General features: G+C 44.5%; 3 protein-coding genes across 3 annotated transcripts; 1 reads left to right on the forward strand and 2 right to left on the reverse strand.

Moving 5' to 3' along the window:
* Positions 1-774: 774 nt before the first annotated feature.
* Positions 775-3,070, reverse strand: LOC131293922 (dynein axonemal intermediate chain 4). The gene is made up of 3 exons (XM_058321972.1): positions 2,930-3,070; positions 2,644-2,778; positions 775-2,577 (listed from the first exon to the last, which is right to left on the reverse strand). The coding sequence occupies exons 1-3, from the start codon at positions 3,068-3,070 to the stop codon at positions 775-777; spliced, it is 2,079 nt and encodes a 692-aa protein (XP_058177955.1).
* A 153-nt stretch (positions 3,071-3,223) lies between these two features.
* LOC131281844 (ras-related protein Rab-36) lies at positions 3,224-4,319 on the reverse strand. Its single transcript, XM_058311200.1, has 4 exons — positions 3,961-4,319; positions 3,677-3,872; positions 3,378-3,585; positions 3,224-3,294 (listed from the first exon to the last, which is right to left on the reverse strand). Exons 1-4 carry the CDS (start codon positions 4,317-4,319, stop codon positions 3,224-3,226), a joined length of 834 nt encoding a protein of 277 aa, XP_058167183.1.
* A 12,318-nt stretch (positions 4,320-16,637) lies between these two features.
* Positions 16,638-49,614, forward strand: LOC131281653 (uncharacterized). The gene is made up of 4 exons (XM_058310999.1): positions 16,638-16,731; positions 46,625-47,230; positions 47,316-48,708; positions 48,774-49,614. The coding sequence occupies exons 1-4, from the start codon at positions 16,638-16,640 to the stop codon at positions 49,612-49,614; spliced, it is 2,934 nt and encodes a 977-aa protein (XP_058166982.1).
* Positions 49,615-55,988: the final 6,374 nt, after the last annotated feature.

Consider the following 55,988-nt stretch of genomic DNA (forward strand, 5'->3'; position numbering starts at 1 on the left):
GATCGCTCAGCTATCGTTATCGGTCGAAATAAAACCATTCAAACTTTAAACAGTTGTCATCGAAAGCAATAAAAGCACACATTTGATGATGCTCGCTCGATCACAGCCCGGGGAAGACCATCTAAGCACAAAATAATTTTTCTAATTTATTCATAAACAGTTTTCGTTCACCCATCGCTACGGTCCATACTGCGATCGTTTTGCAATGCCGAATGTGGTCTTTAGCATACCTCGTGCTTCGTTCCCTTCAGCGTTCATCGTAAGGATGGGAAGGGAAGGTGCCGACTATAAACGAAAATCCTACCAAATCCTACCAAAATGATGCACCACACAAGCCGGCGAGAGAAGGGAGACAGAAGATAAGAAGCGATAAACGATACACCGTCGAGGGCGCGGTAAGTGGCGGAGTAGAGATTATAAAATAATTTTATGACCAAATTTAAAAATCTTTTAAAACCCATCGTAAAACTCCCGTGATCGTTACGTTTGTGTTGCGGCTCTTGGCGTGTAGACGTAGAGGGAAAAAAGAAACCAAACAGACGCTGGTGACACGCTATGCAAATGCATAGGCTTCGTTGTTGTTGTTATTGTTGTGTTTTTATAGTTTAAAGTCTGATAAAAGCCTTAGGGCCCATGTAAATTCATGTTACCGATCGATTCTGTGAACTATCGTTAGCTAGACGCCGGGACCACACACGACGTTGGGGGCATCTGTTGGTGTTCTATGAGCTAGTACCGTTCTCTAGTATTGAATGACATTGGGATGTGGATCGCTTAGTAGCCCAAGTATCCCATCCGACGGACGCGCGTCAGAAGGTCTGGCTTGGTGACAAGTTTCCCGTAGATTGCCGACTGGAGATCTCTATACTGGAAGTGCGGTGGGAATGGCATGTCCTCAAGGGCGCAGATGTGAGCTTTTCCTTCTGCATCGCCGACCAGCAGAGAGCGGCCACAGTTGGTAAAGCGTGCCACCGTTAGGGGTGTCGTTAGACCGCCTAGGGCTGTCTCTGAAGCTGGCTTGGAGCTGCGTCGCTTTATGTCCCACAACTGTACACCGCTGCGTGTAACACTGGCAATGACGGTGCTGTTGGTCGGTGACCAGTAGGCTGCCTGGATCGGTGCAAATCCGGTGCTCAGCGTTACGATCGGTTCTGGGAGATCCTCGATCCAGATGCGTATACTCCAGTCACCGCTGCACGTGAGGAAAATCTTCGGGCTCCAGGGTGAGAACTCGATGCAGAAGATACCCCGGTTGTGCATCTGCCAGACGCCGAGATGCTGGAACGAGTCGTTGATGCTGCACCAGTGAACGGCGCCCTCGTCCGTGCCGATGTAGTACTTGTCCTTCTTCACCGGATGAATGGTGACGCACAGTGCTTGCGGGTGTAGGTCCGATTGAAGTTTGACCGGTTCACCGGAACCGTCGGCCCCATGAAGCTTCCCTTCGACGGTTCCTTCCACCCGGTCCAGTCGAAGCAGCGGATACGGTGCTAGGAATTCGCCAATAGTGAGCGTGTACTTCATGACCCACCCGTTCTGCGACACGGCTATCACCTCGTCCTTGTTCTCGTTGTCGAACTCGACCCACTTCAAGTCCCAGACGGGCTGGTAGATTGGGAACTTGTCGCGATTCGACACGGCCAATGGGCTTTGGGTGGCGTCAGTAATGTCGCGAATCTGAACTCGCCCATCGTACAGACCAACCGCCAACAGCTGTGGCGTACGGTGAGAAAAGGCCACGCAAGTCACTGGACAGTCGAACCGGTAGCGTCGTTCCGGATTCACCGGGTTCTTAATGTTCCACACGTAAACGTACCCATTGCCCCGATCCTCGCTGCCCGTGTGACCGTAGATACCGTACGCGATAGCTACGATGTCCCCATTCGCTGGACACCAGCTGGCGCCTGCGACAGCCTTCCCGAGCGTTTCCACGGTTCGGTACGTCCAGAGCACATCCAACCGATAGAGATATTGGATGTCGGGCCGGCACGGATCCGGGGGGTACATGTTGCGGAATCGGATCTGCTGCTCACGGTACACATTGCCCGCCAGAAGACGCTGTAGGATCATCGACGACAGGTGGAAGTTCTGGTTCCGGTTCAGCCGCTCGTCGATGTCCTCCATGCCTTCCCGCGAGTAGGTGGTGATTTCCATTTTTGATGCCGATTCGGCCACATTGATCTCCTTGGTGTGTCGCTCGAGATCGTTGTACGTGTCGTACATGTCGTAGTTGGACACGAATGATGCCACGTCCTGCCGGTGAATGCATTCTGTGTTGACCGAGCGTGACTTGCACGGCAGATCGCGCGTCTGAGCCTCGGCATCCGCCGTCCGCTGTGCTTTGGGTCGTGTTTCAAACAGCCGATTCTGTTCCTCCACCAGGGCCGCCTCTTCGGCGTCCTGCGAAACGATATGGCTCGGGTTTTCAAACAGCACAATGTCGTCGGTTTCTGTCAGCCGAATTTTAACGTGGTAAGTCTTCTGGCCTGCCTCCAACGACGGACTACGACGGTCAATAACTCCCTCATAGTTTGGCTGGTGATCGAGATTATCAAATGCATCTGGTTTATCGGCCGTCTGATAAAAGAAAGATAATGATAGTTTAATCCAGATACCCATGAGGTTAAGTAGTGCTTGTCTTACCGGTGCTGTTCCATCTTCCATCGTTACGTCGATTGGTTGCAAACAGTCTCGAAAACCACTCCACAAGAAAGTGTCCTCGCCGTGCAATGGTGGTGCTAGGTTGGGTGGCGTGCGATTGGACCCGGCAATGAGAATCTGTTTGAAACACAACATAGCAACAGTATTACCTGAGCAACCGCCATACAAACCCGGTTACTACCGACAACGGAGTGAAGTGAGTTTTTAACTATTAACACAACACAGTACGTCCGTGAGGGTGATGGTTTCACTATACTCACTTACTTACTTCAACTCTATTTCGCTGCTCCGCTAGGTTCACAATGTCCACCACAAACTTACTATCAATTGCTGCACCGGCATTTATCGAGGGTACATAAAACCGTACCGACTTTGATGATGACTCTTGTTTTCTATCCTTGCTAGCCATTTTTCCTCAAAACCTACAGAAACAAGCACATCAACACACGGGTTTTCCTATTTTCTTTCAATTTGGATCCTGAATGGAAGTCTTTGAATAAAGTTGCCTGTATTGAGTAATAGAAACATACTTTGCTTACTTGGATTGCTAGCAGGAAATAAATTAGTTTATTGTACAGGTGAAACATTTGAGAAACTTTTTCTCCTTCTTCTCTTTTCGCAAGAAATAGAGATCTGCAATGAACGAAGGAAAAGCACATCATAAAATAGTGGTGGAAAAAAGTTCTTGTATGCTCATAAATGATTTTCGAACTTACTTAGCAAACTATTGCCGGGTGGTTGTAGCAGTGAGTCATTCGTTTCCATCGCCCTCTGGACTCCATGGTCGAAGGCGAGGGCAGTCAGGCGGCGGAAGAATTTGGTCACATTTTCGCCGGTGCGTGCCGACACGGGCCAGTACTCAGCGTTAATGTCGTACGCCATTTTGATTGCCTCCAGCTCGATATCACAGAGTGCCTGATCGGACTGGGACGGAGGGATAAATAAAACCATATTGTTAATTAAGAAACAGAGTATGGGTTTGTCTGCATTAAAGTGTTACCGGTTTTTTACTCACCAACAGATCCTTCTTTGTACCGACTAGAAACTTTAATACGGGGCCCTGGTTGAGTCGTAGCGCCTCGTCTAGCCATCGTTTCCCGTTGAGTAGCGATTCCGGACGGGTCATATCGAACGCGATTACGATGACGTTCGCATTACGGTAGTAGGATTGGGCAATACACTTGAACCGCTCATGTCCCGCCGTATCCCAGCTGGTGAGGGAGAATGAACAACCAACCGAAATTCCATTAGTTATAGGTCACAATATACTCATCACTTCCGGAGGAACTGCGTGCTCACATTTGTAACGTATAAGCTTGGTTGAGGATCTGAAACCGTTCCACCTCAAAGTCCAGCCCGATCGTGGCCGTATAGTCACCGTCGAACGCCTCGTGGCAGAAACGATTCACCAGCGACGTCTTGCCGATCGCCACATCCCCGATGAAGATGGCCTTGCACGGGCCGAGAAAGAACGGCACCACGGCCTGAGCCGCCCGCTTCGTTCGCTCGCTAAAGTCCAGCTCCCGGTAGGGCGTTACCTGACAGCTGTACGGACGCGGAAGCTGCTCGATGCGGCGCGTTCCATAGTCGACGTTGTTGTTCAGCACCTCGTAGCTGGCGGTTGCCTTTGGTCGTTTATTTTTCCTATAGATCGGCATCACTTCGGGGGGTAACTGGGAACGAGTGCGGGCACTGGGAACTGCAGTGACGTTTCAGCGAACGAACTGGGGACGATCCGCACTGGATCAGAATTGGACGCCAACTGACAGGGCGCACGATGCGGGCCCAAGTAGGCCAACAGGATATTATTACAGGATTGGGAAGGATATCGCATCCTAGCGTTCCTTCACACAGGCGCGCCGATGCATGGTGCACTAATACAAATACTGCCTAGCAAAGGACACATTGCCAAGGGAACTGCCTCAACAACATCGTCGAATGAAAGCGAATAAAACTATCCAGTCAGAAGGAGACAGAGTACTAGCACATGGTCCTCACCTTCACAGTTTGCGCCTAGGTCGAAACGAACAGTTCCATTTCCGATCACCACTCTGTATTGGCATTGCCAGCGTACCAGCAGAAGGTGAAGAAACGGGTCGCATTAAATGCGCCACGCTCGAGCGATTGTTCGGTCGCAAGGTGTGCACCAATGTTCACCGTTTCTATCTGCACCCTCCACCGGGGTTAAAGAGAAAGCGAAAAACTGTGCGAAGTAGATGAAAGCAAGGCAGGCAGACCCGAAGGACGAAGAAAGGATAACAGGCCACATATGGTCGGGAAACTCGGGACCCGATGATCGTACAAACGGAAATAGATCGTAATAGAGTGAGAAGCGCGCTTGTTCTCTAGAGCCAGGTGTGTTGTATAGATTGGAAGAAAAATGGAAGATACAAACGAGGCTGGAAAACCAACTCGAAGCTTGAATAGGTTGCATAGAAACCGGCGGACGCAAGCAGGCGATGGAAGCGACAGCTTTGGACAAACAACTGATGGCGTAAGAAACGACCCAATAGTTAGTAAGAAACATGACCCTTGAAGAGTTTCAGCTGAGGCTCATTGCACAAGATATTCCTCAAAAGCAGCACATCAATCATTATTATGATTGTGTTCGATTTTCTTTCATTGTTCCATCTTCCAGCTGCTGCTTGAAGGGATCGCAACTAGTGATCTTGGGTGGAATCTTGATCCAAGAATGATACGGACCGGATAAAGAACGAGGTACTGAAATCGAGCGCCTATCCTCTTATTTTTACTATTTCGAACGAATGAATGAGTGCCGCAAAGAATTTGAAAAGAAAAAGAACATTTTACTTGATATCCATGGAAACCACGAAACGAGTAGGATTCTAGCACGACCTACGGAACTGGATTCGCACGACTGCATTTAAGTGAAAACAGGAAGTGGATGTACAACGCGAGCAAAATGGATAAAGATGTTACATTTTCCGCGGTCGATGTTGAGAAATATTTCTTAATCAGCTCCCGACTTGACAACATTATTTAACATCGGTTCGATCCCAAAGGCCTGGCTGATGGGTTGAGAACAGGATATTGGAATTCATTTACGTTCTAGTCGGAGTGATAAAAATCCACCAGGAGGCTAGGGCAGAAATTCTCAATCTATTCTTAATCACATATTTTTGAATTAAAAAACGGTTAAAACAAACATAACCAAATTAATGTATACCAATGTGCGCTTTTCAGCCTACGAATTAAAAGATCTAGTTTATATTAAATTAAATATTTATTATTAATTATTATTAAACATTAAATATGGATTCGTAAGCAAAATTTAACCATTCAACATAACAACAGTTGAAAAAACTAGATTTGTATTCATACATTTTCCTTAACATTTCCGGTTCGAGTATATGTTTCGATAAGATATAAAAATAGATAAATATAGATAATGAAGATGAAGGTAATTGTGATTGTTTTTTATAGCAATAACATTATGCAAGTATCATTTATCGAATATATATTTTTCAATTACCGTACAGAACTCGAACATGGTTGGTATTAATTTTCAAGAAAGTGTAGTTCACTTCTTAGCCTTTTGCAAACAATTGTTTAACAATATATTTGAATAGTGTTATTAAACATGGAACTAAGTTTGAATATTTTATTTTACATTAAAGTACTACGGGACTGTGTTTAAGAACCCCTGGAGTGCGGTTTATCGAATCGTGAGATAGAACAAACACTCAACACACGAACGTCGGTTTCGCGATATCCTGTATTCATTTACAGATGCATTATTTATAGCGTTTTATTTGTGGCCCTAAGAAAAGCTAATGAACGGGTCCTGCCTACCGGTATCTGTTGCATTGTTGCTAATAGCTACATTTCCGATCGCCCCATCAGTCACCGATTGCACCCGACCCCTACGTCACTGTGCGACATTTCCACCGGCGTTGCCTCACACAAACCTACGCGGAAAGTCCGCCAAGCCTCACGCTGTTTGAGAAAACTGGAATTGTTCCACCCTTTAGTAACGTCGGCGGCATTAGGCAAAACGATCGTGCCAAATCGAATAATCCCAAAACGGGTTAGCTCACCTCCCTGCGGGTTCGTTCTCATCGGGTTCTCATCGACGGCAACCTCATCGCCGGATCGGTTTGAGGAGAAGGGCTCCGTGTTGTCGTCGCGTGGTCTTAGTGGGCAGAAAGTCATCATATTTGTTCGATGATTTATTTGTGTTTATTTATAACGTCATCCAAGCGTCCCACGGTGTGCCGGGGACGCCTCGTTCGATGTGTGGCGATAGGATAGGAGCACGTTCGTCTGTTGCAATTTCCTTTTTCGCCCGCGAAACAGCCTCGCGTCGTTCCGGTTTTTCATTTCTGTCCGATCGTAGCTCGCGCTAGCTTCCATTCGTTCGCCCATCCATCCAGTCGTTCAACCATTACGTTTCGTTTCGTTTCCCGTGTGGCATCGGTCATCGATGATCTCGGTGCGTAATAGGATGCGACAGGCTTCGGGAGGCTTTGCCCTGCAGCGCCGTTCGTGCGCTAATGTGCGTCGCGGCTGCACAAAGTGCCACTCATGGCTTCTCTTTCTTTCTCCTTCTATCAAACCCCTCAACGGAAAGGGACCCTTTAGTGTCAGGGTTTACTCCTCGCGAGAATTCCACCACTTTCGATGGGAGTTTAGTTTTTTTTTTAGTCTTTTTTTAGTCTAGTTTAGTCTTTTTTTCCTTGGAGGCCGATCGGTACGGCAAGCCAGCTAAAGGGATTCCGTTTCGGTTTCGGAGTGTGCCATTATCAATTCCATACTTTGCATCCCATTCATGCAAGGTGTGTTTGTGTGTATGTATGTACATTTAGCACATGCAACCCTTCAAAGTTCTCTTTGCCAATGTAGTGCTCGTTTTTCCCAGTCGTCTCATTCCACTGACTGCGGTGGTTTTGACGTGTGGGACGTGCGTATGAAGAGATGAGCAGCAAGCCCGGTTCGTGTGCAACGTGTGGGAAACGTTTGTGGTAGGGATGGGAGAGCGGGCGCGAAACCGGGCGGGTGTGCCAGAGCCTGATGACTGCCAAGTAGCGGGAGAACCATTCGCTATTCCCTGCGGTAATATTAATCAGATCAGTACGGTGCCAGCACCGCGGTGACGACGACGGCGCGTGTCGAAGTTGAAAAACGTGTCAACCCCCAGCCAGCGGCCTACCAGGGGACATCAACAAAGTGACGGAAGTCCCCAGCGCCAGGCCTCAAGTGCATTAATCAACCCTTGCCAGTGTGCAGTTGGTGTAATAAGGTGGGAGTTGCAAATGTGTCGTGTTCAGGTTTTCTTTTTGTTGTGCAGCGTGAAGTGGTTTTTGTTGCAAATCCGTCCCTCATTGGCTTCGGTGGGTGGACAATGTTTTGATTGCAAAAAACTAGGAGAAGAAGAAGAAGCATAAGTGAACAGCATGCTGCGTATAAAAGGGGGGCACCCGAGAACGCAAGAGAAAATGTCAAAGACGCCCGGCTCGTGCTGACAGGTGAAGCAAAGGCAACAAAGAAACCTCGTAATTTTCATTTTCCACCATATTCAGGTATTACCCACCACCGGTGTGCAGTGAAAATGCTACAACGACACTGCGTTCGCAAACGGGTGGGAGTAACGCAGTCGCTACAAACGCGCGTCCGAACGAAAGCGATGTAAAACAAAAGACTTCAACGAGTGGATGGCCAAAAACAAGTGACGAACCTTTATTTTTCTTGAATTTATTATTTTTGAAACAAAAGAAAAAAGTTACAGCGATGGTGAAAGCACGGGCAAAATACTTTGACGGTGATTGGGAAGTTGTTTGGAAATTTGATGGAATCCGGTTCAAGCTGCCAAGAGCGGCTTGCAGCTGCTCGGGCGGCCAATGAAATTCGACCCGCCGTCTGTCCGCGGTTGATCAGGTTGATCAGAGCGGCCAGAGTAAATCACCCCTCGGGCTGGAAGCGAATCGGGCAGCGCTAAGGTGATTTTGCGATGGTTCGCCGACTCTGTCCACCGTTTGAAACTCAATCCCCAAATCATAACCGGCAAGCGCTACCGTCTCGGGACGGATGTTTGATGGTCGTCCGGTTTTGGACGGTATTTTGCACCGAAACCGTGTGCGGCGCCGTTGGTGGCATCTTTCTTTCGTTCTCGCCTTCCCGGGCAGGGTGTGCCCAAGTAAGTGTGATTGTGGTTTACCGTGCACGAAAAAATGAGAGACGAACGATAGGAACGACCAGCTGGCAACAGAAGCTACGCTCGGACCGAGAAACGACAAGGTTAAAAGGAAAAAAACGAAAAAGTAGCTAGCCTAAATTATGCTGGAATCGGGAAACAGAAAATGCAGAATTGATATGCATTCAGCCATTCACCTGCTGACCGATCTAATGTGCGTAGCATTGTTTTAATGTCAATTTAAATATGCAAACCCACTTCTTCGTGTATTCTGTTAGCTCTCTGCACTTGTTCCCTTTTGACGCTTTCGAATGAGGTAGCATGGCAAGCCTGAATGAATGAATGAATAAATAGAAAACTCTGCATATTCAAGCACTTTATTTTTTCCATCTCAAGATGCTAACAATGAAACGCATGCAATCATGTTACCTTTAGTTTAGTGAGTTTCCTTCGGCTTCGCTGCACGCAGAAAATATTAATTGAAATGCGAAAAAATAGATTGATTTAATCTTAACTGCTAGGTATGCTATTCAAATTTACTGCTCATATGTACACTGTTATTTTCAAACAACTGACATGTCAAGACTGAGGAAGGGTCTTTTTAGCCTGCGGAAGGGTAAATGAGGTATAACTTCCATAAGCCGGGCGAATTGCCGCACGCCCTTTGGATGGAAAAATGTTGTAATGTTAATGTGTGGCAACTTTCCGGCTCGGCAAACCACAGGACCACACGTAGCAGAGATCCAACTCATGCAACGGTATTGTTCTTGCATGCATACAACGATGCCGGTCACTTGCGGTTGCGAAGATGGACTGTGATGGCCGTGGTTCCGAGGAGGAAAATGGATTGCATTCGTAGAAATTTCGTGTCATTAAAATTAATCAGTGCCTTATAGATGCCTCGTTTGTTGCTGGACCGGAACAGTGAGACCTAGCGGTTCTTACATGCACTGCGCTGTACTTTAATATTCAAGCGAACGAAGTGTGTTGTTGAAAGGAAATCTCTAGGAAAAATACTCAAAATGACATAGCGCGGACTCCTCCCGGAACGCACGCCCTCCGGGATTCAATCATAATCTTGATGGTCCAATTTCTTCTCCGTTCCGCTCACCTGACGTTCGCTTTGGTCAGGTCGTTCCGGCAAGGGGATGGCTCTTAATGGGGACTGGTGGGTAAGGAATCATAATCTATAACGATCGCTAAGGAAACACGCTGATTGTTTTCTTTTACCGCCATTTTCGACGTTATTAAAAGAAGATTTGGCACAAAATTCTCTGACGCTCGCTAGAGGCACCGCAGGCTTTAGGTGCGTTCGTGATTATGGCGTTCCGGTTGCGTATTTTTAGGGTTCCAGAGAGCAGGTTTGAGATGGGAAGATATACGAAATAAGTAACACGCATAGCGCACCGTGGCGTTACGCCCTAGCGACTTCCACGTATGGGGTTTGATGCGGGAGATAACTTTGCTCACTTTGCTGGAGTAAGTTTTGCTTCGGTGCTCAAGCGTGAATGAAAATTTGTGATAAGAACGGATTCACACTCACCCTCTCCGGGCTTTGCGCAAGTGCAGCTAAAAGGGTGTTGTTTTTGAGTTTAATGTTCCTATGAAAGAATGCCACACGTTAACATACTGCAGATGTTCTACGAACCCTACAAACCCTTCTGTCGTCTCGTTGGCAGCGGAAAGTTCTGAGAAATAGAGGACCAAAATTAGAAGAACCCATCGACGACGGGTTTGACAGCTGTCAACGGGTGTGACATGGTGCTGAAGGTTTATAAAAAAAGGAAAGAAAAAGAAATGTTTTGGACCACATCAAGAGCCCGCTGATAAAATTGGGGATTTTATTACCCGTCAGCAGTTTAGACAAATCTCGATCCAACGATCCAGAAGCCCCTGCCGTAAACCGCACGAGAAAAGCTTTTCACCGGGCGTTCCGATGCGCGCAACCACACGCATTAATGGTTGTTTCGATTTTATTACCGTTTCGATTTAAATAGAAATTGTCTCTGTTGGGTGGTGTTCGGTTGGGCCACCCGACGGAACACCCTGGTCGGGACGCTCTGCTACCTACCGGGAAAGAGTGGCCAAGTGTGCGCGTGCCTGTGCGAGGAATTTCCAGCATTCGCCCACCCGGGGTTCCCTCTTTGTCCGGACCTTGATGCGTGATGCGCCGCCGAAACGTACTGGGGGAATATTTTGATCGAAGATCGGCTCGTATTCTATTAACTAATAGTCGAGTCGCCCTACCTGCCCGGGCCCACCTGCCTCGGCGATGCGTGAGTGGCGGATAGAACCTGCCCGTTTTCTTCCCGATCTCTTCCCTTCTGCTGAGGGAACAGAAATCGAAACTTCTCGCCGGGCATGAAAGCGTATCACACTTGAACCTTTTGTCGAGTGGGCCTCCAGGCGCTGAAGGGGAGGGTTAAAATTAATAAGTTTATTGATTTTTTATCGATCACAAGGGACGACAGACTGAGCGTGCGGTAAAGCGTCGAAGGGAAACAACTCCCCGGGCAAGGATTACGAAGATTTGTCCCGCGGCTATGAGAGCCTGTTTGATGTTTCAGGTGCGGTGATCGGTACCTTTGACGGTCAATTCTGATCAGGGATTGGTTTTTGATTGAAGTAACCGTTTATTGTAAGCGGGATGGACGTGATAACCTTGTTCCACAACATTGTAGATTTTCAAAGCATAGATAAAAGTAGATGGTTTGGATTAACATGGATGGATTCCAGCTTGGCCAGTGAACAGTCAAACCTTTTTTTTCTATGACTCAAATTTACCGTCATCCTGTACAACCATAAGCTCGTTGGCTTTGTGGAGGTTTATATTGCCAATTGTCGAATTTTGTTCTTATGAATATATGGTTTCAACAGTTTTTGAAGAGTTTTAGGACTGACCAGCGATTTGGCGTTTCTGCAGTGTTTTGCCCATCCTTCCATCTATCAGTTTCAAACGGAGCTCACCATAAATAAAAATAAAAATAAGCATAAAAAAATGCTGGGTTTGTTATTTTTTAGCCCATGTAATCTCGTTTTCTGATATCGTTCCGATAGCTATCAAATAGTTATCAGATTTTTGTTGTTTGTTTCGTTCTTTTCCTGTGCGTAAGTTGCTGTTTTTGTGTTTTTTGTATTTCGATTTTTAATAATCGATATATTTAATGTATAGTTTTATTACATAAAACATTAGTTACAATTAAAATTCAGTCACTATGCTAATACTTGATAGTCCATCCTTACGACGGCTGGGGAGCAAAAGGCCGCTTCCCGTCACTCGCGTGTGGCCTTCGCTGTCACACTTTAGTGACACACTCACTGGAAGGTCCCAACATATAAAGGGTGTCCCAGAAAGTATAAGCACAATTTCAAAATTATGTAAAAAATAAAACCTGTTCCAGAAACTGAATTTATGTTTCATAAATTGTGTTTGGGTTCTGTTCTGGACTATTTGCGAAAGATAAAATTTTTAAAAATTTAATCGTATTCTAATGACCGCACTTTTGATCTGTCGCCTCCGATATGGCTCAGCACATACTTGTCGTGAACGGTTTTCGACACTTTTGAACGGTTTTACACTTTTTTTGAAAACTGTTGATGTTTTCCGTAGCTTTAACATGTTTTCTCAAGTGTGCCTTCGTTAGCGCCCAAAATATCTCAATTGGTCTGGTCTTGGTCGACTTTTCGTCGAACTGATGCATGGGGGTTGACCACACAGCAGCTTGTCGTACAGCTTCCGGGCCCGATGTTTAATGCATGCAGCCTAATTTGCACTCCGTTTCGATTTCTTTTGGATTTTGTACGATTTTAAATTCAATCTTGCCTTGTCTCATTGGACGTTACTTTTTGACGTACCCATTTGTTGAGCCACATCGCGAATGGAACTTTCCTATTTTTGCTTGAATGCTTTTGCTCTTTCCCGGTTCAACTGTTGGTCGATAGGACCAGGTTTTTGACCACTTTTAAGCGTATCCTCAAAGCTGGACTCCTCCCGAAACTTTTGGATGGCGGTTCGTACGGCTCCGATACTCACACCTACCGATTTCGCCAATTTCCTTAGCGAAATGTAAGGAGTCGAACACCATTTGTGCAGAACGCTTTTGCGCTTTTTGACGGAAATGCCTCGCATTTTAACAGAAACGGTTAAAAAACATAGTTTCGATGCATTATCCAGTAGGTTTGAATGCAAACAATCAAACACCCGAAGAATCAACTGTTTGGCGTCATCCGTTTTCCAGAAACGTAATTTAGAAATCGTGCTTATACTTTCTGGGACACCCTTTAGCTATCGCAAACGCTGTCGCTGAATCTGAAAACTTCTAGAAAATGACTCTAACACGATTCGTTTGAATATTGTTTTTATTCAATCTAACACTTTAAATTTTACGCGCTTTTTGTTTCACAGTTTAGCGAGATATATCATTAAAAAACTACTATTACCTGTTTTTTCTCATTCTTAATTAATGTGAATCACACTTTTGAGTCTTACATCTGGCATATTTGACTACTGGCTGTCGATTTGCTAATGATCGGAGAGTTTGCCGTACGTTATATACATGTATTATCTTTGAGGACGATTGCACACTGGTCTGGTGGAGTGATCTTTTACAATCGTGGATATCGCTCGGCCTGACATACTGCGGAAATTTTTCATTTTTATTTCGTGCCGTGAAAATTGGTAGTACGGTTCTATGTATCTGTACTATGAATTAATATCTCTGTTCTTAAATTTTAGTTGAAATATATTACATACCAGCACTATGTCCTAGAAATTTATAACATTGACAAAATGTATTATGGTGACAGAATGGTTTAAAATGCTTGATTGATTGATGGTTTTATTTATCCGGTTGAGTTAGATCGCTAGCATCTGGTGATTTTATAGTCTCAACTACATACATTTAATTTACTTCATGTGTATGCAGATACATTATATAACCCGAAACAGTGACTCATCCATTACAAAGGAAATGATGGTGCAATTGCAAACCACAGAACAAAGCAATATTGCGGCAATAAGAATTAAGTATCCGACACTCCAACATCCGCTCGTGTTAAACGTGCAGAACTTGAATGAGGGAACAGAAAAGCCGAGAGAAAAGATAGTAGCCAGTTTAAGCCAGATTCGTCCAACCATTACCGCCGTTTATGAATTAAACATAAGCCACCCATCAACGCCAGTGAGGTCTGGTGCCACAACATGTACGTGTACACAATAGGTTCTTCTACATCTCCCAAATGATTTGGAAATCGCAAACCACTAACCAGGACGCCATGTTATAGAGGGAAGGGCATCGGTAGGGCTGTTTCTGTACCGTTACTAATTTGATGTACGAGAAGGAACGGGAAGGCGAGCTTTGCAAAAGCATGTAGGAGAAAAGTGATGTCACTGAGCAACACCAGAGGAACACTTTGCGCAACTTATCCCCACTCAGAACTCGCATACATAGCGATGGATCGTCTATTGTTAAGGCTCAATTTTCTCGTACGCATACAGTATGCACGTGAGGTTGGTGTACCATACGATTCCACGTGTGCACATAGGCATAACGCACCTTACCACCACCATGTGCAAGTGCGCAAAGAGTTGATGTGAATGGTTTCTCTTCCAAGGGGAGCCCGTAGTGTCCGGCCTGGTGAAGGTGTACTTTCCAAGCCGCTGGTCAGAGAGTTCGTTGGCCGTCTGTAATTTTTTTTCCTTTTTCTTCGTACGATAGGGGGTAAGTGGACAATGGTAGACATCTCTGTCTTTCGTCTTCGACCGTTTCGATGATAGGGCAGGCGAGGAGGAGAGCAAGGAGAAGGCACTGGGCTCGTCTTCTTCCGGTGCGCTACGGTGCGAGACTTCCGTTTCATTCCAGTTGCTCGCCTGAAGTGTCGTGCGCAATACGATCGCCACAATCTTCCCCCACGTCACGGAGTCCAAATCCTCCGCACGTGTCGTTAATTTACCCGCACAGCTCCTTCTTTCGAAGTGTTCGATGGAAGGAACCTCCCGAAAACAGAGAATCTTCCACCAATGGCACCATAAACGGAAGCAGCACTTCTACCGATTCACCGGAGCGTGCCTTCCGTTTCACCTCCAGAAAAGGGTCACGACGAATAATCATTCCGGCGACGACAACAACGACGAAGACATCTTCATGTTCCACCAGTGTGGAGCTCCAGATTGATTAATATTCCATACATCACCAGGATGTTGGACACAGACACACACCAACAAGAGCTCGTTTTTGTTTGTAGTTGCATAAATGTTTTACCTGGATAAATACTGCCCACTTATGCCTTGCCTTTTTCAATACTGTTTGCGTTGTTTACAGTGCTTTTCGATTCGCGTACATGATACACACACAGTATCGGGTTATTTTGGAAGGTTGTATGTTTATTCTTTTAAATCTTCTCTCATGCGAAACCCTTTTGAACACAACGCTCCTAGCTCCCATTGTTTTTAATTGCCCACATACACATCGGACCATCGGCGTACGTCGCCCCACGGCTTGGTAGTAAACATTCGATGTCGCATACTAACCTTCGGCTACTAAACATAGCTTGTGTGTTGGTGTGTGCGATCGAGACATGCACCACAGAGCACACGAAACGGGGAAAACCAACATGAGAGTGGGCAAAGGAAACCCCCACCGGCAGCATGGCTCGAGGGGAAACAATTTTGCGCCATACGAACGCGATCGTGCAATACGCAGAGAGAAAGAAACGTTAGGAGGGAAAGAGAGAGAAAAAAAAAACGCCGTAAAAAAGTACAGGTGGGATAGAAAAATCAATGCTTCACCGTACCCCTGCCGGGAAAGTGCGGTCCATCTCTGGAGCGAGCCCTTGAGGGACGAGAGACCCGGCTGTCCAGCTGAGTTGCGTGAAGATGGTCGTCGGCTGATGAGTGAAGTGATAGTCATTTGCTAATTTAATATTGCCCGGGTGACATCATTAGGGATCGTGTCGTGGATGTACAAATTCGGCGAGCGTAATCGTCGCGAGATCGTATCGAAGAAAAATCTCTGCTGTTCCGGAAGTGGATAAAATGAGCAGGTTAAAATATTTATTATTTCAATTAAATAGTGAAAAACATGAGATGGTGTATTTTTGTTTCGATTGAAGACATTAACAAGCCTGCATGGGCTTATTAATTTCATTAGAATGGATGTGATTTAGAGTGGGCATTTCCCAGTTAAGATTTGCTCCAGGTGCGTATTTCCCAGCGCTAAGTTAACGGTTGCAAACCAAGGTGGAAATTACTCCCAGATGGATGGTATGAGTTTCGATAGAAAGAAATTGGATTAATTAGTGGTTTGCGCTCGGTACGGCAAGTGTTTGGCGTGGCGTTTAAAGTGCGTAGATGAAAAGCCACCCTTCAGTACGCCAGCGAAATTGATGCCGTGAAAGTTTTGCGCGCCAAGCAGTGACTTTGTGTCGATTTTTTATTTTGCTTGACTACTATGCTGCATCGTCGTGAAAATGAGTGCGTGACCGGTTTATGCTGCAGCTGAAGCTTCCTTCCTCTTCATCACTACGCCAGCTGCATGCCGATGCGATAGAAGTGGTACGGGAGAAAGAAATTCCTCTCGAGCCGGGCGACGTACGGCGCGCAGGGCTTGTACTGGGCTCCTGTTTAACACTGCACAACGTAATAGATGTAGGCTAATCATCGGCAGAGTTGCATCGCAAAGCAATGGTTTCAGTTAACTGACGTCGAGTGAGAGCAGAGTAAGGTGGCGCACGGTGAAAGGTGGTAGGAGAAAGTGTGCGACGCATGAGTAGTGCTAGAATACTTTCCTCGTGTATAACGTGAACAGAAAACACCGCGGTGCTAAATATGTTTTCGAGGCTGTGCAAAAACACGATCTTCCCTACGGGTCTCAACCAATCGTCCACAACCTCAGCCACTGGAAACAACGCGGAAAGAAGTGGTAAGTTATTATTAGTTTGACAATGATTACATTTTCAAACATCTTCTTGACTATGCTAGTACAACTATGACGTTGAAGGGTCGCAAAGCAACACTTACAAATAGAGCAATGAATATTCCAATCCAGGCAACTTTGGCTTGTTTTGGGTTGAAAATATTTGGTTTGTAAATGAATCATAGTCGAGATCGAAGCACAAGTGATCAAAAAACAACATTTTCATTTGGAACACAACATATACAATTTTCACCCCTGGATTAATAATCTTAAAAAAGTAAGTGAGTAAATGGCTGTGTAAATTCATAGCATCAAAAGACAGGAACTTTTGAATCATTAAAATCGATACAAACAAACTATAAAAATCGATGAAACTCATATTTATGCCATATATGACTAGAAGAGAATTAAAACAACCTATGATTTAAAGATGATGATTAGCCCCACAGTGGGGCTCCCACTACTTACTCCTACATTGGTTTGACAAGGACGAAGGTATTTTAAGATGTTGTAAATCATCAAATGATAGAGGGTATTGGGGCATCAATAGCACAAAGAGGTACTAAAGCATGACCATAACTAAATTGAACCAAGGAAAGCGCGCTACTGTGGCTCTAGTAGCGTCAGCCAGAAACTAATATTTTTAGTAGTATTAGTAAATAGTAACAATGAAGTTGTGAAAGTTTCAGACCTGTACTATTGTTTTTCGCGAAATGCCGTATAATGGAAATTGAACGATCAAAAATGAAGCCGCACTTCTCCAGACGCCCGAAGTCTTGACAGGAAGAACAGCGACTTGTTAAAATTCTTCTCGCTGGTTTTCAGCTACGATAAGGTGTTCTATGGGAGTTAGGGGCCCTAACAGATTTAAAATATACTGTAAGCTTCAAAAGCAACATTAAGTACCAGGTTTTTTTTTACCTCTTGTCGCCGTCTAGCTTTAAATAATCTTTGGTCACGTGGATGTTTTAACACACAATCAAACGAAGACGGTTTAATGTTTTGGCCACGGTGGATTCAATTTAAATGATACTGTTGGAAACGGTTCCAACGTAGTGCAAAAGCAAATAAAGAAAAGAATTCCTTAGGGACCGCTGTGGTGCGGAACCAAAAAATTAGTCTTTTTATTAAACGCTTATGTTTGCACAATCCGCTCATTGCGCCCAAACGTGCCCTATTTATAGCCTCCTGCCGGCGAAGCCGACGCCAAGGGTCATCGCTCCTCTCGATCAGCCGATCCGTCAGCTGATCGATGAAGTTCCCTTTTGGCTTATCTCTATCATCAGGCTGTCTGTTCTAAGCCGAATTGACAGCTGGCGTTAGAAGCAAAGTGTTTCTAACAGATACAGTTGCCCAAACGTTACTGTACAGTTTGAACCCAAATACTTTTAAGAAGTACTAGCACTGTGAGGGAAAGTGAAAGAAAAATATTGAAATAAAGATCGGGTGCAAGATACAGTTTTGTGGTCGGCCATAAGATAGACAAGGCAATAACATCAAATTCAAATTGAAAGAAGGAAAAAGTTCTATTGAAGGATTGAAATTTACTATATACGTGTAGTAGCTCACAAAATAAATCGTATCTCCTATCTGGATGAGAATTTTGACTTGAAACTTGCCAAAGAAGTCAAAAACATAATTATCGACGATCAAACAAAACAATCCGTTAATTCAGTTGAATTTTTTATGAATACTAGTATTCGTGTTTTTGAAGATCACTAACTTTAAATTTGAGTATGTAAAAAAATCTTCTTTTTGATTGCTATTATCTTTTCTGCGTTTAAAAATTCTCCTATCAAACCAATACCTTAATTCCAAACTATTGGATCATCTAGGCATGAAAAGAAACACTCCAGTAATCACTTCGTGTATGTGTGATTGTAAAATTTTACGATAAATTCCACAGTTTTCGCCCGAGGATCGCTAGGCGGGTATGATTTAAGCAAACTGCCACGCGTTAAATTCGTAAAATGCTCCGTTGTTGCTGTCAGTGCACATTTCTATGCAAGCTAAAAGCTTTTCCTAAAACACTATAATGATCGTAATAGTAGTGATCGGTACTCCCTTTAAAGGTTGCCTTTCGTGCCTCCTTAACTTTGGCGTCCCCTCAAGCGATCTCTTTAGGAGGCATACATAGTTAGCAGGAGGCGCGCAGCGGTTGTTGACGTCATTCTTGTGCGGCTGGCTCGGACCCCGATTATCTTCCCGGTCTCGGCCACGGCCATGGCCATTTATCAGCGGCAAACGTAGACGGCGCAAGTAGAATCTAGCCTTTCCGCGGAACAACAGCCGGTCTTCGGGAGGGAGCGATCATCAAAGTTTTGGAGAGACCTATCATAACATCAGTCATCTGGTGCTCGTGGCCGGGCGGTGGTGCAGTCGTTCACCCGCAACCGGTCCGGGGCCGTTGTTCTTGGCTGCATGTCTCGACCGTAGACGAGCGCGCCCAGAAGAAAGGCCAGGGTGCACGCGCGTCCGCGCTTAACGATGAAATCGTGATTGATTTTCGTCGGAATGAAGTTAAAGAAGCTGCTGATGCGACCTCATCTTTCTGCACCTTCCTCGGCATGCTGGCTGTTTCCGCGGTGACTGCTTCACGCGTCTCATACCCCCTTGAGGCCCCCAGGGTGAGGCTTAACCAGGATCAACAAGTTGCTGCCGGGGAGTCCTGGGAGCCGCTCGGTGAAGGAAATGGCTATGCTCCGGAATGAGACCAGTCCCAATGGGAACGGAAAGGTACTGTTGCGAGCATAAATCTCGTTGCCTACGTTCGAAAGCTGCGTGTATGTGCGAGGGAGAGTGAGATAGAGAGAGACGGATCGGGAGAGTGAGAACATAATGACGATGACGATGTTGTAGCCCTTTTACCCTTCTGGTTTGATGACGACGTTCATGATCAGTCGTGAGCTAGAGGATTCGCAGTGATTGGGTCCGGGAAATGGATGGAAAATGGTGAACCACAGAAAAGTGCACCACCGTATGGGGACTCTTTTGCTCTCTATTAAATTACGTTCATCGGCTTCCCATAAAACGTTTGCCAAGCACCGGACGAGAACGGGCGGAAACGTTTGGTCCGAAAGGAAAGAACGAAACGCTGCAGAACGTTTCGTCCAGGTTTGAAGTGCAGTTTGATGCGGATGGGAATCAAACCGGAGCGGACTCGGTTTACTTGAAATTATAACATAATCGCACACTCGCGATCATAACGCGAACGCAAACGCGCCGGCGCGGAATTTCGTCTCGATCGCCGGGGGAAGCATAAATTTTTATGCGAATGTGCATTCCATGCCGCCTTCCGGTCCTTCGTTGGTTTATGGCGTTAGCGTCGGGATGCATAGTGCGGGATATGTTCGGATGGGATTTACGAGTCTGTGCTTAGGACCCCTTGAACGGAGCCGCCGGAGGATTAAGTTGCTGAGTAAAACAAAAAAAATCATACAGACACATGAACGTGCAATTCGGGATGGGAAATAGGGTATGGAATGGGCAACTAATGCTGGAATGAGTAATATCTCTACACTTGTTGATAGCATTTTGAAGAAGATCATGGTGGAAGCATACAAACGCCCAAATATTTTACATTAAAATAGTTTCACATGAAAAAAAACACCACCGTGGAACAGGTTGTAGAACATCGGTAATGATCGTCATCGTCGGTTGCAGCGTGCCTCTACTAAAATGGAATCTTGTAGATTCCCGTTTTCGACATGCATCCGCACCAGCTCGTTGTGGACGAAAAATTGCTGCTACTGATGGCGACGACCAAAGCCATTTACAGTGCAGCATTTTTTTCCAAACCATGCGCTAACTACCAGGGCAACTAGAGCAAGATTAATTGTACACTGTACCTTCACTCTTCCAAACGAGCATCTAGCATCACCGTCCCTCCGTGGCCCTTTGGAGAAGCTAAATTGAGGGCCAAGGTGGACAAATTTATCTTCCACCCGCCAACCGTACCAGCCGGCCGTTGTATTTGTAGGCGCGTTTATCAAACCGCTGGTTGACCCAGATTTTTACAAACCATACAAAGTAAAGGCGGCAGTGTAGCATATTTCATTACAGGATTTGAAATAATAGTTTCACAAAATCTCGTAGTAAATGTTAAGAAATTAATTTTTCAACAATAATTTTCTAAAGAAACCATTCATTTTTATTTGAATGCGTTATTCTTCTCTGAGATAATCTACCAACAAGAAAATTAACTCCTTCCAACTTCGATGTTCGCCGATGATAGATCCCTCGAAACTATCGCCATTATGAAAACGTTGAGTGAAATATTTTCATTAACGAAACCCTTCTTCTCCCTGCCTCCGTGTACGCCAAAGTTGAAAATTTGACATTCAACTAACAACATCATCATAATCTTGTAATTGCTACTGCAATTATCCGCCACGTTCTTGCTTCTCCTTCTGCTCCACGTCAAGAAGAAAATTGTGCCGTTCCATAATTGCATTCAGCAGGTGAACGGAAAATGTAAGGGGAAAAATGAAATTAAACTACCCAGATCAATCTATTGCGTGTGTGCCGTACCACTACCGATCTCCGCGGGTTTCCTCGGGTAGATCAAGAAAACACGGGTTCGTTTGCGTGCTCAAGTGTTTAGCTCTTACTCTTTACCATCGTAACTCGAGTCCTTAAGTCTTACCGTTCCGCAAATCGTTCTGGTAGATCGAAGATGCGGCGCCGGGAGTCTCAACAGGTTGAGAAGTCAATTCTAGCCCGACTTTAAACCAACCAAGTCCAGGAAGAAATGGACTCCGGGTTAGTTGGTTGAGCAAAGTGAAGATTATTGGCACCTGATAAAGCTTTAAATTAAATGCTCCGTTCGTCTATCTTTGTAATTCGCTGTGGTTGTTTTTTTTCGATGGAAATTGAAAACATAACCATATTTGCCAATAAAACATAAGCATATTCCAATATAGCGGATCAAAGCAAAACGTAGCGGAACGAAAATAACATATTAAATTTATGTTCTAATCTAACATTCAATTTCATCTGCAAAGAAACGATCTTCTCATGTTTCTTTACTATAAAATTTGGTTTCTCCGCTTCTTAAATATGTTTTATGAAAGAAAAACAAAGGGTTTGCATAAAAAATTAAATGAATACACTTTCAACTTAAAATAAAAATCATTTGACTACATATGAAATTGTTCTAAATTTGTTTTATATTTATTCAAACCGTCTCTCTACAAACACAAAAATTCGAAGCTTAGTATAAAAAAGTTGAAAGACTTTCAAATTAACCGAGTATCAACCCATTCCAGAAAGGTTAAATAAATTAACCAAAAATGTGAAAAAAAAACAAAAAGACGAAACACCGTGGGTTACGCCTCAACCATGTGCAGTATGGTATTTTGGCGCAATCACAACGCAGTAGGATTGTGTGTAGCGATTTGCTGCATTCACCCTTTGGCCGACAGTTGCCGAATGGCCAACCATATAATCATAATTCACCACATTCGCTCATCAACGGCGGTTGGGCATATCGGTGCTTGCCGAAAGCTGGATACGAGTGGGTTCCGCTGCCGGGGGAAGGTAGAGCGAGCGAGTAGAGCCAAACCTCCCCGGGAAACACACTCGACGGCGATCGGCGGGCCACGGATGGGCTGCACTTTTTAATTTTCGCAATGCATCATCGGAATTGGCGGCTGGTGGCTAGAATGTAGCCCCGTCGGTCATGGTCAGGGGTTGTGCTTTATCTTTCCGGTCACTTTTCGGCGCGAAGGGTTTGCCAGAACCAATAAAGTAAAGTCAAATGGCTCAACGCTGTAGTCCGCACACAGCGGACACAGGAACGCCGACGCTGGAAAAGTTCGACAATCCGAAGGGGTAATAATAATTACATGATGTTCGAAATGGTAAAGACATGGATCATAAGAGCGGAAGGTGGCATGGTTTGGCGAGTTCTGGAGTATGTGCAGCGTGTATCGTTTTGTTTTTTTTTTTGCCGAAACTTGCATCCGTCTTTCCATATCGTACAAGGCTGTGGCTCGAAAAACTGATGGCTCGCCAGCCAAATCGGTCAAAACCTGCTGGAAGGGAGTAAAAATAAAACTAGAACAAAAATGAACCCAGATGCTGCGGGTGTTTAAGACGGTCGAGTCTTCGGGAAGGGCAGTTTCTTCAGATTTTTTCGGGCTTTTTTTTCCTTTTGCGCGGCGTTTCTTCGGATCGCGCCAATTTCGCGGCAGACGGTGGACAGTTGGTCAAAAACTGCAACGCGAAAACCGATTCGTTTCGTTTCGCTTCAGTGTTTTTTTTTTCATCATAGTGGAAAGTATTAGCGTTGCTAAGGGACGATCCTGGCGCATTACCCGTTCAATATGGAACAGGAGAAAAAGGATAAACACCATGGGGTTTGTTTTTGTATTCTTTACTTCTTTGTTTCTCCGATCCGCACGGAAGAAGGGGGGGTTTCTACTGACCTGTACGAAGCGAAAGCCATAAATAATCTCTTTTCGGGATGTTTTGGTTTTTGGGATACTGCTCGAGGATGTTGTCGAGGCAAGGGTGGGTGCCTGCGTTGGGGTAATTGCAAGTATGGTCGTTTAATTTTATTTCGCTTCATTTTAATTTTCACCTTTACCCCGTCCGCGAAGCGTTCTGGGTTGCTTGAAGATGGATGAGAAAGAAAAATAAAAAAAAAGTACTGTGCTGTAGAACGCGCCATCGGGGGAGGAAAGTCAAATGGATCAGCTCAAGCGGTGATCACCTCACGATCATCGATCAGATTGTCCAACAATTTCGTTGGATCAATCGAGGGCTGCGATGCGAAAAGGTTGCGCAGTTTTTTTGTAGTTTGGCCCCGTTCTTATCTTTTCCCCACCCCCGCAACGGCCTATCTTAACCATTCACGGCGGTGACGAAAGGTCCAAAATGGGTCGAAGTGGAGGGGATCCAATCGGCACAAACTGTTCGACGGCGAGCGGCAGGAGGTTATTAAAGGATCGATCGTTTCGTCGCCCCGTTCGAACGCCGGTTTTTGCCCCAATCCGGACGCCAGCTCGCGGCCAGTTCGAAGGTCAGCCCGTTTTAAATTCCAAACTAATACGTATGCCGATCGCAAATCGGTCTTCGTTGCGGTCGTGAGTGGAAAAAGGGGAAGAACTTTTCTCTTCCGCCATTCCGTTCTGGAGCGCCAAACGAAGGGAGGGGGGTGGTAATGATCCGGTAATTTACGTACCAACCATCCCCGCGCCAGCGTGTCCAACGTTGACAAGCCGGGCCCGGGAATGTGAAGGAGAAGCCAAAAATGTAACCCATTCCTTATCGTCCTTCTCAGATGCTTCAGCCGGGTGACGGGTGTGCGTTTCCGTGACGTGATGTGATACGATGTCGGTTGAACCGAACGCATCGTAAAATGGCTCGTGACGGAACGCGCACCGAACTTTTATGGCACTTTCCATCGCGAAAGAAAAATAATTTTAAAAAATAACCAGCCAAGGAGCGGGATCTGGGTGGGAAATAAAAAGGAAATAAAATGCCCGGATGCCGGTCGGGGAAACGGTGATGGGAACGGGGTGGTCAGTGATTAACAGAGGGAGCTAACTACCACATGCCACCCCCGACTCGATTCGTCCCAAAAGGGATAGCTTTTTTTATTCTTCTGTTTGTTGCGCGGGTAATGAGATTAAAATAAAACCATAATCGCGATTTCGTGGCTGCAGTTTGCCGATCGGCCTTTCTCCGCAGCGAAAGGCGTTGGACGGGAAAACAATGGCCCCATCGTAAAGGTGGGATCGGTAGAACCGATCGGGGTACAGTTGGCGGTAACTTCTGAATTTAATTTAAATTTACTTTTATTATTCATTTACCACTTTATCGCTTCCCGCGCGCTGGCTCGACGGTCCCAAGCTGTACGAGGGTGGCGTGTCCTGCGACCAGATAAGGCATCGGTGCGACGGTAGGCACGTGAAGGATATTAATACATTCGTGCGAAACTGTCCCCGCCATCTTAGCAGGAATGGGTGTGATGGTGGAGCGGGCCGTTAAAAACCCGCGCAACAACAGGAAAGCAAGATCTTTTGGGCGGCATTTACATTTCTCCCTCGTCACACAAACGCTCGTGTGCGATCGCGGTGCTATTTTGAAGCGTAACTCATCGTTTTAGTGGGTGATCAACTGGGCGATATCTGGTTTTCCAATGGCCCGTCTTTATGTCCGTCTTGATGGTCGCGTCTTCGAGTGCTTTTATGTGACACTTAAAATTTGATTCGAAAACCGCCCGGCGAGATTGATACTTGATTTTGGCGAATGGGATAATTTTCTCGTATAAAAGAGGAAAATTCACAATCAGCTTCATGGGTGTGAGATATGTTGTAGTTTTTTTTTGCAATTCATACTGGAATGTTAGGTGGATAGTTATGAGTTTTATTGAAATTTCGTTGTCTGGATGTAATTTTTAAAGGTTTTAAATTTTAGTAAATTTTTGTATCGAAAATCGAGAATTACAATCCTTTCAAATTACTTATTCATAATCGTTACTCGTGAGTTCGAAACCCTTCCCTGAACGAGAGGACTGAGTTTGGATCAATATATTGGTTGGTTTATTTGATTGTTGATTATTGTTTTAAACTGTACTTGAAATTAATGCTGTACACAAATTGTTTTAAAATATGTTATATTATAGTTTTAAAGGCGTTGTCTCTGAGTAGCTAGCTTCGATAAGCTTTCTATATTGGGAGCCTTATTTTATGGTATGGTCGTTATGAAAAAGGTATTCCTTGAATGTAGCTATTTTGGATGCAAAGTAAACCAGTTATTGTCGTCGCTTTTTGGCGACACTCACGACGACAGGAAATGTTATAACGATCAATAATGCAAATACGATAGAAAAAGTCTAACAAAAAGTGTACGAGAAAGTCACTTGGTATTGAACAACTCGTTCAACAATTTTATTCTTCATTTTGGGGAAAAACCCTGACATCGTGAACAAATCCGATAAGAATCGAGATGTACTTTTTTGTATGAAGCACTACAATTTTATAACAGGCCGGATAAAATCAGTTGGCGGACCGGACTTTGCGGACCCCCTACCCTTGGGAGTAGGCATGATCGAACACGATCGTTACGCAAAAAAAAAAAGAGAAGAACAACATCTAAATTATTGGCTTGGTTTTCTATATTCTACGGACCTTTTGTTGATACTGGTAACGTTGATTTCAATTGTTAAATTTGGTAATAATTAGCTTACAACTATGCAAGTATCATTCCGTTCATCGTTGCATAGAAGTGCACATGGTTAAATAACAAGAGTAGTAAATTAAAATTGAAAAAATAGTTATAATGAGACTATTGTTTTAAGAACTGATTGTGGTTTTATATTTTCCTTCACAATTGCTGTTGCAAATGCAGCAATTTGCAATGACTTCTGTGAAGGGATCGTTTTAAACCCGTTGCTGTTTTATTCGGATTTAATACGGTATGAAGAAACGATGCTATTTCAGCCGGTGGATTTTTTGAACTGATACGGGACGGTGCGTTACAAATGTTGCTAGAATGATATTCAAATTTATGTTCTTAAGAAATCAGGACCTCAAAAATCAGTAAAAAGCATTATATGAAATAATCTCGGAGTAATGTCAAGTAGGCGCATTTTAAGATTTATTATGCTTGAGCTATTAGCACTTTAAAAAACCATCAATCAGTCTTCTTATCTCAATTTTTTGTTTTATCAACGTTTGCGATCCGATGTAGAATCTGGTTTTCTTCAAATTGATTTCATTGCGGTGGTCGTGCTCCAGAACACTTTCTACCCGAAAATGGGTGATGTCTTTCACCTCCGGCCGACGCCGGAATGGAGATTCCGTGCGATCAACCCTGCACAACAGCGCATTATAATGTCGGTTGATAATATGTTGCGCTCCTTCGGATGCTACCAGTATTACTGCCTCCAAATCCTGACGATCTAGCGAACCAGGTGATTATATATGTGTCTGTGTGTCGGAAATCGGTGTCGTTTTTTCTCGTTTGTTTTGTTGTTGTTGGTCGATTCGAGCCATTGAAAGGGGTTTGTTGTCTCACCGGCGTCCAAATCCATTGCCACCGTTGGCGCGTATCAGCCGGTCGGGAATCATTATCATCCCCGGGATGCCTCGTCCGCCTCCTCTTCAGCCCGCCGTGTATCACCTCCCGTTGGAAGGTTCTTTTTCGACATTTCCTCCGCCGGAATTCCATTTTTGGCGTCTTGGAAATTATGCAAAGTGAAGCTACCGACGTTGTGTTGCTTTTCTTGTGCTCGGATTCGAGCTCGGGTTCGTCTTCGGACGGGATGCAATGTCTGTCACGAATCGCCACGCCGGAATAAGGCAGCACCGTCGCCGACTGACGCGTTACGACGTTCGGCCGCGACTAGGCCGTCTCTGCCTGGTGGGAGATACATTGTCGGTGGCGGATTTCCTCCATTTGTGTTGCGGTTTCCGCGTCGGGCAGGGGTTGCGGAGCGTCCGGTGCACGACGCTATGCGGGTGAACCTGGGACGTTGAACGGTTCCGCCGTGGGAGGAAGGGAGAGCCCAGGGATCGGGAGGCGTAAGTAATGCAAGAAAGGGCCTGTGGCCTTTCTCGGCCGCGACTTGGGTATCATTGCGCGGCCATTCGTAAAGTGCCACTCGGGATATGTGATGCGGATTCAGATCATCATTACCACCGCGGACCAAGGAAGGGTGGAATAAAAAAAAAGGCCACTAGAAGGTCGTGCGGTCAATTCGTGTTATCTTCCGGGCGGCGGGAATTGCTTGTCTCGGTTGAGTCTAATTTCCCTCCTTTCCCGTGCAGCTTCCGACCTTCTTTCTCGCCTGACTCCATGGGAAGCAAGCGAGGGTTCTTTTTTCATCCGCTGCCGTTGTCTTGGTTTGCAGTTGCAGAAATTGTTGCTGGCGTCTCACCGCTGGTGCAGGTCGGGCTAGTTTGGTTGTTGTTTTGCGGCACCACCATTGTGGCAGATCGTTGACGTTCGTCCGGGTTGATCGGCCTGGTCGGGAACAGGGAAAGGCCGCAACTGTCGGCCGGGGTCCTGCCCGCACAAGAATGGACCGATCGCTGCCGTCGCTTCTTCGGTGTTGCTTTTTTGTGTGTGTGTGTTATGTATTCTGCCGCCTTTGCTGCCGGTCGTGGCCGCTACTTCTGACCGATGATGATGATGATGACCGGCTGCCACAGCCAAAGTCACGCATATCACGATCGAGCTATTAAATTCGATAGAGTGTATAATATTTTCCCGTTTTCGCCGGGGATGTTCCGTTTCGCGCTGACGATGGGCCGGCCAGCCCCAGTCTCGCATGGAGAGGGCCGCGACCAGCGCCTGTCAGCTGTGCCTGTGTGCGCGATGCTCTCCGACCTCCTGGGCAACCCAGGTCTCTAGGCAACGCGCGGAATTCGTGTGCAGTTTGCATGCAGATGCATCGCCGAAGCGATGGGATCTCGCGCCCATTTCGCGTCCTCGTTGGCTTTCTGCACGAATGGATAGATGGATGGATGGATGGGAGATGATCACAGTTGGCAAACATGCATCGAAATCATAAAGATCGCCGGCAAACACTGGAAGGAGGGGGGCATCGAACGGGCAGAGGTTGCAGGGTGTTTTCTCGGTAAGGAATCGTGGAAGAAGAACGGAACAGAAAAACGTGAATACACACATTTGGAGGCTGTACGTGAACACACGCAAAAGGTGGGAAAGGGCTGTTTTACATTCTACTGCTGGAATGCATGATGTTTTTTTGTTCAACAGAACACATCCCAGTCCCTTAAATTGAGCTTCTTGTTGGGTTGGAGATAACAAATGTTTAAGATAACAACACGAATGGTTTGTAAAATGCATTTAATGGCTCTATTTTAAGAAATAAACATTCTTTCAAACAGCTCCCTTTCATAGGGTATTTGATAAATTCGTCAAACGTCTCTGATTATTCACGAACACCGGAATGTCTTAGTTATTAACGACCATCCTGTGAGGTTCCCACACTCTGTTTATTTCCAGTGGTTCCCGAGGGAAAATCGTATCTTACCTGAAGCGTTTTATAGCCTCGAGGTCCTTAAAATGGAAGCGACTGGGAAAAAATCTCCACGCACATATTGGCAATCATCTTTGCGGTGCTTTATTGTTTCAACTTCTGTTTCAATGGCGATATAAACGGTGCACTCCGGCCTGCCTCCAATTCGGGAATCATTAGCACGAGATTCGGGAGTCCTTTTACTCCCAGGGTTTGCCCGAGTAATTTTAATGTCATGTTTGGTCTTTTTATAACATCCATCAATTATGTTTGCTCGTGAGAAAAAAAGAGATTGATAGGTACACAACGCACGAAAAAGATAATAAATAGGATTGGAGAAAAATTCTCGCTCTAATAAAAGTATCCACGCATGAAGCTTGGCAAATGAACTCGTCGAGAACGAGGTGAATGTACGTAAAAGAGGAAACAATTATCGCGTTGAATCGTTATCTACAGTTGTAAAGCGCGGTTGAAAAAAACCCGAAAAGGATCTAAACTTGCTAGATGGCAGTTTTTGGTGGAAAAGTTGTCTTGCCCGTTGCCAAATGATGACGATACCATTATGTAAAAAAAATTATTGAACGGGTTATTTGGTCATAAATTAATAAAGACAGTCGCTACCGAACGCACGGTGGAATCGCACGGTAGCAGAACAAAAGTTGAAAACATGTTACTGGAACAGGGAAAAAATAAATAAAATGCTTTTAGAATCGACAAGTCATCGTACCGGATATCATAATCGTGGAATTTAGACTCTGTTCTTTCTAGTCTTACGGGAGTGACTTGAAATGGATGTGATTTTTTGTTGTTGTCTAGATGCAGCCCGTAGTATCGATAGCATGGTCCTAATGGCTGATTAAATCATAATGATTATTGTGATAATCCGTTTTCTACGCCGATTCTGGAAGCGTTTAACGAAAGCATTAGCCCTTGGCACGAGCTCGAGAGGCTTCCGTTTCTAGCGTTGCTACTAAAAATAAACCCTTCTAACACATCCCGACAAACTGAAGCTGGTTTTACTTTCATGTGCCTAGAATTCGTCCAGCAGGGAACGCGAAACGAATGTAGCAAAACGAAACAAAATCAAATCTCATCAAAGATAAAACCGAAACTTGCCCTGTCATTGCGTTTTCGATTCGATAGAATCAAATACAAGGAACATTGGCAACGGGTTAAAGCTAAAATCGAAAATCAAGAAACGATCGAAGCAAAGGGTCACCGGTCACTTGAGAGCCACCCAAAGTGGACAAGCTGAGTAGATTAGTTGATCGCCGATGGGGTTTACACCAAAGTCTACAAACCCCTAGGTTGAGCGAGAAAGGGAGGCACAAATAATGGCGCGAAATGAAACGCTTCTTTTTCTTTGCCATAGCTGTATGATGCAATCAACAAACGCAATCTTCTGCTCGGTAGGGTTTCTGGCTTTCAAGTATCGCTGAAGGAATTGAAGCATAAAATCGAATGCCCGGTTTGGTTGAGGGATGAAAGTTAAAGTCACACGCATGTTGGTGTCAAAAGCATTCCGACATTCCGTTGCCAGCATGAAAGTGACAGTGGAAATGCTGAAATGCTTTGATTGAGTTAGAGGAGAAAATAAAGGCAACCGGTGAGCGCGAGTAGTGAACTGTAAATTCAACCTTCCGAAGATGTTTGTTTTCATTATATTCGATCGAGGAAGGAAAACTCAGATTGTCATGAAATACCCTCAACATCCAAACATAACGACACGGCGGCTATTTCCCAGATAAGATCGTAAAATTTCTTCAATGGATTCCCTTTTTGAGGGCTGTGAGATTTTCGCTTGCACCAACCTTGGCATGCGCAAACGTACAGTGATGTAACGCGTCGCACGTGACTCTTCTCCTGTTCATTTTCTTTCGGCAACGATTGCCGTGTGCGAGCTAATACCACGATTTTCTCGATCGAGCACGGCCAAACAGGCATCGCCGAGATCTCCTCGAGCCTAACTCCGAAACGGGGAATGCCTGGTGGCATCGATGCTCCGGTAGCCGACGTCTCACGCTACAATTAATTACGTTTAAATTAAGCAACGAATAAATTAATTGACCGCTCACTCCGGCTGACACGGGGCACACGCGCGGTAGGAAGCGAACGGAATGGAAAAGAAAGCGGCCACAGCAGTATTGGGGCGCGTTATGGTAACGGCAGGCGTGATGAAATCCAACCAACAAGGCCCACAAATGGAGCGGCCCCGGGCCGGTATCCCGTTTTCACTACCTTCGCGCCGTTTGCCGGGTGCTCCGGGATGAACCATCGCGATGAAAGGCGGAAAACATGTGTCAAACGACAATGGTCAACGTACCGGTAGCAGCGTAGGCCGAGGCAAAAGCAAAAAGTGCGAGAATGGCAGGCAAGAAAAACACCCTCTCCCTCCCCCGCGCGTCCCGCGGCTGGCTAACATGATTTAGTTTATCGTCACAGGAATCTCGACACTTGCAGCTCACCTGCGGTGCGACGCTTCCACTACGACGGTCCGTTTTATTTCCGTGGTGCATCCAACCGCCATGTGGACGATTTTATGTCCCAGCCGCCTCCTCCTCCAGGAGTGAACGATTTTCTTGACTGAGATTTGTATCGTGCTTGGTGTGTTTCACATTCTCCACTACCATTTTACTGAAAACATCTTGCCGGCCCTAGCGGAACGTACGCCGCAGCGCCGATGTGATTGATATTATATATGGAGTTTATTTGAACACGGCAGAGAAATGTCAGAAATGTTGTTGATCTGCTGCCATTTGCGGCAACCGGGCGATCGATCAAACGATCGCTGCACCGCGACGTTTATCCGAACACCCGTACGCATACATTCGCACCAAACACCATCGCGGCTGCATCTCCACCTTCGGGTGTAACAAGTGTGTCCGAAACAAACGAAAAGAAAAAAAAACCTGGAACACTTTTCTACATCAAAACCAGCGTAAATCGTTCGAAATATTATTCGAAAGACTTGCGCGCCCACCGAAGCGACGAACCTGATCGATGGCGTGGAATTAGAAGCGTTCGGTTGACCAGCGTTCGTGCACGTTCCTCTACTGTCCGCGTAGCGTGTTAGCGAAGAAGATATTGCTCCCCATTTACCGGAGTAGCCCGAGCTGCTCGGGACCCGTAACGGGTTGAAACGGGTGGACAGTGGTTCCCTGATGGCTACGCAAGGGGATTGTTGTTGTTGTTCTCGCCGTTAGTGGGAAGAAGTGGAAGGCACAAGAGTGTGGTAACAATAAATCAACACTCGTCACTTGAAAACGAGATGCCCATTTCATTGGCAATCGGTGGCCCGGGCCATCGGGTTCTGATTTCATCTTGAAATTGTGAAGAAATTAAGACCCACTTCAGGCAACAATGGACACGTGTTATCGGTGCCCCGCATCCTCCTGCAGCCAAACGGTTTGTACTTGGGCACCGATACGTGCTTGCTTTTTCCTTCATTTTTTTTTTCTACCGTTCCGCATCGTTCTTGGCGATTATGGGTTTGTTTCTTTGCTTTTTTTCCCCCTCTGTATGGAAATGGAAGCTAATCTAAATAAATTTACCCCCATCAGCAGCGTGTAATTTTGCGACCCTTCGGTGAACAGGTTAGAAGGACACAGGATTGTTGTTCGTACGCCAGTGGAAAACAGAAATTACTTTGCCGCCATCCATCGTGACGGAGAAAGAGGGGAAGAGCGGGGAGCGTACTTGAGATTTCTCTGCGTTTTTTTTTTGTCAAAAGGAAGGGGTGCGCAAGTTTGTTGTGGTGGCGAGATTATTTTCGTTTGGTAAGCCGTTTTCATTTTCCTTCCTTCATCCGCTGATCGGCGAGGCTGCAGCTGGTGAAGTGGTGAAAACGAAACCTTCCACAAGCGACCCTCGACGAGGACGGAATCTTCGATCGGGCGAACAGGGCCGGGAAGCAAATCCCGGCGAAACGACGAAGACGAAGCCAAACATAAAAAAAAAATTAAAGAAAATCTAATCTCATCAGAATTGGATGAGCAAGCATAAAACGAAGCGAACCTCGCTCCAGCAAGACCGCGGAACGGGTCAAACGGGTGTCCGGAGCCCGGAGTTCGATGGAAGGGTAGAAGAACCTTCCTTTTTTTCCAGTCAGTCATTGTCTCGCCAAGGAGTGGGGCGGTTGGGTGGCTTTTGTTTTACCTCAGTTCCTCTAACCGAACAGACGGTTGATCGTGCGGGTCGAGTGCCGCTGCTTTTCTTCCTCTGCCGTATTATGGTTGGAATTTCTTCCGTCGCGAGTTCCGTACGGCGATGACATGAACTGCGACAGATCATCTGACGAAGATTTGATTTCCAGCACGAGATGAGTGGTTTTGTACGTGCCATTGAGCTATTGTTGTTGGGGGTTTTTACACAACTACAAATGCTTTTTTTGTTTTATTTTTTGTTTGTTTGTACATGATACTCAAGATACCGTTACGGTTTTCCGTTGCTTAAACGAGTAAACAATCGGGTATACTATGTTTATCTTTATCATATTAATTTACTAGATGCGCTCGAAAGTATTACGGTAAGTAATTACCAAAACATTAAATAATGCCAATAAAATGTTGTCAAACATTCAAACACGCATACATTGTAGAGCATAAAACAGTAGAGAACCGTTTGATGCCAGCGTCCTCGTCGACGTTCGGTACGTGCTTTTCCCAAACAGATTGAGCCAGCAGGTCCTTCGTCCGCATACCTGCTAATGCCTGCTGTTATGTTGACAACATTACTCTATGTTCGGAGATTTCGTAGCCTTTCTCTCGTTCTCTTCTCTCGGTGGTCGATTATGGCACTATTTTCTCTTCGTCTTAATCGTGCGAGAAAATAAGAGAACGAAACCGACCGCTCTCGGCTGCTCGGCAACATCTGCAGCATCTTTTCGGCGCGTGAGATAGTACGAAGCGTCATTCGCGAGATGCGAGCACGAGTCCATAAGTTGATGCCGAGCCGAAGGAGCCGATGGTTGATGAAATGGAGTGAAACAACGCGCGGCAGAGAGGCAGGAGCGGGAATAAAAACTCATGTAATCGGATACATCCAAAGGCACCGGTCGAGACCCGCGGTGCCCGGGTGACGGGCAGATCAGTGAAAAGCAGTTCGACGCGAAGTCAGTTCATATCAAAGCGCTGTAGCGGGTGGATTGGCGTGCGAACGACCAGCTGCTGGTGCTGTCCCGGTCGCTGCTACTCGACATAATCTTCGCATTCGGTTGTCGGTGTTCGATCGCGAGTAATAACAGTGAACTGATAAGCCGATGATAATCCTATAGTGTCACCGCGGAAAGACGGTATCGACACAGAGATTCGTATTTAAATCGGGTTCGTCGCCTCGTGGTTGAAGTTTTTCGTTTTCAAACAAATTTTAGTTGATGGGTAAAAAAAAAGTATCGAGAGGAGAAATAAATCGAACCACCCAAAACAGTGCTACTACAAACTACTACATTTTGTTCGTGAAAGCAAGCAACAATCTGAGAATTCCCTCGCGCTTGTAAACTCTATGCCCATGTGCAAACTCGCGTGCTGCTGGACCCGCTTCCTGTGCAAAACAAGCACCGTCCAAACGACGGTTTTCTTAGAAGACCTTGGACGAGCCAAAAAGGCTCGAGGCTAGGAAGCCTTACGTCGCCGGACCAGAGCCTGTGTGTTAGACACGGCGGTTTAGGAAGGAATTTCCGTGCTGCCAAAGGGGGTTCTGCGTCGTCGTCGTCGTCGTCGTCGCCATCGTTTTCGTTCGGGAAGGCAATGATTTTCGGGTGCTAGTCTTCACCGTTGTCGTCGTCGTCGTCATCATCATCATCATCGTCGTCGCCGTCGAGTTTGCCATAGAATATCTGGCTAGTCTGTCGATCTTTCAAGACGTCCGAGCACCGTCGACCCTAGCCAGCATTAACAGGAATAGAACGACCGATCCCGGAACGATTTTACCCTAGGAAAAGGTGGCCCCAACGGAGCATGATGATGGATCTGCGTACTACCAACGGACGACTAGCGTTCGGCGAGCAGCACATTCTTCCAGTTTAAGGGTTCTGTGTTGTTGATTGGAAACCGCTTGGACGAGACAATCGGTTTTACGGGTCCCGCGGAGGGAGAATTTTTTCGGGCTTATCCGGGCACACCTTCACCCCCTGCGAACCCAACCGAATCAATCGGATTGATTCGAAGACTTTTGAAGCGGGAGAGTGAAAGACACACCAACAAAACAAGGAAAAAGCAACAAAAAAACAGTGAAAAGTAAAAGTCTGAGCCGGCATTTACCAAAACATGAGGTAAAACAAAACGTTCGCTCCACGCAGCGAAAATGAAAATGATGAAACGCTGCGAAAAGAAGCGTAAAATCCGTGAAATTGAAAATTAAACCCAAACGCGATCGCACGATAGTTCCGACGAGACGGCGCGAACGGCTGAGCAAACAAGGATGTGGAATTGAAAATGCGCCAGCAAAAAGGTTAAAACAAAATACAATTCTGAAGACTAGCGGTGGCAACGAGGAACAAAAAAAAAAACATAAGAGAATTCTCCCAACGGAACTTCCTTGCCATCGGAATGCATCGAATGCATGTGGAACGTCGATTGGGACGAAAATGATAAAGTGTCGCCACGATAATACGGGGTGATAAGAACACGTTTCGAGGCCGGGCCTTTGGCCGGGGATGAATGAAGTAGGTGAAAAGTGAATCCTGTCTGTCCTGGCGGCAGCAGCCGCGTCTGAGGTTCAGAATGGAATGGAATGTTTTTTGGGTGACCGGACCGAACGGAATGCAGACGTGCTGCGAGCGTTTAGGTTAATTGTTTCGGACAGTTGAGGAAGATATTTCGATGTGTCGCGTTGACGGGTTGTCAGTTTGGAATTGATAGTGGAAGTGAAGTGTTCATTTTTTTTGTTATTGCTGTAAAATATTCTGGCCGTCTGTATGTGTGTGTATATGTGAGTGTGCATCTCAAGCCATAAATTTGTGGGATTTTTTAACTGCGTGCCTGTGCTACCAATCAGTGCCATCATTCGACTCAACGACGCAAACCATTTCCCGGTAAGATTGGATTACGTTTAACAAATCTTTTTTGCATCAAACTTTTCATTGTCTTTAGATAATGAATTGATTGGATTTAACGACAAATATTTCATAGATTCACTTTAAAGACATAATAATGTGAATACATTACGTTTAACATAAATTACTGTCACGCTTCAAAGCCATTCATCGAGTCCATAAAGCAAACCCACGCGCAATCCGGAACAATTGTATCAAACGATTTGAGATTCTTTGCCTTGATCCGATTATCAACGGCAGAAGATAAATTAACCATGTCTAGCACGGTTCCTTGTTTTGAAAGACTTTCTTTTACTTTTTCTGTTTTCCGATTGTGTTTCTTTTATGGTTAATCAGGCCGACCATTGGGTTTGATTGTTTAAATTAGCTTATTAAACCTAACCATGTGATTCACAAATAAGCAGCGTTTTTGCGAAGCCGTTCGAACTATTCCGCATCAAAATTGCTTATTCTGGTTGCATAATCGTTGTCATTTTTGTTTAGAGGTGATAACAACTTTTAACAGATACGGATAAGTTGGTCCGAAAATGTGGCGAGTCGGATGAGCATAAACTTGAGCCAACAGGCCCGTTCAAACACCTGACGCAAGATTGTCCGTTTTCAAAACGATGATGAAACGCTGTTTGCGGAATAAAAGTGAATCGGCTTAACCTTTTCGCCTTCGTCTTTAAGCGTCGAGTCTTTCGAACAACGGGGCAGGCCATTTTGCTTTGACTTCGTTGAGCCGTTTGGTGAAGGTCTTTCTCGGTTGCGACCAGGTTAGGTATGTCCGCATCGAAGTCTCGAAACCAACAAACGGCTCGTACGAAGCGATGGAAAAGAAAGAGGTTCCCTCTTAGGCGTCGTCCCCTTTTTCCTTGGTTTTGTTTTGTTCTCCGACGACGTAAGGTCCGCGAGGTCGAAAAAGGTCGGCTTAGGGATGGCTGCACCGGAGGGCGGAGGACACGGGTTTGGGAGGGACATTCGGCTAAAAGGTGCGGTGCTAGAATCGGGAGGAGAATTAACAGGTGTAGCGACCGGTAAATGGACCTGCCGCCCTAATAGGGCCGTGTTCGGAGCCATGAAGGTGAAGTTGAGTTGGGGTCGGAGCGAAGAAAATAAGAGATCACTATCGGCAGGGTAATTCAATAATTTATACGAAATCTTTCGACACGGTTAGCAACGGTGTTCATGGGATTTGAGATGTACAAGAGTAAAGAAATATAAATTCACAGATCATAGATTTGATCAACGAAAAGTAAGAAATGCTCAGCACAAAAGATTTCTCTTGATAAGCTCTCAACGTTAAAGCACCTCATTTCACTAATCAAGAGAAACCATGGATAGTTACTTTTTGAAATTGTTACACGAGTAAGATTAATTTTATGGCTAACCGTTCGTATACCCAGCCTTATAAATTATTATTCGTCAGTCGTCTATTGAAATTGTGCGAATTCTGTTCATGACTCCATTGTTAAAATTGTACACCATTAAGCTTACAATGCCTTCAGTTTTGTTACAGTCTGTGAGATAAATTATATTTTTCCCAATTAATACAGCAGTCGACGGGCCCATTCATGGAATGCAGAAATAAAATTGTCACCGCGAGAAAGGAAAAGTGTACGAGCACCAAACTCACCCCGAGTTGTCCAAATTAGCGGTTAGGGCCAGTTTTTCCCAGCAGTGTCGCTTCTGCTGCTTTCGCTTTTATTTCGCCAACCTCGGTCACGTTCGGGCGGAGTCGAAGATGAGAAAAGGCGCAAAACAAACCACAAATAAAGCAAAACAAAACTGCCTCAAACCAAACCTGCCGCGGTAATAAGATGGAAATGTTTTCCATTAGCGACCACGGTTCCAAGTGATGAGAATCTCGGGTCGGGATTCCGTGGCAATAGAACGTAGGCATCGAAAGGTGCACACATCATCCACGCGGTACGCCTGGCGAACGTGGCCACGGGAAGGGCGGCGGACACTGGGCAGGGCAGCACCCAGGGCCTAACCGATCGTTCGTAGATAAACGCAAACGAAATGAAACGTTCCGCCTTTTGGGGTGTGGAAGAAATATTCCAAAGCGGCACGCGAATTTCACATATTTCTTCCCTGGCCAGCCTCGCGGCCTTCGTTCGTGCATTGGGCGTAACCGGGTGGAAAAAAGGAACGAGAACTCGGCAGAAGTACTGGTTCCCTTGTTGTGGTTCCTTCTTGCTTTGTTGTCTTAGTTGCTGGTGATTTTACCGTCGAAGCAGGAAGGTGGCTAATATTTAGCTTACGAGCCCCTTCATGTTTGTGTTGGCAGAAGGCAGAACGCGTTGGGGCTCGGTGTGGTGAAAGATGTTGTCCTAATCGCAGCATCTCTCTTTCTCCCTCTTGGTTGCCTCGCCCGGGGAAGGAATACCGTTTATGTGTGTTCGAGTTCCTCCGTTGTCCTCACTGTTTGAGATTATCTAATCCACGTCCTGCGCTCCATCGCCGCGCTGTGAACCGGCGGGCGCCTTTATTCGTCGTACTTGGCTGCTGTAGATGATTTTTGGCGCGAATATCCGTGGAACCGTAACGTGTAAACTCGCGACAAGAGTTATGTGTTTTTGCGCCACAATCACGCCTCTGCCGACACAGAGCTGTTTAGGCTGCGGTATATACTTTTGTATGAGCCCTGCGTGGCAGATGAGCGAAAACAAGATGCGGCTGGGATTGCGTGTGTGCCGTTTAACCTCGGACCGCTTCACTTCATACCTCGCAAGCGCAAGGTGATGTAACGGTGCAGTGGCGGAGGTCACCGGCGAATGTGCAATGGTTTTCATAAATAAATAAGAGATAAAAATTATGAAAGAAAAGCCTATCAACTATCGTCAAAATAAATAAAAATTAGGATAAATTGGTATGTCAGATACATTATTCAATTACTTAATTGTTATTTTAATTTTATAAGTTTTATTTATTTCGTTTCGTTTATTTCGTATTGTCAAATATAATGTGCAAAAAATGCGTCAATTGACCTAAAGATACATACTATCAGGGATCAGCTTATGTTTAGCCTTGCTATGTGTTCGTTCTAAGCATGTTAAATCTTTAAAAATTTCATATCCGGGAATGTTGAGCCAAAAAAGTGGGCATTTAGTAATGAATAAATAAACAAACAAATAAACGAAAAAGTTTTAAAAAAACGAAACAAATATTTCAAAATTAATATTTTCAAATAATTTAACCGCTTCAACAATTCACATCCTTTAATTAACTCATGAAACTCCAGTCACTTAACACATGCGAGATTTCTTAAGTAATACAAATGCGTTCCAGGTCCAATGGAACATGACATTTCAGGCAATGGATTTGAACAACATGAGTTTTAAAGGATTAATTTTGTGTGACATAGTCATCAGAACGATTTAAAAGTTCGCAAATTAGGTACCATACAAATTGCGCGTTCCACTCCACTAAACTCCACTGAATGTAAAAATGTGAAAAAATTGTCGGCTTACAATAGAATTACTCCCTTGTATTTGCAAGTAACCCTGATGTGCGAAACATGTTTGTAAAATCAAAGTGCTGGGGTGTAAAAAACATTTTTAAGTTACAAAAAAAAAGCATTACAAAAACTTGTTCACATTGATAAAGAAAAGTAAAATAATTTATCAGAATCGCGCGTTTTTATACGTCCATAGAATCTTTTTTCCAGCTTATTAAGTAATTGAACCTTATCGTTCGAATCGTTATGTTATTTTATAAATCGTTTAGTGTTGATGAATTGTTAATGCGACATCGATCTTCTTTGCTATCGTATTGCTGGTGGGAAACACACAGTTTTGCGATGCTTTTATTACTCGTATAAAACATGCCTAATCGGATCTATCACAACGATGCATACTTTGTAGCATAATGCGGGAGTGTATAAAAGCAACACCAACGACATTCGCTCCATTAGAGCCAGTAAAAACATAGTCATGTAGCAATTTCTCTTCCTCCAACGGGCGCACGGTCGGGCTGGTAGCAAGGGGTGTAATTATGCGTGAAAATCTCGCCAATAAGCCGGTACCATAAGCACCGATTTGCAAACCATTACAACGTCACATCAGCGACAGGAGCGACGCATCTCGCCGCGGGGAATTGCAGCAAACCCAAAGGGCCTTCTTTCCATTTGCGGTCGAGCGCGCCCGGTTCGGGTCGGGGATAAAAGAAAACCGCGGGCAAAAACCAGCACCTAAGCCACACGCAGGCCCGTAGGCAGAACGTATGGCCAAGTCGCGGATGGAAACGGGGAATCTTAGGGGACGAGCGAACGTCGTTGGACGTACATGTTCATGTAAAACACGGGAGACAGCACGGCAACAGCAGCAGTACGAACGGTGGCATGAAGATTGTCCGGCAAGAACAGAAGCCACCCCCCTCTTCTGACTCGATCGTTGTAGCCAAACCCCAACGCAGCCTGTCGGTAGGCTCGTGGATGCGACAAAAAAGATATCAAACCGATACCCACAACCGGTTCTGCGTTAGGGACCTCAGGCGGGATATTGGCTTCGTTTCCGTACGAGCCACGGTTCGCTGCCTTGGACGTTTGTGTTTGCTCGCACATTTTTTAAATGTTGGTTTTTGTTGTTGTGCAGACAGCGGCAGGATTGCGTGCGAGATAAAATTCCACCGACGGCTCGCGGTTTTGGTGCGCTATCGGTGCGTATCGGTGTTAATGAGGGAATTAATTCCGAGCTCCCCATGACGCTCACGCGCTGCCATGATGCGCAAACACGGGAGCAACAGGTCGCTAGCGGTTGGACGCGATTTTGGGAGTAGAACTAGAGCTGATGCTTTGTGGGAGCATTGCTTACCAGGGAAACATTTTAGTGGTCCCACTTCGGGCGTTACCTTGGGTCAACAAGAGAAAACCCCTCCGTTGGACTCGGTTCAGATTGGTTCGAATCCCTTGCCTTGATTCTCCGAGCCAAATGTTCGTCGACCGCGCGGAATGGCGAATGGGTGTCGTGCGGTGGTGCCGCGTGAGCTCAGGTTTCATAATGTCGATTTTCCATAAATTAACATGCACATTAGATACGGCTTTTTATGATTGGCCGGCTCTTGTTGTCGGGTCGATTTATTGGGCTGGCCGTTCGCCCGGATTATCTCTTGCTCTTTCGCACTCCCCATCTTCGTTCCTGTATGGCCTATACTTGGGCTCACTAGTTCCTTGGCATCACCTGCATCTGGAAGAGGATGAAAGTAGATGCTTAACTGCATACCGAATAAAGTAAAGGCATTGGTTACAGTGCTGCCGTTCCGAAAACCCGGCCACAGCCGGACACCTCTGAACTTTATAGAATGCTCAACCTGGCCCACTCGCCGCTTTCCTACCCCAGAAGGGCGGAAACATGCACCCATAGCGTTCCTCACAGTCACGGCAGGAAAACTGCCTGTCTGGAATGCGGGGAAAACCCATTTCGGGCGAACAGCCATAGTTGCGAACCTTCTTAAGTACACGTAGTAAAACAGCAACGAGCGTACATGCAAGAAGCATAAACCTTCCTCCCGCTTGCCTTAAGATCCCATGGTACCAAGGTTTTCAGGGGTGCGCGGACTCACGAGGATGATATGATTAAAAGTATTCACTACGACACGGGTTGCAGATTATGTGCGATCGCGGAAAAGGCAGGCGTTACGAAATGACACCTTCCGCGTTTTAATGGGTCGTAGATAAACGACGAAGTTAAAGGATGGCATGGTGCCAATCTTCGTACCGTTCGAAGTTATAAACACTTTGTATTTTATATGATCATACTGATCACTTTGGGGTTATAGCAACTTGAGAAAGTTCTTTTGTAGAAATATAGCTCAATGTTACGATACTTTTATTTACAATCTGCTGATAAATAGCGTGAGACGTTCCAATAAAGAAAGATCTAATTGTGTCTACATATTTGTTGATGAACCAGAATAAATAATTAAAAGATAAAAGAGATAATAATAAAAAACATTTCGCGATAGAGAATGTATTAATGGGGCAACAGATAAGTCAAAAAATTTGTCTTAACGTTTGAAAAAAAGGTTTTTTAAACGAAAACAATTATTTGCAAGATTTACAGTTTTTAGCAAAATACATTTGGTTAGCCAGGTGTTAGTTTCGATAGTTGAATGTGATATGAAGATAATGTTTGTTATAAAACATTCAGTGACGTAAAGAAATTTTGTAACTTCCTAGTAAAACGGCGAGAATAAAAGTTTTGTAAGATTTTTTAATTGTTTTCCGCTCTTATAAAATTGTACGGAAGGAATAGCTATGATACGATTTGTGTAGAAATGGAAATTATCGAACACTCGAATATAAAAGGTTCTATAATAAACTATATTTCATATTTCATAATATTAAAGATAAATTAAATTACCTTCTCCAACTGTATTTTCACAAACAAACAGTATTCTCGCCAGAAGGTCTGCAGCTCGGTGTGTATTTTGGGAAAAGCCGAAGCACAATCCGGCGACGCAACGTTAAAGCCTGTTAAAGCGTGGAAATGTCGTGATAGAAAAATTATTGCCCGTAAACAAACCAGGGAGGGCTCAGGGCTCGAACAGGTTGGATTGTATCGCGCGGGGACGATAAAACACACCGACATTGTAGATACAAACTAATTTCTTTATCAAACCAAGCTGGGGGTAAGATTAACGGAGGTACGGCAATGTCGATGTTGAATTGCAGAGAAATATTTTTAGAGACACCTTAAAACACCTAGGTTATCAAACGGCTGGTAAGAGATGGTGCCAGCGAGGGTGTATTATTTTGAAATAAATTTAGACGTTTGCATCTAATTGAAGAATTTTGACCCAAGATTTAATGATAATTAGATGCACGTGCATTGCACTTCAAGCCATACAACGGTAGAGCTAAACGGCTCAGGAATGATAAATTGCTCGGCACAACTTGCAACCGACAAAACGAGATTCAAATTGAAAGATAATGGGACACGTAGGGACAATTAATGCAGCGGAACACCAACCGGCTTGTTGGCGAAATGTGTTCCACTTATCCTCGGCATAAACCAACAGTGCGGGACTGTTAATCGAGGGAGTCTTGAGTGAGCAAGTTGTACACCCAGGACCGATGGCCTGAAGGAGACCGACGTCTAGTCCTAAACTAGTCTACCGAACGGTGCGATACTGCTGTTTTTGATGAACCTACCAGACCGGGTTCGGTTCGACCGGGTTGTTCTTTCTGCTGATGGCGAGAAAGAACCGGGCCTGGGTGTGATGGACACATTAATGAGCGTGTTCCAAAAGCTCGGCCAGCCCACCCGTTGGGGCAAGGTATTCGATGGTGTCTCCGGTTCTACCTGGGGCTGCCAACGACAGGTGAAAATCACGTCCCAACCGGTGCATCAATTTGCATCCATTGGCCACACTGGGTTCGTAGCCGGTCGAAGAGCGAGCGTCGATGGTCCGTCCTCCGATACCGATAGCTTCATCTCGTCTCCTCGCCATATTTTCGGCATGTGGCGCACCGGAGCGAGGAGAAGTGTGTGATGCAAAAACGTGATTGCACAAACGCCGAGACTGCTTATGCTGTGGAATGACGCTTTCCGGCCGCCCGGTGATATTAAATTCAAATTTACCGAGCTCATTGAATTGTAGGCCGAAGCCCTGTGAGTATTTCCTCTTCCGTCCGCAGCACCGTACGGTTGGTCCTCGTCCAATAATGGGAAATCTTTGCCTGTACGGAGCATAGGTTGAGCTTATCTTTCTCATTCCGGGTCGTAGCACCGATTCACCGAGAGTCTGCCGGGTCGAGCCTTCGATAATGGAATTCAATTAAACGCCATCCGTAAACGCTCCCCCCGCTCTCCGTCACTCCACCAAAGACATATCCACCGTGACCACCGTGGAAAGGTGTGCGACCTTTGACCCCGATCGCGCTCCAATACGGACCGGAGAAGTTGATAGGTCCTAATCGGCAGACGAACTTGCTTTTTTACCCAACAAATCTTCCCATTAGCGTTTGCCAATGGGAGGATAAAGATGCGATCTAAGGCTGGCTCGCCCCGGGATGTCGGAACCACGTCTAGACGGAGCTGTGGTTCCAGGTCGTTCGTGGTGGTGGATTGATGAAATTATCGTCTCGGGCGCAGGCAGGACCGCCAACAGATGCAAACAGTGCCATCCCGATGGGGACGGATGCTGTTTTAGGGTTAATTAGTGATTGTGCGATCTATGAATAATTGAACGCCGACACGCACCGGATTGAAGATTATGACGACGATAATGAGGATGTTAGCATGATGTTTGTAATTTCCCTGCGAACATTTCTGCGCAAAGGGAAAAGCATAGCTCGAGTAAAGGAAAACAGAATCTACCATTGTGTGGGGAAGTGGCGAAGCTTGCCACATCTATCTTGCGACTCGCGGTGGGAAAGTGGGGGCCCCGTATGGTTTTTCACATTGTTATCTTTTCGCCGAGGTGCCTTTGGTCAGCCGGGGAAAAAACGAAAGTCTCACGAGAGTGTAATTGTTAGACGTGTTTTCTGGCACGACCTCCAGGTATCGCCACTGTGGGTTTTCCAATTGCTGCCTGCGGTTCCATCGGTTTGTCGTCAGGGTTACGAAGTCGTCACGCTGACATCGTTCGTCAAAGTTGGGTTCGCATTGGGACATCATGAGAAGCAGGCAAATGGGGCGGTTAGGAGAAAAGCATGTCAGTTACTAACAAAAAACCTGGGTAGTAAGATTGTATCATTTATTCCAGTTTAATGAGATTTTTTTAATATTGTAAGTACGAATCGCGTTCATTGCGCGTTGTTGGAGAAGTCATTAGACAAAATTGTTTATATGGTTGATTATTTTAATTGGATGGAATTTTAACGCAATTCGTTACTACTCATTATGAAACCCGTTTAATACTATGTTTGTCTATCACATACGTTTATTTAGGAAATTTAAGGTAGAGTTATTTAGAAAGTTTAAAACTTGCATCCAAAATATGTATATGTTGGATGCTAATTCGGTAACATTGTGCTTTGCTGCATAAGTTAAAGAAGTAGCGAATTCCGTAGTGACTACATTTTGTAATTAAAGTTCAACTAAAATTCAAGGAATTTAAAAGGGAAAGTGTAGCAAGATGTCTCGGTGACATTCATCAAGTACCTTGAATACTGAACAGATTTGGTTTCATAGTCTTTGTATTCTAGAGATTATAGATTATGGTTGTGGAGACAAAACATCCTCATCCAGAAAAAATATAACTGCTGTAAATGTTAGACAAAACACATAAGATTTACAATCTTACTCAGAATGGCACTTTCCCAACAAAATATACAAAAGTTTAAACCTATTCTATTATAAATTAATTCTATTTTAAATATTTTTGTTATAAGTTAGAAGCAGATTTTATTACATTTATTGGCATAATCTACCTTGCTGTTACCGTTGCAGACACTCAAAAAATATCGAGTGTCGATTAAATAATTATTCCCCCCAATTTTAAATGACGCGGGGCAAAAGTGCTCTTCGTTTAATTAACAATTTGGGAGTAATAAGTTCGTTTTTCGTGTCATTTATTTCGCATTTTTTTTAGTAGAAGACGGGATAGTACATTGATCTGTAAAATTTTCGAATATTTCGTTTAATGGATTGCGAGAAATTAAAGTTTTTCGCTTAAGAGGTGCAACTTTTATTGTACTACCTTAGTTCATCGAGGATATTTTAAATCTGATTTTTTGTTTCTTGAATGGTAATTTGAGTATGGTACAATGGAATAAAATTAGTTTCTCATAGTAAGTAACTAATGCACCTTGTAAATTTATAGAACCTTATTATCGAACCTCCTTATTGTATAGGTTGATGCTGAAACTGTTTTTATTGCTCACCATGCTCGATTTATGTCTTGCCCTTCGTATAAACTCATCGATCAACTACCCGGCATGATATATTCTGATGAGCGTTTTTAGACCTGGGTTAATGTCCGCACGCTCATAAACAGGCACATGAAATCTTTGCTAGTTAACCAAGCACCGCCACCAAGCGGTAATTTCGATCGTGATTCCAGAGTGTACCGACATCGATTGGAAAATATCGTCGATCCCAGCCGACCAACCGCTGCTGAACCATTTCGATGACAACTTTCTAAAAGTGGAAATAGTTTATGAAGGTTATTATGGTATAAACGTGCGCGTAATTATCACCAGGCAAGGGCGAAACACCGGGTTGGAGGGGCTCTGTTCGGAGTGGAAGATTATCGTTTCGCTTCATCGATTCCCGCTGCTTCAACATCAATTAGCTACAGAGCGGGTGCCACGGAGTGCGTCGCTCTCAAATGACGCATCGCCAACATTATCCGCACGATCGGCGTGAATCAGACACTTTACAGCCAGCATCGGCTGGGTTTTAGGTGCTTATCGAAGGTCGTCAATCGCGGCAGGAATGGAGCCTTTGAGTGTAAACAGGGATCGTGAGCAATGTCGAAAAAGGTCTGGCCAAAAAAAACTGTAATATGGCACAGGGAAGGAAAATAAATGAATAAACTATGGTCAGATCAGATTGCCGATTGGTATCTTCGTAATCGTAGCTATTTTCTTGTACTCGATCTCAATTCAACAAAATTGTACCTGTGCGGGTGGTTTCAGGTTTGCAACCTGCGTTGGCGAAAGGTCGACAACGAGGTTTATCAGAGGCATCAGCTATCGATATTCGTATCTGAAAGTTACGCTTTGCTTTCAAGGAATAACTTGCGACATGTTTTATCGAGCCATCAGTGTATGCCATACCCTTGGAGATACTCTGAAGGTGTAGCGATTTGTAAAATCCATCGATTATCATCGTAATGGAAAGGGCACCTGCGATGGAGTAAATGTCTTGCAATGGTTTGTCGATGATGGTTTCTAACGCTTATGTTTTGTGTTTTTTTTTCAGTTGCTACAGCTGACGGAACCTCAGGTGCATCCCGAACGACAGGTACACCGGAGACCGGTCCGGACGCATCGGTGCCAACAGCGTCGAACAACGTTGGTGGTTCCGTAGCGGTTGTTGCGGCGGCCATCGCTGCCGACCGACGTCGCCGTCGACAGCAGCTTGGTGGACGTAATCTACCATCGCTGCCGGTTTTGCCACCGAGATCTCGTGGTCCGATAAGGGCACCGGAACCACCGCCACCGTACTGGGCGCACTACGCACACAGACCGGTTCCAGCGGCTCCGGCGGCACCAACAATCGCTAGGATTGGTAGCGCTGTTTCAGCTGGTGGTGGTGGTGGTGGTGGAGTTGATTGTTCTGCTGCTGCTGCTCCTAGGCACAACTCTGCCTCGGCCACCGATGATAGTGACACCAGCAATGACATACCCCGCATCCATCGTGGTAGATCAACGTCCGACGAGAGCTCTTCGATTGGAGGAGCTGCAGGGCGCAGCGGCGCTACAGGATTCCACGCTGCTCAACAACACGAGCCTAATGCGACTGATGCACAGCACCGCTACAACCTTCGGAATCAACAGCGCCAACGAATTAAGGAGCATCTGTTAAGTAAGTCCTTATCCAAACTCTTCGAGGAAAAGATCCCTCATGCCCATAGATATCCAATGTTTATGTTCTTCTTGCCTTTTCCCAGGTCAAGATGCGTTTTGTCCAGATTTGGTGCGAAACTGTAAAAATATTGTCAACGGCTCACCAGCACGTCAATCATCGCCCGTACCGGGTGGAGAGTACGCTGAAGTTGGCGAACTAAGCCGTAGCCTAGCGGCGGTTGCCATTAACGTTGGTGCGTCGACGTCGGCAGGACGATCTGCTACCACGATTGGCGCGGGAAACGGTGGCGACAAGGGGAAAACTTCCATCCTTCAACCACTAACATCTGACGACTCTGGTCCCAGTGCTAGCGACGTACCGGTGACTATGGGGCAAAACTTGAGTATTCGTAGACCAAAGATTTCACTGACATGGGTACTTCGGGAGCAATCGCGCGAAGGTTCAACGACAGCAGGGTCCGTCTCGAGCCAACAACAATCGCAACAAGCGTTACAACATCCCACAGTTGTATCGAGTACGACAGGAAAGGCCACTCCGATCAAGGGCCCTACAGCTGACAAAACGAACCAAAGCACACCGCGTGTAAGCCCCACAGAGCAGCAGGTGCTTGGACCTACAGCAGCCGTAGTTGGACCGTCGAGTGGTAGCGTCCAACCGGTTGCAGTCTCAAATGGCGTTCACAACCACCATCATCATCATGTGATCGTGCGGAAGAAATCGAGAACACGTAGCAAGGAGCGATTGTTTAGCGAAAAGTACGTTAGCGATAACAACCTCTCGGAGTACCACAGTGACAAGTTGCGTGGCCTTGCTAACGATGACACGACGGTACCCTCCATTGTGGGGTCCTCGGCACCGGTGCCAACGACGGCGGGTGCGAGTGTCGGATCCAATCTGTATCGTAAAAGCAACCGCAAAAATAGCGAACGGCTGAAGAAGAAGGAACGACTGTTGCTGTACCCTACCGGGTTGACGGTGGACGCAAACGGGCACCATAATAACAACAACAGTCAACACGCGATCAACCTCAACAAGGAACCAGCCTACGGCGAAGGTTTGAAGGAGAAGCTAGCGGTTGCGCTTAAGAACACCTGCTCGGAGCCGTCGCTCTACACGACGGTCTCGGAACCATCCGCATCCACCAAGCATCGGCATCATCGGCATCACCATCGGCGACGGCGAGAACGGTACCGTTCCCAGCGTTTCGGGTACGAGATTAACAACGTCGACGAGTTCCTGTCGAAGTGTTCCCTGTCGTCGCCCGGTAACATTCCTGTGGTGCTATCTTCCGCGGCCACGCTCTATCAGACGCGCCCCGGTAGTTACCAGATCGAGATACCGCTGCCCCTCGGGATGGTGGTGAACGCGGTGTTCAAGAACCAAAACTGGCTGTACGTACAGACACCCCATGCGGAGGAGGGCTACGTAGCGTACGACACGTGTCTCCCACTCGGTATACTGCCTTCAAACCAAAGGTAGGCGAGCCATTAGGTTTTGTCTTTTGATTTTCAATTTAACATCGTTTCGGATTGCGTTACAGATCAACATCCAGCTCGAAACCTACGCCGTGCTGGGAGTCGAACAAGGATGTCTTCCCGAAACCGTGCGGCAATCTGACCGACAGTGAGAAGGAGATCCAGCAGCTGCGAGGTGGCACCCGATCCGAAGGACGGCGCACACCTCGTCTAAAACGGAGTAGTGCAAATAGCCGCAGTGCGGCGTCCATTACTGCTTGTAACAGTGAGCGCGATTTGGACTCGCTGTACCTCCGCACGGTTGCATCAAATCAGCCGAAATCCACCGACGGTCAGACACAGTATGCCCAGTTGAAGCTCACCACCAAGGTGCTTGGATCGGTCGCCCCATCGGTAAAGTCCGAGAAGGCACTAGCGATCGAGCAGCTGGAGAAACTGATCTGTTCCGGCAGCGGAGACTATGTGCATCTGCTGAAGCAGCGGCAACAGCATCTTCTCGCGAAACAACAACACTATCTGGTTCAGCTTCGCCAACAACAGCAACTACAGCAGCAGCAGCAACAGGCATGCAAGATCGAACATGGTTCCCACGGCAACCAGATTATCAGTGGCAGCAACCATTTACGAATCTCTCTCGGTGGCACTGTAGGCATGACGAGTGTGCCAAACGGCCCGGTTACCGTTTGCACGTCAGCTGCGGCCGTCCGACAAACGCTGCTGGCCATCACGGACAACTACTGCTCGGAAGCGGTGTCGGTGCACAAGGGGGATGTGGTTACGCTGCTTGCCTGCAAGGAGTATCAAGAGAAGGGACTGAAAAACTACAAACAGTGGTTCTTTGTGCGCACACGTGACGGCCACGAGGGCTACATTCCAGCTGAAGCGGCTGGCCATGGGTTTCTCTAAAGGGAATCCGCGCCCGTGGCTTAATAGTACATGCATCGGTGTAGTCGCCTATAGGTAGCTTAAGCGTTACTGTTTAACCAAATGATATTTAAAATAAATAAAAACCAAGTATTCGGCAAGTAAATTAAATATTTAAGATTCTTCTTCTTCTTCTTCTTCTTGGCGTAAACGACCTCTTGGTCATGCCTGCCCGTTAAGGGCTTACGAGACTTGTTTCCCTGTTGTACGTACGTGGATAGTCAGTCCTCTCGTACAGGGGAGGGTCCGGTCTCGTTTGGGATTCGAACCCACGCCGTCGAGGTGGTGAGCCCCGGCGCTCATGGGCCGATTTTCTAACCGGCGCTACCGCTCGGCTGTCGCGGACCCCCCCGACCGGATTTAAGATTAATAAAGGAAAAAATATGGGTTTAGACCAGTGATATAGTGTAAATTCGACAAAAAACCGGATGTCTTCCGAATTACTCCACCAATATCGGAAGCGGCTCCGTAAGGTAGGTGCAATACTCCGAGCTCGGAACCGTCCGGAGCCATCCGGAAACGTCCGGAGCCGCTAGTCGGCAGCCGGAGCCGTCGGAGCCCTTGGAGCGGTCGGAGCCGACCAGAGCCGTCCGGAGCCGTCCGGAGCCGCCCGGAGCCGGAGCCGTCCGGAGCCGTCGGAGCCGTCCAAAACCGTCCACCGTTACGTGCTACACGTCGCGTAGCAAAAGACACTTTTTCCTTTCGAATCCAGGAGATCTATGCAATCCATTGCATATATTTCCATGTCGTAATTAAATATACTGAGCTTTTCTGTAGCTTTTGCTATATTGATAACGCAATAATAGAAAGCATTCCAGTTATTTTCTTTTTTGTTGATTTCCTCTACGTCGAAACCACAATGTTCAATTAATCGTTTTGTTAATATGAACCAACCCTCCAGGGTAACGATTTGCAAAAGATTTCGACCTGTGGCATGATCTTTGTAGTTGAGATCTCCACTATTTTTCATACAATCGCAAATGGTCTTTGCAGACTTTACATCAATCAAACTATTTTCCTCAATATATTGTAATTTTTCATGTGCATTTAAAGTTGAATTTTGTAACATGCCCATTAAAACAGAGATACGCCCGTCGATGGGAAGATTTGCCGTCAAGAGACATTCTCGTTTGAACATTTCTTTAGCAATTTCTACATTGTTTCTATTTGCATAGTAGAAGACGGACTTACCGTTCGTATCTAGCTGATTGAAACAATTCTGTGCATCATTTCGAACAAAATACTCGAAAATATTATACTTTTCAGCACTTTTTTTTTCTATTGCTTACGCAATAGAAGAAAGCATTCCAGTTGTTCTCTTTATGGTTGATTTTCTCTACATCGAAACCAAAACGATCAATCAAACATTTCGTCAATGTTATCCAACCTTCCATAATGGCAATATGTAAAATATTTCGACCTGTTGTTGTTCTTTGTAGTTCAGATGTCCAGTTGTTTTCATATAATCACAAATGATCTTAACCGATTTTTCGTCAATCAAATCAAATTCCCCAAAATATTGTAACTTTTCAAGTGCGTTTAATGTTGAATATTGTAACGTACCTTTAAAAACAGAAGATCGCTTTTCGATAGGTAGTGTTTCCGCTAGTGTACATTCTAGTTTCAAAATCTCATCAGCAATTTCTCTGTTATACATAGTCGCGTAGATAAAGACACTCTTACCCTTCGAATCTAGTTGATCGAAACAACTGGTGGAATTCATTTCCAATAGGTATGCGAAGATTTTTTTCTTCTCATTCGATTCTGATGTTTTCTCTGACACGCAATAGAACAATGCGTTCCAGCCGGTTTCGTCTTTATTACATTCTGTAACATCAAAATCAAAATTACCCAATAGACACTTTACCAATACATACCAGTTATTTCGTATTGCAATATGCAAAAGATTTCTATTCATTTCATCTGTGTAGTAAAGCATCCCATTTATTTCTAAAGCATTGCATATCTTTCTACAAAAAGCTGCATCTTCTAAATATATACATGCGATATATTCTAACAATTCTTTTGCATTAAATCCTGAGGTTTTGAGAAGTTTCACCAAACAATTTACCTGCTCTACATTTAAAAAATTAAGTTGTTTAGGAAATGCTCTTTGAATAATGCAGCCAGAAATCGTCTGTTTGTGTTTAACCGCGTAATAAAACACACTCTTTTTGTTTGAATCGAGTTCACTAAAACAGTCATACATAGGTTTCTTTTCCAATATGTAAGTGAAAATATTCATTCTCACGTCTTCAACATTGAAACTCTTAGAAACACAATAAAAAAATACGTTCCAGTTATTTTCCTCTTCATTTGGTTTCGAAACTGAAAATTTACAATTTTCTACTAGACACTGTACCAGCAAAAACCAGTTATTTCTTATTGCAATATGCAAAAGATTTCGATTCATTTAATCGGTATAGTTCAGCAGCCCATTCACGTGCAAAGCGTCAATTATTGTTTTACTAAGTTTTGAATTTTCTAAACATTTATTGGAAAGGTATTGCAAGGTATCTTCTGCATTAAATCCTGAAATATTAAAAAGTTTCACCAAGCGATTCATCTCCTGTGCATTGAAATCGTTAAGTTGTTTCGATATTTCTCTTTGAATTATGAAATCGGAAATTGTTTGATAGTGCTTAAGCGCATAATAAAAAACATTCTTCTCGTTTGAATCTCGTTTGCTGAAACAGTCATACATAGGATTCTTTTGTATCATGTAAGTAAAAATACTCTTTCTTGTATCAGATATGTCTGCAAATTTTGAAACGCAATAGAAAAATGCGTTCCAATTCTTGTCCTCGACATTGCATTCTATAGCATTAAAATCAAAATTATCCAATACACACTTTACCAATACGTGCCAGTTATTTCTTATTGCAATATGCAAAAGATTTCGATTCATTTCATCAGTGTAGTAAAGCATCTTATTTATATGCAAAGCATTGCATATCTTTCTACATTACGCTGCATCTTCCAAATATATGCTGGCGATGTATTCTAACATTTCTCTTGCATTAAATCCTGAGGTTTTCATAAGTTTCACCAAACGATTTATCTGCTATACGTTGAAATATTTCAGTTCTGCTGAAAATTCTCTCTGAATTATGTAGTCAGAGATCGTTTGATTATGTTTAACCGCGTAATAAAAAACAGTTTTTTCATTTGAATCTCGTACACCGAAACAGTCATTCTTAGGATTTTTCTCAATCAGGTAAGTAAAAATATTTTTTCTTACATCTGGTTTATGTGAACCTTTAGAAACGCAATAAAAAAAAGAGTTCCAGTTCTTTTCGTTGATATTGCTCTCTGTTCCATTAAAATTATTATCGTCAATCAAACATCTGACTAAATTAAAATGAGCCAGTTCGACAGCAAAATGTAGAAGTGTTTGACCGCTTTTATCTGCACATCTGATATCCGAGCTACTTTTAATGAAAAAATGGAACGAAGTCTGACTACACCACTTAATTTTACATTTTAAGTTACAGTTATTTTAGTTTTAAGCATTATGTTTTCGACTATTAACTTATTATCAGTTTGATCTCGATAATAGAAATTCTGTACCTGAATCTATATTGAGATTGTTTCTTATTCTGAACTTTACCGGAAAATAACGCCAGAGCTCGTTTTGTAGCGAAAGACGTTTCTCATCCACATGTGAATGCCCCGCCTTGTCGACTGGTGGTAGTTCAGTTTCTTCGAGACATGCAATGTTATGCTCAATACAGTATCTTTGAAAACTATTTTTAAACAAGTGTTTGCCTTCCTGCATGTGTATAAGCAAGAACAATAATTCTTCTCCAAATTTAGGTTCCTCCGGCAATTCAACATGACCATTGTTGATCAAATATTCAAGAACATTGATTGAGCGAAATTTGTAAGCTAATTGCATAAGTTGTGGGTTTTTTGAACAAATATTTTCATCAGAACTCATATGTTTTAAAAGGAATTGAAAAATGATTGAATCTGAAATTGTACACAATTCTAGAAGATTCATAGTGGTATGATAATGTTTTCTATCTTCGTATCTCTGAGCTAGAACGGCATTTTTTGGCTTTATCATCTCATACATTGCTTTTATTGGTATCCTCACGTACAAGTCAACTTTGTTTTGAGAAATTACCTTCGTAAACAAATTCTCAATTATACATGTCGTACGAGTTTTCCCTATGCTAGGGACGAGTTCATGCGACAAATGAAAGAAAAATGGTAATGCTTTTGCAAGGATATCAACAGGATCTTCTGTATCAAATTGGGTGAATGAATTATCACAAATAATAGAAGCTCCTTTTTTTAATAATTTCAACATAGAAAAAAATTCGAAATTAAATCCCTTGTCGCTTAATTTGTCCCGAATGTACGCATAGTATGCAGCAGACCACTCAAAATATGTATCTTTCAAATTCAGGAAAGTTTCATCAGTCCATTCTAACAATAAAGAAACTATATCATCATTTTCTTTTGTTGCATAAACAAATGCCAAATGTAATGCAGTTCTTCCCCAGGCGTCTTTTGCATTTATCTAGCTTGGATTATTCTTTAGAAGAATCTCTACTTTTGCTTTTGAATCATCAAGAATTGCCATGTGTAAAGGTTTTCCCTTACAAATCATGCTATCTAGAAAGAGTTTGATTTCTTTTCGATTGTTGGTATTATAAACATGATGTTTCAAAATATTTTTCGCGTTAACCCTTTTCTGATTAAAAAAGAACCATAGCGCGGCAACATATTCAGCGAATAGGCGGTGTATGAACAACGGAACATTATTCGCAACTCCTTCGACAATTCCGTATCTCTCTGAACCTTTTTTTACTTCTTCCATGTAACAAAGGGCAGTGGTTTGCTCAACTTCTGATAATAATTGCATTACTTCATTCTTACTCATCACTGTAAATAAAGCTAACTGTGACAGAGTTAGTCTTGTCCATTCAAGTGATTTGTTCGCTTCTTCTATTGCTGCAGCAGTTTGAGCAATGGCGATGTTTGCACCTGTTTTGTCAATTTTGGCGATGATTAGTTTTTTTTTCGATAAAAGTTTCTATCATATTTAATGGAGCAAATTGCTCTTCGTAATCTTTCATTATGGATGCTGAAATTATGTTTTTTTCTAAGTCAATATGTTTATCAATCAAAGGCAATAACAGTTCAAGCCCCATACATAAAAATAAAGGAACTTCCATAAAGTTCCCAAGAAAAGTAGTTAGTAAAGTGGTTGCCACATGAAAAGTTTGTTGTTGGTTTTGTCTATTGCATGACGCATATCTGCAAAAGTTCGCCAACAGAAATCGGTGTATACAATTACATTGATCTTCACTGTTGAATTCAACCAGGCGATAAAATGAACAATCCCCAAATGTTTCCTGCAGTTCACTTCTAAAATCGTAAGGACGACTGGATAAATGCATTTTCCGCACTTCTTCGAATTTAACAATAACTGATAATAGCTTAAGTACGACCGCCTTGTAAAAGGGCGAGATCTCGTCGAATCCGTCTATTAAGATAACAAGTTTTTTGTTATTAAATTTGTTTGCAAATATTTTAAGCAAAACAAATTGTTTTGCATTCAAGTGTTGTATTTTCTCTTCATCCAGCGTGACAAATCCGTTTGACAGTGAAAGTAATTTTGCAGTTTCTTTTGCTTCTTGTCGTTTTGCATCAGTTTCTGTGCTAAATTTGTTAGATGTAACAAAAGTCAAACAAATAAGTTGGAAAAGCTTTCGGATGGTGTCAAGTCTTTCATCCTCAATATGTTTATCTTTATCGAATTGGTCTAAATCCGTAGAGTGTTCGTTTAAGTTGAATTTTATAATCCACCAGGAAGGATTGAAACGCGATTGAAGTTCTCTAGCCAACCAAGCCATGTAAAAGGTTTTGCCAGACCCAGCTTCGTTCAAAATTATATAAACTTTAGTGCAACTGTTCTCGATCAGATTCAAACGATTTATCACGTCTCGATACAAATAATTTTCACCCTTTTCAGAACAGAGGTCTTTATCCATACTTGTTTCAACACCGGGAGGATCAATGCACTCTTGGTAATTACCCTCAATTATAGTATTAAACTCGAGAGCGTGCGAACCACTATGCTTAAGAAATTCTTCAATGGTGATTTCATTGTGATTATCCCTTGGGAGCATATTTGTAAGATCACAGCATCTTTGGCTCCAAAATCCATCACTCGGTATTGCCTGCAAAACTTCTTTGCTGTATAGCTTCCATCTTCGTGGAATATACATTCTTTGAATTTTTTCGAAGTTTTCTTCATATATCCCAAGTAACATTTCTAAGACCTATTAGACTTCAACAAGTTTTATCAATGTTTTAACATGGGTGTACCAAGTCATAACATT

This window comes from Anopheles ziemanni, chromosome 2, assembly GCF_943734765.1.
Source record: "Anopheles ziemanni chromosome 2, idAnoZiCoDA_A2_x.2, whole genome shotgun sequence".
Taxonomy (NCBI): Eukaryota; Metazoa; Arthropoda; class Insecta; order Diptera; family Culicidae; genus Anopheles; species Anopheles ziemanni.

Excerpts from the sequence above, each read along its gene's own strand:
- LOC131281844 (XM_058311200.1), bottom strand. The coding sequence starts at position 4,319 with ATGCCGATCTATAGGAAAAATAAACGACCAAAGGCAACCGCCAGCTAC. Across the intron at positions 3,586-3,676 it reads GTACAAAGAAGGATCTGTTG|TCCGATCAGGCACTCTGTGA; the intron begins GTGAGTAAAAAA and ends CCTCCGTCCCAG. Across the intron at positions 3,295-3,377 it reads ACCCGGCAATAGTTTGCTAA|ATCTCTATTTCTTGCGAAAA; the intron begins GTAAGTTCGAAA and ends CGTTCATTGCAG.
- LOC131281653 (XM_058310999.1), top strand. The coding sequence starts at position 16,638 with ATGTTTTCGAGGCTGTGCAAAAACACGATCTTCCCTACGGGTCTCAAC. Across the intron at positions 47,231-47,315 it reads AATTAAGGAGCATCTGTTAA|GTCAAGATGCGTTTTGTCCA; the intron begins GTAAGTCCTTAT and ends GCCTTTTCCCAG. Across the intron at positions 48,709-48,773 it reads ATACTGCCTTCAAACCAAAG|ATCAACATCCAGCTCGAAAC; the intron begins GTAGGCGAGCCA and ends ATTGCGTTACAG.
- LOC131293922 (XM_058321972.1), bottom strand. The coding sequence starts at position 3,070 with ATGGCTAGCAAGGATAGAAAACAAGAGTCATCATCAAAGTCGGTACGG. Across the intron at positions 2,779-2,929 it reads AGCAGCGAAATAGAGTTGAA|ATTCTCATTGCCGGGTCCAA; the intron begins GTAAGTAAGTGA and ends TGTTTCAAACAG. Across the intron at positions 2,578-2,643 it reads TGGAAGATGGAACAGCACCG|ACGGCCGATAAACCAGATGC; the intron begins GTAAGACAAGCA and ends TTCTTTTATCAG.